At 37.6% G+C, this 60948-nt stretch overlaps 3 protein-coding genes across 4 annotated transcripts; 2 read left to right on the top strand and 1 right to left on the bottom strand.

Moving 5' to 3' along the window:
• Nucleotides 1-412: 412 nt before the first annotated feature.
• On the top strand, nt 413-1483 carry LOC139120766 (neuropeptide Y receptor type 2-like). The gene has a single exon (XM_070685319.1). It carries the CDS (start codon nt 413-415, stop codon nt 1481-1483), a length of 1071 nt encoding a protein of 356 aa, XP_070541420.1.
• Nucleotides 1484-10367: 8884 nt separating this feature from the next.
• Nucleotides 10368-35913, bottom strand: LOC139120241 (nucleolar protein 14-like). Its single transcript, XM_070684471.1, has 20 exons — nt 35784-35913; nt 32849-33040; nt 30096-30230; nt 28538-28676; nt 27320-27381; nt 26372-26437; nt 25030-25125; nt 22016-22105; nt 21580-21749; nt 20981-21078; nt 20215-20552; nt 19565-19619; nt 17070-17286; nt 16064-16199; nt 15518-15682; nt 14298-14467; nt 13275-13500; nt 11855-11976; nt 10999-11157; nt 10368-10566 (listed from the first exon to the last, which is right to left on the bottom strand). The coding sequence occupies exons 2-20, from the start codon at nt 33032-33034 to the stop codon at nt 10464-10466; spliced, it is 2733 nt and encodes a 910-aa protein (XP_070540572.1). The 5' UTR covers nt 33035-33040; nt 35784-35913; the 3' UTR covers nt 10368-10463.
• A 1697-nt stretch (nt 35914-37610) lies between these two features.
• LOC139120240 (uncharacterized) lies at nt 37611-55223 on the top strand. 2 transcript variants are annotated; one of them, XM_070684469.1, is made up of 8 exons: nt 37611-37773; nt 39941-40055; nt 44286-45060; nt 47291-47385; nt 48308-48587; nt 50470-50582; nt 53122-53227; nt 54085-55223. In XM_070684469.1, exons 1-8 carry the CDS (start codon nt 37751-37753, stop codon nt 54261-54263), a joined length of 1686 nt encoding a protein of 561 aa, XP_070540570.1. In that variant the 5' UTR covers nt 37611-37750; the 3' UTR covers nt 54264-55223. The 2 variants fall into 2 exon arrangements, with proteins under 2 accessions (XP_070540570.1, XP_070540571.1); XM_070684470.1 differs by lacking the exon at nt 53122-53227.
• The last annotated feature ends 5725 nt before the right edge of the window (nt 55224-60948 follow it).

Here is a 60948-nt window from a genome sequence, read left to right as displayed (position 1 = left end):
GTCTTAATCAAGATATGAACAAGCGCAAAACACGGAGGGGAGGGGCAAATTAATGTTCCCTGGTGGTACCGAGGGTTAGTTCTAATTTATTTGCTTTAATCTTCACAAGCGACAAGAGTATAGGGCGAAAAGAATATAATCGGACCAAACAGATTTGCGTTGAAGACGGGATTCGTGACAACATTTTAATTTTTTGTCTTGCTAGGTCACTAAGTTGGCGACCGCAGCTTAACCCCTTTCATCACTGCGACTTATCACGGAAATTGCAGTTGTCATACTAGTTTTTGTAGTTGAGTCGAAAACTGCCTGGGCAGAATCTCCAGTCTGGAACAGTTGACAAGCCTTCACCAATTTTCTAAAACGTTTCGGTCACGGAAACCCCGGAGAGATCATAAGATTGCAACGCCTCGCAATGCGCGACTCAGCGAACATCACGACAGGCCAGACACCAACTGCGGAGGCGGCGACTTCGCTGTGGCAACCGATTAACATCGTTCAGATACTGTTCGGATGCGTTGGCGTGATTGGTAACGCAATGGTGTGCCTCACCATATCAAGGAAAAAAAGTCTACAGAACTTGACCAATCGCTTCATTGCAAGTTTGGCCATCACCGACCTGATATCGTCTGCCCTCTGGGTCCTCTCGGTTTTCTCGAGACGGTTTCCCCCATCAGACAACCCGTCAGTCCGCCATTTTCAGTGCGTGGTGGTCGAAGGTGGATACCTGTTCTGGATCAGTATCCTTGCGTCCACTTACCAGCTTGTGGCCATCACTTTAGAGCGTCTCTTTGCTATCGTTTATCCCGTCCGACATCGCATTTTCTTCAGCCGAAGGTGGGCTGCTGTCGGTATCGCCGCGTCTTGGATCCTGCCATTCGCCGTACTCGCCAATTTCCCCATCTTTCACAAAATGGTCGATGGGGCTTGTGTCTACATCGGCACGCAGTCGGGAATTTTGGTTCACGGGTTGTTTCTCTTCTGCGCCACCTACCTTGCTCCACTGGTCACGATGACGTGGGCCTACATCAAGATATGGCAGTCTCTCAAGATCGGCAGGAGTCAGCAGGGTGAGCCAGGGTCAAGTCATTCTGCCCCTGAAACCGATCATCGGCACCGCGCAAGGCGCAAAGTGGTGCAGATGCTTCTGATAGTGTTCGTCACATTCGTCGTCTGCTGGACACCCGATCAGCTCATGGTGTTGATGCACAACATCGGCTTGGCCACCCTGACGATGTCACAGTTCGGGCCCGTCCAGATCTTGGCCCTGTGCAACTCCATTTCCAACCCGTTCATCTACGCTTTCAAGAACAAGCAGTACCGTGACGGCATTCGAGAGCTTTTCTGCTTCGGCCACTCGCCCGCTCAAGTCGGGGTTGAATCGACCACCAGCCAACGAGAGCAAACGCACACGACAGCCGCAACGTCGACCGGTCTTCACCACACGGTTGAAACAGGGTTAGCTACCGTTGCATCAAGCACTTAGTTGCTCAGAGTCAGGGCGGGCTTTGGGTATGATAGGTGTTCGCTATGTTTTCATGCTTTGTATCAATGATTTGAATCCGATATAAGATTGCATTTCGAAATCTGTAATACTTACATGTATTTTTATATCTTGCGCAATGGAAGGGGGAATTGCTGCCATCTCTTATCAAATTTATATATTACGTTTCTTTTTTTCCTTTTTTAAAATGTTGTTATTACATTGAAATAAAAGAAAAGAGCAAGAAAGAACACACCAAATAACGAGAAAGATAAAAAGGAACGAACAGAAGGGAGAATGCACGAGTCTCATCATTTGCATTACAAATTTCTTGTCGGCGAGAAAGCTTTGTTCGATCAACATTACATCTAGCTTTTTGAAGAAGAGAATATTTAATTAATTGGTGTATCGAATGGCGTAGATTTGGTATATTGCTATTGTGATAATTATTAAAAAAGTGCGGTATCCTTTTGTTCGTAAATACCAACATTTACTGTGTAAGATGACAATGAAAGTTTTTACAACTTGGTTTTGTATTACAGAGTATTTTAAAGTTGTCTTTTCCCCCGTTTGTTTCTTGCATGTATTAACGTATTCTCCCTGATATACGAGGGTCGGATGAAAAATTTTGAGCCTATGAAGGAGCGATGCCGGGTCAATGAAGCTTGGTTTGCATTTATTTCAACTCTTCTTATGTTCGTGTACTACCTAGAAAAGGGACAAACTATCGATGGAGAGTACTATTCTATTGAGGCAGTTACGGGAGGCTATAAAAAAACAACGAAAGTTGAGAAAAGGTGTCTTGTTCCATCAGGGCAATGCTCCACCCTTCAAGTCAGTCATTGCCATGGCAATAGTGCCTGACTGCGGCTTCAAAGTCGTTCCACACCCACCATACTCTCCTGACCTAGCACCCTCAGACTTTCATCTCTTCCCCAACATGAAGAAACGGTTGGCTGGAAAGCATTTTGACATTGATGATGACGTCATATCTGCCGTTCAGGACTTTTTTGACGACCAAGATGAAACAAAGCCGGGATCCTAGCGCTGCAGCACCGCTGACAGAAGTGTGAGGACCGCAAGGGGGACTATGTTGAAAAATAGAAACTCATTCCAGTAGGACTTCGTAGTTAGGCTCAAAACTTTTCATCCAACCCTCGTAAGTTGTATTTCAAAATTCTTTGACGACCCAACATGTTTTGTACAGCGTGTCGCGTCACATTTTGACGAACGAATTTCCTTCCGGATTAAAATTCACATGTAAAATAGGGCATCACACCGTTTCAGGCCGTATTGGTAGGTTGAGTACCGGCCAGTTCAACGTGATTTGTGACGTAGAACTCGAAATTGTATTATTCCAACGCAACAAAGTATCGTAAAACCCATTAAAAAGTTACAGCTAGGGCCAAGGTCAAAATCGTGTTACCCAAACTTTCATCCACCGACCGTTAATTTTTAAAGCCATGTGTAAACGCAGAAGTAAAAACATTAAAAAACATGTGAAATTTGGCGAAAAAATGTAAATCCACGAGAACTTCAATAAGAACGATTCATTGTTGCAAGCTCGGCTAAAACAAGCAACCTGCAGCCAGCGATGCCCAAACCCTATAGTCAATTTCATTCAGCAAATACAATCGTGGACCGAAAAAAAAATCTTTGGGCCTCTTTCTGGCTGCTGTTAATTACAAGCGGACTTTCGAACAAATTTTAGAGGCACGTCATCTAGGTTTCCTTTAACATATAACTCACTCTGTTTGAGTTGAATATGCTAGCAATGTTGCTACGCCGTGATTGAAAGTGGAACAGATTAAAGCTCCATAAGCTGTATCTTTTGGCTATTTTTTCAGAACTTGTGTTTTGTGGTTTCCCTACACTTTCTGCATTGAATCCCTAAACTGTAATTTAATGCCAAGTATTTTGCATATCAACACAACCTATATGAGTATAATCTATTGTTGTAAATTGTATTCAAGTCCGGACAAGAATTCATTTGTAAACAATAAACAATGATCACTACACACATACAAGCTGTGTTGACAAAACGAATACTCGAAATTTCAGCATGACAAACAGATCAGGGTCGGACACGGTAGTTGATATACAAAAGCAGAATACTGAAAAACTTGCCACAAGTTATATACAGCTTATGTCCCTTTAATGTATCAGTGTTGCGTGTTCGTTGGTGAGGCCATGAAGAACTTCAACATGATGTATACTCGCTTTAGTTGTGATAGCTGACCAATTGCAAGAAGTGTGAGAATGGTAAAAGCTTGAAATTTAGAGGGAAAGTGCCAAGCTCTGTAAACGTATTTCATGTTCTTCGTCGATCTCATGTATTTTACATTAGTTTGATGCAATTTTGGCAAACAAGACACAGCATTCATCCCTATCATTCATCGGACAATATGAGGATTTTTGACGTTCTTCAGTATATATGATATTTTTAGTCAGCTGAATTTTCAACGATCCTACTCAAGCACAGTATACGTATGCTCATGACTACACAGTACCTGTTGGTAACAAAAGTGTGAAAAACTAATTTCAATGCCGCATCTAAATTATTTCAACATCTTTCACAAGTTTCCTTTGTCTTAAAACTGATTTTACCAAAAGTAATGATGCGTTCCTATCCCTTGCGCACCACTGACTAGAAATATTTCCCCGAGCAGAATTGTTATATTTATTAACAACTTTGTATAATTTGAAAAGGTATTATTAAGGAACTATATACCGCTACTTACTTTGCACAAGTGTGGTTAAGAACCAAAGAAAAAATGGCAAAATAAAAAAAAAAATCCCAACCTACCTACCCCATTTTTAAAAAGCACGTCATTAGAACCACACAATTATTTTCATTTTTCCTAATGACCCTTATATCAAAAGGGGTTACAATTTAGATAGAGCATTACCCTACGTCGATCCAAAACCCCATTGTTTGGCCCGTCGAAGTTATTCAAGCACGTATCATCAAACCGTCCAACTTCTTCAAGCTAAAACACGCTCAGCTGGCAAAAACAATTTCTGTGATTGTTGCCAGTCACGAGTCAATTGAAAGCCCATGGGAAAGTTCCGTCGTGATATGCTCGTGACGGGCTCAGTGATTTTCGAACAATAACAAGAGCACTACAACCCACGTCGCTAACAGGAAATGGATTCTGAACTCGGTTGAACACAATGATATATATCGACACTTACCATGTGTATCACCCCTATTTGTAACAATCAACCCTATTTGTAACAAAATTTATTTTTCAAAAAAACTTTGCCGTATATGTTGAAATATTAATAAAATATGCATATTTGTATGTTTGAGGGCAATTTTCTTTTTTTTTCCTTGTCAAAACTCATTTTTCCGAAACTGCTTTTGTTACAAATTGGGTTGATTGTTACAAATAGGGGTGACATGTGTCAACCCTGTTTGTAACAATCAACCCTATTTGTAACAAAACCTAAATTTCAAAGAAACTTGGCCGTATTTGATGAAATCTTTATACATATTAGTATGTTCGGGGGCAATTTTCTTTGTTTTCCTTGTTGAAACTCATTTTTCCGAAAATGCTCGTGAGATTAAATTTCGTTGTGCAGGTTCCTAGGGATAAGAGCCCTACTCGTAAATTTAACCAACTTGAAACTCATTTTTCCGAAAACCTAATTTTCTAAAAACTTGGCCGTATTTGATGAAATCTTGATGAAATATACATATTAGTATGTTATGGGGCAATTTTTATTTTTTCCTTGTCGAAACTCATTTTTCCCGAAAATGCTCGTTAGATTACCTTTCGTTGTGTGTTTCGGGGCAATTTTCCCCAATTTCGGTCAAAAATGTTAAAAATCTTGTTTTCTGACCGAAATCATACTAAACCTATATTGGGTTAACTTTTGTTACAAATTGGGTTGATTGTTACAAATAGGGTTGACGTGTCAACCCTATTTGTAACAATAACCCTATTTGTAACAAAATTTAACCAACTTGAAACAAAACCTAATTTTCTACAAAACTTGGCCGTATTTGATGAAATCTTGATGAAATATACATATTAGAATGTTTTGGGGCAATTTTTATTTTTTCCTTGTCGAAACTTATTTTCGTTGTGCAGGTTGCCTAGTATAAGAGGCCTACTCGTAAGATATAATCGTGTTGTGCAGATACATGCCAAAGGTTTTTTCGGGGCAACTTTCCCCAATTTCGGTCGAAAATGTTAAAAATCTTGTTTTCTGACCGAAATCATACTAAACCTATATTGGGTTAACTTTTGTTACAAATTGGGTTGATTTTCTACAAATTTTCTACAAATAGGGTTGACACGTTAACCCTATTTGTAACAATCAACCCAATTTGTAACAAAAGTTAACCCAATATAGGTTTAGTATGATTTCGGTCAGAAAACAAGATTTTTAACATTTTTGACCGAAATTGAAGAAAATTGCCCCTAAACAAACCTATCTGCACAACTCGATTATATCTTACGAGTAGGCCTCTTATACTAGGCAACCTGCACAACGAAAGTTAATCTAACGTGCATTTTCGGAAAAAATGAGTTTCGACAAGGAAAAAATAAAAATTGCCCCACAACATACTTATATGTACATTTCATCAAGATTTCATCAAATACGGCCAAGTTTTGTAGAAAATTAGGTTTTGTTTCAAGTTGGTTAAATTTTGTTACAAATAGGGTTGATTGTTACAAATAGGGTTGACACGTCAACCCTATTTGTAACAATCAACCCAATTTGTAACAAAAGTTATCCCCATATAGGTTTAGTATGATTTCGGTCAGAAAACAAGATTTTTAACATTTTCGACCGAAAATGGTGAAAATTGCCCCGAAACAAACCTTTGGCATGTATCTGCACGACTTGATTATATCTTACGAGTAGGGCTCTTATCCCTAGGAACCTGCGCAACGAAATTTAATCTCACGAGCATTTTCGGAAAAATGAGTTTCAACAAGGAAAACAAAGAAAATTGCCCCCCGAACATACTAATATGTATATTTCATCAAGATTTCATCAAATACGGCCAAGTTTCTTTGAAATTTAGGTTTCGTTACAAATAGGGTTGATTGTTACAAATAGGGTTGACACATGTCACCCCTATTTGTAACAATCAACCCAATTTGTAACAAAAGCAGTTTCGGAAAAATGAGTTTTGACAAGGAAAAAAAAAAGAAAATTGCCCTCAAACATACAAATATGCATATTTTATTAATATTTCAACATATACGGCAAAGTTTTTTTGAAAAATAAATTTTGTTACAAATAGGGTTGATTGTTACAAATAGGGATGATACAACCATGTTCGTGTTTGCGTCAAACACATGACACGATATATGATCCCTCTGGCAATCTCCCAAACACATCCGTTTTCGAGACAACAGTTCTGTCAGACCATTATCCGACTAAAATTTACTTCGACGGACAGAACGCCTCATAGCTTCTGTTATACACAATAAAGGATGCTCTACAATTTCAGTTCCGCGCTTTGTATTATGTGAAACTTTTTCAGTATCCATGGTAATAAGCAATCAGACTGATTACATCTCCGTGTCTTTAAGTTGTAACTTTTCTCAACGGAAAGCTGCTCCATTTGTTGATTGAGGAGTTTCGCGAATTTGGACCTTTTAAACGAGTTCGAACGGGTGATTTCTCTTTGTAAATTTCAATTTTGTAAAAATAGATCTTCAAAGTAATGTGCCTGCAGTGATGCTCAGCTTGTTCCCAGAATGCATCTCACGGATAAAGGTTGTAACTTTGATATTTCTTTTACAGAAGCGCCAACCGAAAACGTGTCTGTAGAAATGAACGGACGAGTATGTGACGGTATCTACAGATTCCTAGCAATGCAATTAGCATATAACAAATACCCGAAGAATTTTTCAAGATGCATCAGGAGGCGGCTTACAAGAATCGGGCAAATGAATCTTGTATCGTTTAATTTGTGCATCTCGCGACTTCAGTCAGAGAAAAGTCCCTTTTTAACGTTTCACGCAAGAATTACGCAGTAAATTATGATTTAAAGGTATACTGTCACCTGTTCCAATTTTGCTACAGTTACCATGGAAAACAGAAAATCTAACCAATGACAGATTTTAAGCGGGTGGCCGCTTTTTAAAAACAGCACCCCCACATGGGCATTTTGAATACCAAGGAACGCCCTTTTGACCATAAATGGGCATATTTAGATTACAGGTGACTGTATACCTTTAATGGCAATAAAAAAAAATCAATCTCAGCGACGGGACGTCGCTGTTTTGACCATTTAGTCCATGCATGGACTCGCTATCACTCGTGCATATGTTATGAACGGGTTCAATACCTAGTGGTATTCTCTGGGTGTGGTTTATTGCATATATAGGTTACATATTTTACGACCGTAATAGTCGGAGAAAATTGATGAATTTCAGGAATTTTCCTGACTTCATAAAAAAACCCCGCGAGGATTGTTTTCATTCAAATATTTAACAATTCCCGAAAGTTCTTTGTCTTTTAGAAAAACAAGCGGCCAAACGGCCGATAAAGCTTCCGAATCACTGTGTTATGTAGAATATAACTATTGAAGGTGGAAATCTTTGATAGCTCATTTCAGGATGGCCTGACCGAAAATGGCAAAAAAAACAATTGAAGATTTCATCATAATTTGAACATATTACATGACCATCCCTAGTAGCATGTATACCAAATATCAAAGTTATCAGACAAGTAGGTTTTGAGAAATAAAATTCTTGATCAAAAATGGCAAAAATTACCCAAAAAATACACAACTGCAGATTTCATCATAGTTTCAATGTATCATATTACGATAAAGCCTAGGAACCTGTTTACCACATATCACAGCTATCAGGCAAGTAGTTTTTGAGAAAAAAAAGGACCAAAATGGCAAAAATTGCTCCTAAATAAAAAAATTGCAGATTTCATCATAATTCCAATATATCAGATCAAGATATATGAACCAAACATCAAAGGTATGAGACGAATATTTTTGAGACACAAATTTTTTGACTAAAATGGCAAAAATTGCCCCTAACAGACAAAATTGCAGATATCATCATAATTTCACTACATTCCCCAAAAAATACAAAATTGTAGATTTCATCATAATTTGAATATCTCACAATGTGACCATCCCTATGGACCTGTATGCCAAATATTATATCAATCAGACAAGCGGTTTTGGTGAAAGAAATTTTTGACCAAAAATGACAAAAAACTGCCTTAAAAATATAAATTTGTATATTTCTGCACAATTTGAAGAAATCTGAAATAGGACATCCTTAGGGACCTAGATCCCAAATATAAAAGCGGTCTTATCAGCAGTTTTGACCCAAAATGACAAAAACTGCCTTAAAAATACAAATTTGCACGTTTCATCACAATTTGAACAAATTTTAATAAGGTCGTCCCTAGGAACCTGTATACTAAATATTGAAGCTGTCAGACCAAGTCGTTAAAGAGAAGATGTTTACCCCAAAATAGCAAAATTAGCCTCAAAAATACAAATTTGCATATTTCATTACAATTTGAGCAAATATGTTTATGGTCATCCCTGGTGACCAGTACTCTAAATATTAAAGGAATCAGACTGGCCGAATTGATGAAGAATCTTGGGATGTAAAAAGTTGACGGATGCCGGAGGAAGGATGATAGACGACAGATGCCCAACGCCGCCACACATCCACCTATTAGATAAGCTAAAATATACCGCAATTATACGGTGTCACTCAAATTTGATCAGACTTGGTATATACCAGTACGGGTTACCAATGATCAACAATAAATGTTGTTTCTATCTGTTCAGTGGAGGAAAATTCTACGTTGATGTTATGGCAATGATTTCTGCACAGTACAACCAGAAAAACAACAAGAAATATTTAAACCAGAAAAACAAGAATGACAAAAGTAATTAAGGTCTAACTTTAGGTACTGGAGGTCAACTTTAGCAACATGCATAGCAGAAACAAGCCCCTCTTAGTTTAGTATAAACGGTCTTCCCCATCTACTGTCTATGGTTGCAGCTGGTCTGTTAATATGTAACAGTTCATAAACAATGACAGGAAATGAGTCAAGATCAGTGGAGTTTGCCTGTTTCTCACACTCATGCCTCCTGCACATTTGCAGGATTTCACTTATTCTTACCTCATTTGCACATTTTTGACACTGATGTGTTCATTTGAACAAATTCACATCTCAACCCCTGCATCTACCTGTACACCAAATACTGAGATGGTAGCTTTGGCGGTATGGGAGCCTTTGTGTGTGACGGACATACATCCGCACATACCCACAAATATACAGACATACAGACATGCAAATCAGATGCAAATGAACTGATTCAGCTTACACGATAACCTCACATTGGTACACCAAATGTGAGCTAAAAATGCTGTGATTTTAAACAAAGATTGTTGGGAACTACTGAAAGGGTGGATAAATTGGGAATGTTTAGTGATGAAGGGAAGGAGACTAACTAATGCCATGACAAAGAGAGGAAGTCAACTCCTTTCAACGACTAGACCATGTGAAAGATGATTTTATTAGTGCCCCTCTGCCATTCCCATTATCTGGTATTGTTTTGTGAGTAGTTTTTCAAGCTTTGAGCACAGTCAGTGCTCAATAACTTTGAACACGGACATTGCTCAGTTTGTACTTTTTTTATGAACTCACCATTGTCTTACCTTCACACTCTTAATCTTAGTGTTTCAATAGATTCATTTGAATATAAACAAATCAGCTCAGGTACACGTTATACCTGTTGAGTGAGAGTTACCCAAGTAACTAAATTTCCTTCACAACCCTAAGAAGACTTTACGTTGACCTTGCAATTTTGACTTGGAAATCCTTTACTGAATTCCCCGAGACACAAAGAACTAAAGACAGCTACGAAGAAGTGTTATGCTGAATATTAAAACATATTTATTCATGACATTTCATAAAATCTGACAGTTCCAACTATAAATAAACAAAATATACAATAGAATAGAGCCATCTATGTAAATTTGCCTTTCTTTCTCTGTAACTGTTTGAACTCTCCCTCTTGGGTGCCAAGCATGTGATGGAGTTCCCGTAACTTCTGTTTCCTTTCTGCATCCCTGTTGGGAGAAGACAGTGTGCTCTTGGTTATTCAGTTTATATTTGCCAAGAGTAGGATGCTGCCCAAACTGATTACAAAACGTAAGGCCTTGATCTATCCTCTAGGAACAAGGCAAGCTCTGCGTAAACAAGGTCAAGATTTGAGCTAATGTCTTGGCTACTTGAATATCATCCTTAAAAGTCAAGATGAGAAAGCCTTTAAGATGCTACATCTTTCATGAAGTATAGAATCCTGCGAATTTTCACCTCAATGCTTTTGTTCCACGACATGTCTGTTTTACATAAACCTTACAGAATGCACTCATATGTTAATCAAAAATTCATTATCATGGCAAAAAATTTGACTTTCAAGGTTAAATATCATAAACGTTTTTCAAAATAACAAGGTCATGTGATCAACAGAGTACATGGAATGAAGAGATTTTCCCAACCTTTCAAGCTGTTCCTGTATTTTCTGCCTTGCCAAAAACTGGGAGTCTTTCCTAATTTCTCGGATGGCTCCTTTCATTTCCCGTCGATGTCTATGCACCAATTTCTGTGATTCATTCATCTTCTTGTTTTTGTTCTTCCTCTTGGAGTCCATATCATAGCTAGAAAAACAGATCCGTTTTCAGGGTAAGGGCTCTAGTTTCTTCAAGGACATAGCTCAAAAAATATAGATAAATACCAGCTTTCTTGCTTTGAAATTTGCATATTCAATTTGTATTTAAAATATTCATATGCTATGTAATTTACATGTTAAGAAATGCAAATTTACATGTTCGGAAATGTAAATGTTGGGATGTATTTTAATATTATTATGAAGTTAAGCACTTCGGCAATTTTCTGATTTTCGGATATTTGTACTGTCATGAAGAGATTTCCTAGAAATACAATGTCATTGAACTCATGATTTAGAGTTATATATAGAAAAGTTTTTTGTCAAGGTAGGACACTGGGGGTAACTGCTTGTGGAATCATTGTAATAGGGTAGTAGTTTTGAGCAGCAGTCTGAAATGCATTTGGTATAGAACACTTGCCATTAAAACCATTTTGTTGGAGCAAATACTAATTTATGGTAGATACTTATATATTATTTGTAACAACATATTTGTACCAATATATCATTTCATTACTACAAATATTACATTTATTGAAAATCATTGAAAATCAAAAGACATATGTTTATACTTGTACAAACATATCCAATATTAAGTATGTGTATTGTGCATATACGAGCAATTTCATAACAAACTATATGTTGAGTTGTAGGTTGATAAGCTGATGTAAAAATATGCTTTAGCTTACTCTTCCTCAATCTTCGGTTCAAAAAATCGAATAGATGTTGGTTTCTTCTTTTCTTTCACCAAGAACTTCATTTGTCTGTTGTCTTGACTTGAAATCTGTTCCTTTAATTTGTGATATTGCTCCTGTCCAATAAAAACATATCACACAAAAATGTACATCATCAAACTGGCACTGTTTTTCCTTAACTTTTTGTTTAAAGCTAAAATTCATACAGCAGTCCTTTTTTGTAAAGTCATTTACGATCTACACTGTGCATCAGAGTTCTTTCCATAGATCACGACAGTAAATGTAAGAAAGCTCAGAGAATCAGCAAACTTATCCAGATCGTAAGTGAATCAATCACAGAGATGAACCATGGAAAGACATTGGGGTAGAGTGCACCTCGGGGACAGATATTTGGACTCTGAAATTTTACAATACTTTTTTCAATCTACAACTTGTGGGGGCTCATTTGAAGCTCATGGCATAAATAAAGTTTTCATTGCTTATTTAAGTAAAAATCGAAAATTTTATTTATTCCCATAGAGTTAACACTGTGATGGCAGCCACTTAGAATTAAAATTGTCAGAAAATATTGGGTAATGTGTTGTTCTGGTACCAAACTTTACATGGTAACCCCTGATTTTCATTCTTGATTTTGAAAGAGAAAGTGACCTTGAGGAAAGTTTGGGCAAAAGATAAAGTCTTCAAGTTTTGAGGCGCATACTACTTTACAGGCTCCTATTTTGTTACAGTAGAACAGTTGATCATACATCCAAGAAGGGAAAAATGAAGGAAGCTACAATTGCTTTCTTGGCTCTTACTATTTACTTAGGGGCCGTCGATAATAAAAGCTGACGCACGACAAACGTAATTCTTTCGTTTAGGGGGTAGGGGGTAAAAGCTCATTTCGTTTTGTGTGCGTCAAAATCGCATAAGGATTTTCTATTGTTTTCGAAGTGCAACTTTGCAGCGAGAACGCAAAACTACCTTCGCGTCATCGCGAACAATGACCACAAAATACGGAGACAGAAAAGAAAACGAAAAGACATGAATGTGAAAAAAAAACTTCTATGCGTTTTCAACGTAAAACATGTATGTGAAACATTTTCCTACGTGTGAAATACATTAAAATGTTCTGTCTTAAAAAGTGGAACGCGTAAAGTGGAGGTTTTATTAATTAATGTGCCCTTCCGGTATTTTTTCATGGGCGTGCGGATCGGAGAGGTGCGTGTGGGTTTGCCAGAAACGGCATCATAATACGAAATTGATTTCGCATAAGAACTTTCGTTTTGAGGGGGGAGGGAGGGGGTTCAAGTAAAACGAAGGAATTACGTTTCTTGTGCGTCAGCTTTTATTATCGACGGCCCCTTATGTAAAATTCACAAGGTTTCATCTGGCACCGGTAAATGCCCTCTGCAAACAAGAGCAAACTACAGACCTTAACTGTCTGGGGATACGCATCCACATTCAGTTTCACTAGAGCGGACTGTATGGGTCGAAATATTTCCCTGTAGCTTGGAAGCAGTGTGTACAGTTCTGCATACTGCTGAAGGAGCTGAAGACACGTGGACAAGGCACTTATGAGGAAAGAATCAGTTTGGAGTTCACCAGGAGTTTGTGTTCCAAATACGTCAAGTATGCTCAGGGGCTGTGGGACCATCTCTCTGATAGGATAACAAAAATAATGTTTAATAAAATTTTATGTGTTTATTATAATGCATTTAAATCCTTTTTTGCAATGTGAACCTATCAAAGTTTACAAATAATTTGAATTTACAAGAATGATTATGACACATAAATTTTTTTACACTGATGTACAAAATAGAATTATGAGAATGATAAGGGAATTGACTTAATAGTTCATTAGATTAGTATGGGTTGACAGAAGTTACCGTAAACAAGGAGTCATACTTGATTCTTTGGTCTCAACAATTAAAAATAACTTGATGTGTAGCACTCATAGATACTGTTCCTGTGAGGACAGAATACTTTCAAGAAATTTTCTTGTGCACTGAATTTTTAGAATGGATGGGAAGATCACATTACAAAAGGATAGAGCAGCTGTACAGCTCCGTGTAAAACTTTAAGACACAGAAATATATAAAATGAGTACCCCTGATATGGTTTATTACCAATCTTGTGACATCACATATGGGTCAATAAAAATCTAATGAACAAGAGAAAGTAAACTATGTTTCTCAAACAACACAACAGGTGAAGTGCTTCAAATGCCTAAGAAGAGGGTGAGCAGTTTGTACATGTCAAAAAAGAGAACCTCTCAAAATTTCATTCTTCTTTGGGAAAAGGAACAGCTAGCATTCTGGTGATAAACATGTTTGTCAGCTTTCCAAGAGTTTTACCCACAATGCAACTGTGTTGTGAAACTATTACAAATGTGTAGTGCTGCAAAACTTCCAGACGTTCTAAACAACTTTTTCCAGCTAATGCCGAATGAATTTACCTTGTGTCAGTACCCGGTGAGAGGACAAGGATGTCGTTATATTTACTTCGTAGCTTAAAAGGCTGTGTGAGGTTGTGAATCTCTGAAGCCTCCTTCTTGGTTGCAAGGAACAGCACTCCTCGTAGATAGTTCAGCGCTTCGGGGACGTACCTTCTAGATAGACGAATGTACTATTGTGTAAAGATAAGAAGGCCTTTCAATGCGATGAAAGCAGTTGCTGACAGATAACATAACATGTGTGCCATTCTCAACCAGAAAAATTGCTTAACAACATGCACAAGAGGAATATCAGCGTGATATTGCCTGAAGACGAAGTGCTACATAAATTGATAAACTCATGCGTAAAGTCGGCAGAAAATGACCCATGCATGGCTGACAATAAATAGTCAATTTTTCTCTTTTCTAGATTTTCGCATGCATCAGTTAAGCCCTGGAAGGAATGACTGGCCTTTGAGTCGCAAAATTACAAAATGGACCATTTATTATGCCTTAAGGTACAGTTGTGAATTATTACAAAACAGACCATTTATGTATTCCAATGATACAGTCAAATGCTGAGACATTATTAGTGTCATGAATTCCTCCAGGAATGTAAGAACACAAATATTCTGAGGCACGACTTCGATTGGAAGCATGGGTAGATTCCAACGCCAAAGATTGCATTTTTTAAACAACATAAGACATGACACAGAAAAACACACACACACACTGCTATATACTTTCAGTGATTCATTTCAAAATCCTATCATCATCTTGCATAGAATCAGTCAAAGGAAACTAGTCCAACTCTACACTTTCCTTTCTATAATAATGCCATCATTTTTCCATCTTAAAAGGGAAAATCAATGAAACTTCAATGTTATTTACATGTTTTTGTCTTTGCATGGCACAAAACTGGCACAGCTATTTTGATAAACCACCTTGTGATTTTTACCACGACAGATATTAAATTTCTCGCCTTGATGTAGAATACCATAATCATGTAAAATGATAATCAATTTATCCTTTCTACATGTACTGAAGTAGCAGCGTTCCTTTGGAAGCAAATTTTTTTTGTTTTTTTTTTTTTTGGGGGGGGGGGGAAGGGGGAGGTGAATGTCACTATACACTTTTTTATATGCTCAGGTTGTGTGTGTGGCAGTTTTTCTGTGGTTTAATTCACAAATTTGACTTCCAGTCCCATACACTGACATGGAAAATGAAAATACATGTATGCTTACCTGTAGGAAAAGGTTACATATGAACAAGCCGGCTGCCACATCCTTGCAGTTGATAGGCTGACAGTGAGTGAGAATCTGACCCATGTACAGCATGGTTGGTGTGACGACACTATGGCTGAAGTCAGACGTTGGAAATAGAAGGGACACTAGCTTGAAGTAGAGTAACTACCGATGAAGAAGGTGGAGAAGATAACATAAGAATTACATTATTGGATATTTTGGAAAACATCTGTAAAATTTCTGTTAAATATCATAGATCAGAACATGTATTGGCCTTCTTTTGGGGGAAAAGAAGAAGAATAGAAAATTTTTATGGTGACACTAATGGAGCTTTGCACATGTGCAAATCATACCTATGCATTCACTTTGACTGTAAACTTCATTCCTTCTGGACACAAATTCCTATGCAACTGCAGAAGTTATTGAAAACATAAAGAGCATAACCATTCACACAGGTACATTGGATTCAGTATCTTACTGAAAAACATATATCACACATTTTGGTTCATGAAAATTTGATTGCATTTTCTGGAAATCTCAACTTACCGAGTCTAATCCTGGATATTTCCCACTTCCCTTCTTTTCACAGACGCTGTCAAAATCTTCATATCTCTCTACAATCACTGATTGCACAACCTCGGCTGATTTTTGTGGAGACTGTTGGGAGAGTTCATACAAATGCCTGCCAGAAAAAGATGGACAGAGAAAGTTTTTCAGAAAACAAAATGAAGCACTAACTCGAGATTCTACGATGGTGAGTGGTTGTCTTGACGACAGAGATAAGCAGTAACTCAATCTCACAGGAAAATAATACCTCAAGATTACCTTTAGGCATTGGAAATACATATCAAGTTTGTAATTTAGTAGAAGATGCGACACGGCAGTTGTGGCTGTTTCCATGACAATCAACATGTTTTCTAAAGTCGGTAAAAATTATCTCTGTTAGAATCTAGATAAAAACAGGCTTGTAGAAGACATACATGTAGTTTGCTTATTTCTGAGAGCCTTTATGATGTTCTTTCATTCTGAGATAAAAATTTAGATTTTGGTTAACAACCACACCACCCGCCTTCTCAACCACTGATGAAATACTCTGGAAAGGCAGTTACTCTTCTTTTTGGCTAGAACTCTGCATGACGAGCAGGTACTCACAGACCCTGGAGCATAATACTATACAATTTTGATTTTACTTGTTGCAGAGAAATACTTTGAAAGTGAAACATAAAAGATAGTGGGAACAGTTTTACCATATATTTGGAAGCGCACATGCTATTACAGATAATAATCCTTGAGAGCAATGCAAAAAGTGTTGTCCACTGTGTGCATGTTTTTTTTTTGACACAGAAATAAACAAATCAGTGAAAATGCACTTTAGCTGGGGTTTCTGTTCCCTTTTATCAATGGTAACAATTTGACATCATTTTGCAGTCTTTTTGTCACAATGCACTGAATACAGAGACAGCTGGGCCATGAAATGTTATTCTTATCATTTAGCAAACAGAAATTAAAATACTCCCCGAGTGTACAAAGTAAAAGTAATTACAACACTTGCCTTATCAAACCGTCAATTAAATCCATCTTGAGGGGTCTTTCACAGCATAGATCTCCGTAATACTCAACCAGAAGTGAAAACAGGGTTTCAAGTTTTTCTTTATTGCCCTCAGCAAGACTTGGGTGGTGACACTTGCGTATCCTGTCCAGGATTGTAATCTGTTGGTTGGTGTCATATCCTCCAATTATGGAGCGCAGATCATCATAGGTGCTGGGAGCTAGTATGATGAGAATCATGAGAATAATCACATTTTTAAAACTCACGGCCATGATACTGTCAGTTTGCATGCCCTGGTCACATATTACTTGCTGCAGTGTTCACTAGATGAGAACGTTTCAAACAATTTGCTTTGCCTGTAGGAGTTTAATTTCTCAACTTGTCACGTCGCAAGAATGATGCTTTTATGAGAGTTAGAGCAAGTGCTAAACTTGCCTCAGTGTGACAAAATAAGCTTGCTTTGCTGTGACACAAAACATTCACAGGAGACTTTTTTGTGCCTGTAGGTGTATATCTATTGCCTATGTTTGTTGTGAAGGAAATATTCATTATTTACATTTTACATAGTTGACTTTCACATGCCTGGCGATGAGTGGATTTCCGCAATGTGTCAAGGTAGTGGAAAGTTATATTTTATTCAGTGTGGAGACAAACTCTTCATACATGTACTTATACTGAAAATGACATTTCATTTAACATAGAATGTGCCGTGGGACCAAATATTCAAAAGGTCAAAAGTTTTACGATTCTTTTCTGATCAACCACTTGTCAGCTCATTTTAACGCTCTTCGAGTAAAAAATATAATTTTTTCCCATAGAGTTAACACAGGGATTGTGCCCATTTTGAATATTGGAATATTGGAAAATATCAGATACTTTGTTTCTCTAGTGCCAAACTTTGCATGGTGATTCCTGATTTTTAACGTGTCATTGTGGAAAATTTGAGCATAAGTTAAGTCTCTCTTTCGAGGAGCTTACTACCTTCAATTGTCAATTACTATATCGCTATGAACTGAGACACTGAGTTGCGGAAGATTTTTTGAACATGATCAAATCTACAAAACTATTTGTGGCATGTGGATATTTACAACTGCTTGACAAATATAGGACAGTGTGCTTTAGGTTTACTGAAATACTGCATATCATTATTTTCAATATCACGATAGGGCTGAGCCCATTAACTCGTATGTAATTTTGATTCAAAGTCACAGTGCACAGTTTGTAGTGGTTGTTTTGTTTAAGAAAAATATCTTTTGGATGATGTTTTTTGTTACAGCTGTTGCTTGGCTGGCTACACATACGGTAGGGATGGCTACACAGCAAAGCAAAGTGCAACATTGCTGCACTGGGTAAGGAATGAGATTACGCATGCTCCAGGCTCTGCATGTACTTGTAAGTCAGCTCATGTGACCTGTTACCAGTGCACCTTGCACTAGCCCAGGGACCTTTGACACAAGTCATGACAGTTGCTATATTTTTCATTTAAAACCAAAAATACATTGATGTGTTTTAATTCATTTTCAAATTCTAAACTTATCTAAGTAACTTTATAACTTTATTGATTGTAAATCTTGATCAAAATAAAAATATTGAAGCTATGGCCATGATGTACGATGATGCACTTCCAGGCATTATGGTATTGCAATGGCAGCAACTGTGCAGTCAAGAATTTTATTCTTATTGTATTGCAGTAATGCATACGTATCAGTGAGCCACTTGTGGCTGTCTTTGGCGTGAGCTTACATGAAGGATGATCTTGAGTTGCTTGAAGATCGGTTTGACAAACTCAATTACATATACTACAGCATGAAAATGATAGAGCTGCTAAAGAGTACTGTCTCCGTTCAGTTGATATTGCCTGGAGCTTTACTATCTATTGTTTGAATATTCTCATAGAAATAAAGACACGGGCATTAAATTTCACCAGTGTTAGCAACCCTTGCAAATCAGGAGTATTTAGCAGGCCTATTGTATCAAAAAACTCATCAGTGTGGGGTTTACATGAACTGGTGCCAAGCTGTTATACTACAAAGCTTACCGCGAATGTCACTCTCTGATTTAGACTTGGTTCAAGTCGGTGAATTTAAAAAAAATAAAATCATTTATAATAGTTTCTCTTGTGTCTCTCCTATTTCGTACAAACCTATCCGGATTTGGCAGCTCACGCCAGGTTTTCCCAGTGATTGAATGCGTCACGTTTGAGTCTGCGCAGTAGTGAGTTAGTTTCTGCCGGATTCCGGGTGAAACTCCGCTGTATAGCGTTCACTCCACTCATCGCGTTCACCCTACTCATCGCGTCCACTCACAAATCAATACAAATCATTGCGTTCACTCCACTCAAACATTCACAAATCACAGACTTGAACCAAGTCTATCTCTGATTCAAAACATCAAAGTTTCCTCCAAAGAGAACGAGCTTGAACTTGAGCTCAAAGTGGGTTGTGAAATTCTACTCATCGTTCATTGGAGATTTTGATAAAAAAATTATCAGTAAGTACCTGGAAATGTGTACGGCAATTCTTTCTTGGCTTCTTCAATCATAGTCTCTCTTTCCTGAAAATGTTATCAGAACAAAACTGGCCATTTAAATATGAAAACGATGGCCACATGGATACATGGAGATATGATCAGATCAGTTCCAAACCTACAAAGCCACAATAAGTGTAACCACCTTAAAACTAACCGCTCATTATTACATCTTGTAAATTAATTCAATCTCAAATCTCATCTGCTGACTAGGATTAGTTGACAACTTTTTTCAACAAAGACAGCTAAGTAATCTATAAAGGTCTTGACTGTAAAATGTGCTGTGGGAGAATGCAGTATCTTTCAAATCAAATCAAATCTGAAGACGTACAATACACAAACTAACAAAACCCTACTTTCACTGTGGTTTAAAACTTATGTGATATTCAATCGTGATCTAACTTTATTTTTCACATAATAATTAAATTTGTAAAAGTCAGTGTTTTCATGGTGGAATTAGCCAGAACTCTGCATCACATTTTACTGTACATATTCTGTGATTTGAAAAGTCAACTCTGAGTAAATGGTTACTTTCAGCGGATGATATGGGTACTTGAACGCATTACACAGATGGACATGGACTTTCATAAGACTATCACATTGCAAATACATAAAAATTTACCTTCTTATTTACTTTTTCTGGCCTTTTCTTACTGTCTGCAGTGACGTCCATTTCTTGCTCACTTTCCGCACCACTTTCCATTTCTTCATCAGTCTCAAGGTCACCTCCACTGTCATCCTCATCTTTGTCATCTTCGCTGTCCTCCTCATCATCCTTTTGTACCTCATCAGTATCTTTCTCCCTCTCTGAAGTACCCTCTATATTATCATCACTGTTTCTAATCTCATTTTTGTCATCATCCTGTTCAACATCATTGTCATCCTCCTCCTCCTCCTCCTCCTCATCATCATCATCATCATCATCATTGTCGTCACTTGTCGTATATTTTGGCTTTGAAACTGCAATTTGCGAAATGTAGAACAGAAAAGGCGTACATATACAAACTAACAAGGAGATTGTACATGGCACATCAGGACTGGAGAACTTGGGGCTCAGCACTCATTGTGACAATAATTACTTTCTCTTATGGGGTCTCCCATAGCTTTATAAGGAAATTTTATCCCTAGAATTATGTTGTTTTGTAAAATTGTTGAGTTAGGGCCAAGCATCCTTTCAGACTTGCCAGCTCATTTCTTTGACATTGGACTCTATTCAGCCTTGCACAGTAAAATCACTTCAAATTTTATAAAATCAATAAAGGACACTTTGAGTTAAGTATTACATATTGCACACATACTTATTTAAAAGGAACTTCAAATCACATATGACATTTTATAATCGTCCGTTTCTCACTGTTTGCATGGTGACTGGGCAAACTTGACCTTACCTTTGGCGAGGTCATGCAAGGATTCGACACCCTCTGGCAGGATCAACTTCCCTTCATCATATCTGACGTGAAACTTGTCTGTGTTCGGCATCTCAAAACTGACAGAAAAGATATGTTTGTTCAGAAGACAATTCTACATGCAATGACATGTACAGCCTTGATTTTAAACGACTTGTAAGATGGAAATTGTCAATCTTCACTGCGTCAGGGGACAAAGGTTTTCTTGCTGCAGAAGTCCAAAGTGATTACCAAATGTGAGTTTGATATCTATGACAACTGTTGAAGTTCACAATTTTCTCTACTTAGCATTAAGCCAAAAATCAACAAAAGAGAGACTAAATTTAAATCTAGAATTCTGCCATTTTCTTTAGGCATTCATTTTTTGATAATAGACTCTTGAAGGCAGTTGTACATTTTTGAGTAATACTCATTGAAACAAGAAAGGCACCAATGCCATTGCATTTTCACTCACCAATCTTATCATATTACAAACAAGCAACATCTGTGCTATAGTTCATCAATTTTTACAAATTCATTCATAAACTTTTAAGCACTAAGTTACTAATTTCTGACAACATTCATTTATTCTGATTACTTACTCATCTCCTAAGTCATCAGCTGATCTGTGATGAATTGTTTTGGCTTCAGCTGCTTTTTCCTCCTCCTCTGTGATTCCCAGCATCCTTCTCTGCCTGTCAGCTTCAAACTTTTCCAGCCGTTCCCTCTCCTCCTTGGCTAACTCTTCTGGAGTTTTCAACCTATCCGTTGCCTATGGCAGCAAATTGAGGACTTTGACCATTCACACCATGTATCATAGCTTACGGAAAATTTCATCTTTAATGTCAAGTTTTACCCGCACATAAATTTTTTTACTGTTAAAAATATCTCTAAAATCTTGTTAAAAGTCAAACACTCACAATTACACATTGTTTCTTCTGTAGAATTCATGAACATTAACAGTCTTGTAACTGTAATAAATTTGTGCTGAATTTGGAATCCCTTCAAATGTGTTTATAATCTGACACTACCACTCACCTTAGCCTTGAGGTCAAAGGCCAGCTCTCTGACAGCGATGTCATAGTCGTCAGATTTGGCTGGCTGTGAAATGTTCTTATCCTTCTTTTTCTGAAGATAAAACAATCAACGAAACAAAATATAAGAGTTAAAGCGCAGTGGTCGTCGCGCCGCGCTTGCGTGGTTTTTTTGTTGATAAACATAAATTTTTGTAAACATAAGTCTTCTCAACTTCAATAGGAGTGAGATGGGAGCAGTCCCCCACTTTGTTAAGGCCTTTGTAAGACTCAACATCATGCAATAGTAAAATATTAAGATCGGAAACGAACTTCAGTGGTATAAACTCGTGTAGAGCTACGAACATTGGGACACTACACTCAGCACATTATGTCGCTGAGTTCACTGTACGCAGACACAGTGAACAAAAAGCTTTGATCGCGCGCGATCACGCTAGTTATACACAATGCTATGTACAGTACAGTGAAAATACTAAACTAAAATGATCAACATTGCCTATATATGTAGACCAGCAACAAGCACAATGCCTAACACAAAAATTACACTCAAGACCATGATCGGCTAGCCTGAGCAGGACACGGGAGATGTTGTTGGGAGACGGTCACCGCGTTGACGTACACGGATATAGAGAATCCGGTCCCACAACGTACCAGCCGGCCCGCGACGACTTGGCCCACAACCAACTGTTGATCACCATGTCTTACTTCTCCTAGTATTACGTGGTAAGAAATAGTAAATGTCAGGAAACAATAGACAAAACGAGCGGGTTTTCGCGGCATTTGGCAGGAAAATTGCATGGCTACACCGTGCATAGACGTATCGAGAGATCCTGTGCCCCGGGCCTGTGCACGGTCATGGCAGTGATCCAACCGGTGCTGGGCAAACTTCGTTGTTGTACCTCCTGATTGCCGGGTAGGTCTGAATCCTCTTTCAAGTGAGATAACCCCCACATAACAAGAAGACCTATGAAAGGTCCTTCGCTTGACTTGATACCTGTACTCAGAATTCTCGTTTGCACCCAAAACGGGGTAAACTTTGTTGTAGTTGAGTTGGATTCTCCACAGCCGAGTGTAGCGCGCCATATACCCGGTTTGACACGGACGTTCATACAGACCACGGAACGGAACAGATGCAGAGATGCTTCTTGCTGCAGCGGGCATTGCTCTGCGAGCTGTAGATTTCTGTAGTTTGAGTTGTTGTCTTTGTACAACTTGTTGTACTCCTGTCGGGCCTCTTGAAATGAAAGCTCTCGTCCTTGCTAGCGATGTCGAAAACTAGAGCCAGGTCGTTGATAGTCTGTTGGCGTATACATGCGTACATGCGTACGTCTAGCTCTATGGCTCGAGCGATAACAGTAGCCGAGCCCCATTCAACTGATTCAAGAAATCATGAGCAAATGTGATCTCAATCCAGCGTGCAATTATTATAGAAATAACGGGCGACGCGCTGACCATTAACGTTTATTTGTGGGCAAGGGCGAGAGGAAAGCCAAAAATTAACGGGCGAGGCTTCCGAGCCCGTTAATTTTGGCTTTCCTCGAGCCCGCGCCCACAAATAAACGTTAATGGTCAGAGCGGAGTCTGTTATTTCCATTATGTTATCATCCAACTGGAGAAAACCGTCAAAATTTGCGAAAATTTTCGGAGCGAACGACAGCTGGGCCCCAGAACTGAGCAATACGCGACGCACTTTCACGCGCGCTGTAAAATATTGGCAAATCCGGAGATATTTTCAGAAAAAAAGTATCTCAACTTGGTCCACAAGTTATCCATTTTATTTTGTGATTGATTATGATTTACGTTTGAGCTATAAAGATACGATACTTTGAGTTGTTAATCTTATTATTCATATTCACGGGCATGTAAACAGACCATTACTGTGTATTTGTGGTCAGTCACGTGGTTCATCTTGACCAATCAAAATGCGACAGGCAGGGCATGGTAATATAATGTTCAATATTCAGCAGATATTTAACTTAGATTAATTGACCTTTTATTGCGTGTTACACTTGGTTAGTTGGTATGCTTGTGACGGATCAGCCGCCATTTTAACAAACGGCAATATCGCAAACATACAATCAACCCGTAACATGTGCGGCGTTCTTGGATTTGTTTACAACAGAGGGGGACCCCCTCAGGAGGATGCACAGCGCGAAGACCACTGCGCTTTAAAGTGCCGCAAGTACAGCTTTTGATCCAAGTTTCTATCCAAAAGTATTGATAAACATGTCTGAAATCATGTGCAAGACGATTTGGTCAGAATGTCGACATGGTGAAACAAGTTCATAAAACAATACACTTTGATGAGATGTGTACTGGAATTTTTGAGTTATCTCTCTCCTTGAGAAGTTTCCGCTGTCTGAGAAATTCCAGTCTGGTTGGTCTGACTTACTTACTCCAGTGGAGTCAATGGGTTAAAGGGACAAAGTCACTCTTTTTTTCAGCTTTTTCCGTGAATTTTGTTTGATATGAAAAGAAGTCAGTGTTGTTTGACTTCTTAAGACATGCAGAAATACTGGTCGACTGTCGAAAACCTCAACTCTGCTTGAACTGTTGCAGCCGGGCAAGGGTAAACATTCAGTCAAGCATTTTATGGTCTGTACCAAAAAATCATGTTCAAAAATGAAAGTGTACTACTCTCAACATGCAAGGCTGAACACACACTATAACATAAAGTTTGAACCTCATGCAAGCTTTTGTAATGAAATTTTACTTGGCCGTGCCTTTCATATAGATAAAGATAGAAGCTTTCCCTTACATTATGGCAATGTTTTATTTGTCATATGAAAGCTTTTTGGAACAGGAAAAATCCATTTTGTCCAGAGGTCACATTTGAAATCATCTGTTGGCATTCGGGTTAATTTTTGACACTTTGGCAGTTGCATGGCGTTGTCATTTTGTACACTGAATAACATTATGGAAGATTTTCAAAACTTTTTGTTATTGCAAAAAGGGTAAACACAAAGCCACTTTGTTCCTTTAATGCACAAGGGTGAGGACAAAAACATCTATTGTTACCTTCGAGGTGCCCAACAAAGTACTGATTTCTTTCCAGTCTGCATCCAGCTTCTCCCGGAGTTCTGCTGTGGCTTCTTTCTCATGCTGTCTGTCATACTGGAGGAAAACCCAAACAAACACACAAACAATGTATGACACAACCAGATATAAGCAAGTTGATGTCCATTTTTATACAAATAGATAACACATGACGCATGGGGAATACTAGAAGCCTTTCCTTTTAGAAATCATTAACCATTTGAGCGCCACAGTCAAATTGGCCGCCTTTATAAAATGTAATCCACAATATTTTTCAGAATTTTTCCCAATTTTTAATCAAAACCTGTAGCCAATGAAAAGTAATGTCCATTTGGTCCAAAATTGTCAAAAAAATTACATAAAATTCATTAAAAAAATTGGTAAAATTGTACACAAAAATTTGTGCAAGAAAATTTACAGAACTCAACGGGTTAAATGTACAAATACAAACGTAGTTGTAACTTTTTGATGAATTTTTGCTTTGTATGATCAATTTCAGGTTCTTGTTCTACTCCCAGCATGTTGAAACACAAACTATTTAGTTTGTAAACACGGCATCAACATATGTCTTCGCATTGACTTGATATGCTTAAACACCGCATCTAAATATGCTTTGGCGTGTAAGACAAGAAACTGTAATTTACATTAGAAACAAAAGTAGAGAAAAAAAACATCATCAAATAAACATTTTTCAAATTTTAAAATTAAACAAATTGTCATGCACAGATACAGAAAATTTTTTCAGATATTCCTTTTTCTTCTCATTTTTCTATCTTTCAGATTTCAGTTTGTTTCTCAGTTTTCTTCCCATATGAAAGGAAATGGCGAAATAATGACTGCTTCGAAGAGCTTCCTAAAGAAACATGCCCACACACTACTACAGATATATCGTAGATTAATTTTGAACAACAGGGACATTTTTACTTGATTCTGCCTCCATGAGTAGCCATGGCCACCTCGCATCGCGGCGCTGACGCACAGACAGCTAATTCTCTTGCCACCTCCGCATGACATGTACTTGTGACTTACATGAGAAAAATGATCTATTTGCAATTCTAGTTATAAGATACCAATAATCAGAACCTAGAATGCTCCTCTTTACAAGCATGGAAGCATGTCGGGTGGAAAGGTTTCAGATTACAAAGGGTAGGTATTGTAAGAGTGGTATAAACATCACGAAAATGAACTTGAAAACTAAGAAGCAATGTAAGTTACTCTGTGATTTTGCTTTTCGCAATTTCGATGCATGTAGCTTGTTCTCATCTATGATTCTACACACAAGAAGAGATCAGATATGTGAGCAGCCAGGAAATATGAGTCTTACTTTTTCTTTCTTGGACTGTGCTATCTTCTCCTCCAGTAGCTCTTTTTTGCTCTTCGGTTTGTCATCCTGTCGGCGGGAGTGTAAACATAGCTATCATATGCATGTACAATGGTACACCATTGCAGCTGTACTGTTAGCTTTCTGCGCGACAAATCACTTTTTTGAAACATCATTTTGTAAAAGGTTCCATTTTCTGGCTGACATTTCAGAGAGACATATTACTCTTTGCTTGTAACACAAGTCTACAATCATTATGCCGACTTTTATGGCCATTTTATGTATGTAAGGCAGACACCTATTTTGAATAGTCAAAACTCTCAAAAATGCAGCTGTTTAAAATGAAACGGGGAGAATTTTTGACACACTAATAGTCAATAATTTTAGTATAGCTATTCACCTTCCAAATTAATACCTGAAAACACATAATATTTCCATTTGAAAAGGAAACAATTAAAAAATTTAATTTTCTATAACATACATGTAAGGATTGTCTGAACGGCAAATTTTACATGCAGCAACACGTCAGAGCTTTCTGACAGAAACAGGTCTATGACGGTGATTGGTTAGACAGTAGTTGACAAAAAATTCATTGTTGGAAGCTGATTGTTGCGTAAGAAAGAATGGTATTTTTTTAACACAACGTGTTGACTGTCCAAACAAGTTCTGTAAAATGCTTTTACAGACATAACTCTCTTTCATGCATCAACCAGCAGTGTGACACAGATACCGGATTCAAATCTAAACTTAAGAATTTTAATGTAGTTCCTAGGCATTTGATGACTAATGACCAACAGCTGGACAACCAATGTGATCAACATGTGTCTGAATCCATACAAAAAAAATTACAAATATAAATCTACAGTGTCCAATGTTTATCATCTTTTTTGGAACACACACATTTTCATATGGCAAATATCGCAATCATGTGATGAATAACATGACTCTCACCTTCTCACTGTCTTTTTTCTTCGTCAGAAATCCTCCAAAATGTTCTTGGGCAACATATTCAGCTTATTTAAAAAAGTAAAAATAAAAGTTTTATCCTTTCGAGCTCTGCTTTGTATTACTCATTCTGCAATACACTTCTATAATTTTAAAGCTATATCCTCCAAAAGTGAACTAACAGAAATTTAAAAACTCTATACACTTTCAAAATTTATGCCTGCCTAATGAAATCTTAGAATGTAGAAAATTGAGCGGTAACTTTTTTATGACATTTTCCTGCAAAACAATTTTTGTAAATTTTGCCAAATGACCTTAAATAACAAAGCTTAAATGAGGATACTGGGGTACAGTGTTGTAATATTTTCCTCTCACATTTTGTTGCATTTCATGCTCCACAATATCAAACTTGTAACACTTTTACTACATGCTTATGAATCTGTACAAGGACTCTTCTAGCATTTACAAGATTTTCCACGAGGGAAATTTGAGTTGTGGGCCACACCTAGGTTTTTCAAACAATATATTCATATATTCATAACCGAACAAAAGAATATATTTTGACAACAAAGGAATATGCAAATTGTACTTTGATATGTAAATTGGCTGACACGCTGATTTTGAAGGCTGTGGAGAACAGCAAAATTATTATGAGTAAAACGCACTGACCATAGAAATACTCTGATGACATAACTGACTAAAAAGCCTAGATCATTTACAAGATTAAATCTCTACGTACAACTACTACATACACGTAATGCTCAGAATTCAAAAAATATTTGGATCTGACATTTCATTTTTCCACAATCAGTTCATAAGTTCATAAAGAGTCTCATACAATATCAAGCAAAACTTACTGTACAATTTTGAATTTTCTTACCCATGTTACTCTTTGCATCTACATTTACTTATCAATGCATAAACAACTTCACAATTGAAAATGTTGCCAAAATCAATTTCCATAATTTCTAAATTTCTCTTACAGAAAACTCGAGAATCTATTTCTATTGGTGACAGATTGAAAAGATATCCATTGCTGAGATCGCAGGAGAAGTTAGTGCCCGAAAGCAAATGTGAGACAGTGATGCATAATTAATAGTCTGCAGACGTACATGTACCACGTTGCATGAGTCGAACTGAACGACGATTGAGAACCAAAATAACAAAAGCATGAAAGCAGCCAGGAAAAAGACCGATGTACCTTTTACAGTTATGGATGCTTACCGTCTAGTCGTCCAGCTTCGTCATCATCACTTTCGTCCAGTGGATGTTCGAATTTTTCCACTTCAGCCAATGACTGGCCATAATGTGTCAGCTCCTCCTCCTCATTTAAATTGTAAATTGAGGCCTTTTCATGGTATCTCTGTCAATGCATAAATCAATCAGTCAATCAATCAATCGATCAATTAATCAATACATCAAAGTATAAATTGTCATATAAGTGTGTGTATGTAATCAAGTGAATCAGAGCTCAATAAGCTGTAACTGATGATGTACGTTGATCACATTTTTATTTCTGTCTGTAAAAATAATTCTTGTTCTACTCACAAAATCATGTTGAAATGTCTCCTGTTCAACAATATTGTTGAAGGCTAATGTAAACTTGTCCAAGTTTATGGTGAGAACCTCTTTTGTCAAATATAATGTTATAAGTTGTACGCAATAAGTTGAGATGGCAAGGCTACATACAATACTTTGCATTACAATATGCATTGTACTTAAGGTCAAAGAAGAATGAGTGTTTGTCCTTCAGAACTTCTAGCTACCATGAAAATGTTATTAAAAAGTTACACTTGTTTTCTGTTGATGGCTAATGTAAACTTGTCCAGGCTTATGGTGAGAACCTCTTTTGTCAAATATAACGTCATAAGTTGCACACAATAAGTTGAGATGGCAAAGCTACATACAATACTTTGCATTACAATATGCATTGTACTTCAAGGCAAAGAAGAATGAGTGTTTGTCCTTCAGAACTTCTAGCTACCGTGAAAATGTTATTAAAAAGTTACACTTGTTTTCTGTTGAAGAAACTGTAACTTGCCTCATTGAGCTGAGTGTACCCTGGGTTAAACTATTTAACATGTTTGTAAAGCTGGGCATCACTAACAATCTTCTTAAAGTCAACACATACACAATTACAAGCATATGGTATTAGTTGGGGAGGGGTGGTTTCGGGCACATGATTGCATGGCAATTATTTATTTCATAAACCTGGGACCATGATGGCTGCTAACATGATCAGACTGCCAGCATCCTATCAAGATAATTGACACACACCGTAAAATGCTGCATGTGCGCTATCACAACCGACACAATCACGCTTCTAATTCCCTGCACTGCCTATCATGGCTGCCTGGGATATCATGCCCTCAAGGGTTTGTTGAAGAGAGGCCCATAAGCATCACACAGTGAAAGTAAGCTACCTCCATCTCTCAGCGCTGGGCTACACTAAGTTTTGCTTGTTAAGTGCAGGATGACATGGACTCACAATGTAGAAAAATGAGGGGCTGTGAGTCTAGTTGACACTATATTTGAACTTTCAGTACACACGGTGGACCTTCCACACACAGCAGACTTAGAAGCAAGTCTTGCTCAGAGATGTACAGCTTTTTCCTGCAATTTCCACAAACACTGAACAAACTTCTGAAACAGCATAGAATGAACACCTGAGAGTTTAAAACTTATCACCCTCTCACTCCTATCTCCATGAAAAGGTCCAGTCTTACTATGGAAACCGATGGGATCAAATAACACATCTACAGTAAAGGCGTTGTTGACCTACCTGTTTCTCAAAGGCAAATCTCTTCATCATTTTCTCTTCTGGTGTGAGAGTAGCATCGTTTTCTCCAAGCCTCCTGTCAACAACTTTGTTGTTTTTATTTCTTTGCAGGTATTCTTTCAGCAGGGTTTCTTTCCTCTAAAAAGTATGAACACAGAGAGTACATGTACTGAAGCATCAAAGTTTTGAATCATCACATGATCACTTTATAGTGCACAACTAATATACTGGACAATATGTCCCAGACCCAACTAGGTAGAATGTCCCACGGGGAACAGATATTTTGACTCTCAAACTTTTACAATTTTTTTTGGTCTACCACTTGTGGGAGCTCATTTTGAAGCTCATAGAGTGAATAAATATTCAAAGGACTATTTTTGTAAAAAATCCAGAATTTTATTTTTTTCCCATAGAGATAACACAGGCTGTATGGCATCCATTTTGAATATCAAGTGTTGGTAAATATTGGGTAGTTTGTTTCTCTAGTGCCAAATTTTGCATAGTTACTCTCAATTTTTATTCTTTATTTTGGAAAGAGACGGGTTTATTGCAAATTTTGAATAAAACTTTAGGACTTTCAATTTCGAGGTGCACACAACGTTGAATGTAGGCTTTTAGTCTGCTCATAGACAGTAGACGCAAGACTTACTGTATATGCTTTGCTAAAAATGATCACTGTGTAAAGCTGTATAGGATGTCAGACTTTTTTGGTCCGAGTATGAAAAGAGGATTTTACATCTAAAATAAAGTTGCGTATTGTTGTTGGTTGTTTGATTATGTAATCATTTCATGATCTTTCCTGATTTAATACTCTGCCGACTGATTTGTTTCACTGTCTGGTGTTCTTATAATAAGCTTTCAAATGACGTATGATGTGGCTGTATGATGTGGCTGCATGTGTTAAAATTTTTAAAATATTGTTATTCAAAAGAGGAAAATATTTTTTTCAATATAAATATGAAAATATTTCAGTAAAATCACTTTAAATATCTCTTTGGATATCCAAGTTGTTTTCTACATGCAAATACCTTTCATTTGATATATCACTCGATAGTTTAAAACACAGTCCCTCCACTTTGGTGGAGGGACTGTGTTTAAAAGTATGTTTAGAGTAGCTTTACAGTAAATTTCTAATTTTATATTGCATTTATGCAAATTGGGTACCAGTGTAAATTATGCAAATTAGGGGCTATGGCCCTACTTGACAGCTCAACATTGTCCATTTTCATAAAGAAGAGATAATAAGCTTTCAAATGATGTATGATGTGGCTGTATGATGTGGCTGCATGTGTTAACATTTTTAAAATATTGTTATTCAAAAGGGGAAAATAATTTTTTCAAAATAAATATGAAAAATGTTGTATTCTACATGTAAATATCTTTCATTTGATGTATAACTCGATAGTTTAAAAGTATTTTTATAGTAGTTAACAATGAATTTTCCAATTTTATATCGCAATCACGCAAATTGGAAACCCGTGTGAATCATGCGAATTAGGGGGGTATGGCCCTACTTGGCTGCTCCACATTGTCGATTTTCTTGAAGTAGAGATAATAAGCTTTCAAATGAAGTATGATGTGGCCGTATGTAAGGTGGGTACATTAAGTGTGAAAAAAAGGTGAGTCTGCCGCTCGCCTATTACATGTTCTTTTATTCAAGTAGCTGATTCTGTTTACGGTAAGATATGATAAGATAAGATATACAGTGCCCAGTATGAATCAGCAATGTTCACTGGCCTTTTACGATATGTCACAGGTAAGTTAGGCTCTCCTGAAGAAATGAGTCTTAAGCTTAGATCTGAAGGTACGAAGGCTGATTGAATATGAGCTGGTAGCTTGTTCCATGTTCAGTTCTGCCACGTTCGACACTTGATGATACCAAGGCAGAAACAAATCATCATTTTCATGACCTCTACATCACTTGACAATGTACATCCTGGTATTTTACTAAGTACGAGTTTGCTTGAACACAGGATGAGTGGCATTCTGGTAACGTTATTCTGTGCTTAATTACCACCACAGCTTACATTCAATCAAAATTTCCACTTCCTTGTAAGTTGTAGCAGAATTGTCGAATTTCGATTAAGAAATACCACCAAAAATACCTAGATGTACAGTCAAGTAGGGGGTCATGAAGATGACCTCCTGCAACAAAAGCATTGCAAAGCCTTTTCTATCAAGTATGTGCAATATTGAGTAGGTAGTTTGTTTATAGGGCCAGTGTATGCTAACTTTCAATGATTTTTTTCATTATTTATATTTTATATATCAATTGCAACTTCTTATGCTACTCCCCAAAGAATGTTGTGAAACACCAGCTATTTCCACTATTTAGCTTGTCAACTTAGCGTCTATACATGTAAAAGGCACTGTTATTGTTTACATTTGAATTCTAGTCTGGAAGTCACTTTTCAACAATAACAATGCAGTTAACACGTATAGGCTGAGTTGACAAGCTGAATACTGTGTGTATCAAGGTGCTTTTGGGAGTAGAACAAGAAATTTTGGTCCAAAATTAAAAATACGGTAATAATGGTGAAAATGTTATCAGATGTTAGCATTTCTGGCCCTTTAACTTCAGGAGTTGTTTGCTGAAGAATACAAGGATGAATTGACAGCGAAATTCGTTGAAAGAGCCAAAAATCTTTTTTAGTCACCACGATGAGCTGATGTCCTTGTGCAACAATTTCAACATGCAAGCTAGACTTGAAACTAGCTCTCTCATCCATCTTAACACCAAGACCTTGAACTCTCACCTTTTTCATGGCCTTTGACCTGGATACTCCTGGAACACCCTTGTCGTGTTTGGTTTTCCTTCCTAACACTGAATATTTCTCCTTGTTTATTCTGATCTCAAAGGGATTCATCTTTTTTTCCTGCTTTGCCTTTGTCAGTCTGACTTTCTCTGACAGGCCACGGCGGTTCTTCTTGGACTTCCCCATTTTTCACTTCCGTAAAAAAAAAAATATTTTGAAAGATTATACAATGTAAAAAGGAGCTAGGCTTTTCTCCTGTAACACACATATTAACCATAAGTCAACAGTGACCATTTTCTGTCACTTCTTTTGATCTCATCAACATGATTTTAGTATATGATCTACATGCATGTTGTGTCTTCTGCATATTTTGTTTGCCTGTCATTGTTTCTATATTTTTATTTTTTATCAATTTTCACGACAAACTTTTAAGTATATATACGTGGCAGCCATTGTATAATATATGTATAGAGTTCAAACATATGAGTGTACCAATGGCTAGTGAATCAAAGGTGTACGTAAGGGATTTCAGTCCACAGTCAGTAAAAGAAATGCCTAGAGCAAATCCGACTGAAATACCAAATGTAGTAAAACCTAAAGAAAATACTGCAGTTATAGTTAATGGTACCAGTAAATCTGACAAAGTAACACCAAGTCAGAAGACATCAGTAAAACCAAGTGTAATTACTGAACCAGTTAGAAGATCAAATAGAGTTAGAAAACCAGTAGTGAAATTAGATCTGTAGATTTTGCAATGTAGTTTATTTGTAGAAAAAAGGCATGTAACACTTTTCTTTTGAAAGGGGAAGCAGTGTAATATATGCTAATATATTCATGTAGTGACGTATTATTGTAGTGCGCATGTGCAGAATAAAGTATTACTCTCCTCATGCTTGAGACTAGTGAACAACGGCCTCCGTCTCTCTCTATACAATACATAGTACATATACTACAGCCATCTGCATCAGATGCTGTTGACAAAAATGAAATGAAATGACAATGTAACAAGAATTGAAAACATGAGCTATATCATAAGTGCGATGTTTACATATCACACATGTCAGTCCCATATCATCGCAAGTCATAAACTGCTAACGATATCTCTGTGGCACTGACTCTGCAACATTGAAGTTAGTATTTATTCTTTTCAAACTTTATTACAGGTGTCATCTATGTCATCTTGATCATGTATACTATACATAATCATGAGTGTCACTGTGCGTATATTGTACTGGAGCAGGGTTGTTGAAAATTCGCTATGGCATGAACCTTTCATAGTAGTGTACATAACTGTATATTAAAACATTGAAAGAGCTTACATGTATGCTTGATGATCAACAACTGTGGCTGCATTACTTGTTTTATTAATAATGGTCTACACAGTTAGACACTTTTTGATTGGCAGTACATGTGCCTAAAAATACGTCTTTACACTGATAGTCATGAGGTAATTTAGCAAGCACCTTCACACAAGCCTGTGCATTCTCTGTTGTCATCATATTTTTACAACTTTTTCAGTTTTTTTTTGTAGGAGAAGTTTGGTGATGGTGTTGCCTCATGAGACTCGTGGACCATTAGGGTGCGCTAAACACATGTTAAAATGAGGACCTTCAATACCATCATTTAACTTTGAGTACATATTGCTCTTACCTGCAGGCATTTGCCAGCTAGACTTACGTCAGTAAGTAGGACTATGTCTGGCAGGCTAATGCAATAGAGAAATTTCTGAGAGATTTCTCTGTTGCACTAGCCTGCCGGATAGAATCCTGCTTATGAATGTAGTCCAGCTAACAAGTGCCTGTGATTTCAGTACAGGTTGCTGAGTGCTGTGTGTCTGCAGTTTAGAGTGCTGTGTGTCTGCAGTTTACTCAAATGCATTGGTGAGGAAAGGGAAGATGTTTACCACTGTTACCACAGCACACCACAACTAGTCACAGGCTTTTGTATTATTGAGTCCATTTTTAGTCTCAATTAACACTCAAATTGAAATTACAGAGGTTGTTAAATGAAGGAATGGAAAGCACCCGTAGAACAAGGTCATTGCAGACTTAATGGTTCTTATACATTTATACCCACAAGTGTACAAATGGAAATCACAAGGCGAGTACTGGAGGCACAAGGGCTTGTGCCAAGCATAACATTTGAGTTGCACTGATCTGCAAAGGCCACAATAGCACAGGCAGCTGTCACATTGACAGTCTACTCATACCACGTAGTAGTTATAGTACAAGGAACCACATAGGCAGCACACAGACGGCTTCCTCCTTGCTGCAGTACAGTAGTTCAAGGTTTTTGCCTAAGGTTGTGGGTTATACGGTAAAAATCAACCCACAACCCTCGGTAAGACCTCGACTCGAGCTACTAATACTAGTACTGTACTGCAGCATACCATAGCTATGGATGCATAGCTGTGGTATTTTACGACTTTTAACCTCACAACTACAGCTGTCGCAAAAGTCGAAATCAGCCCGTAAAAATGGAGGAATCCCGTCTGAAGAAACCACAGCTGTGGACTCACAGCTAACCATAGGCTAGCCCTGCGTACGGTACGATGCTGTGAGTTCCCGGCGTTTGTATGGCCTGTGATCACGGTTCCTCCACGTGAGGGGCCATGCTGTGGTTTTTGGTGGACAGGCCATACAACGTTGCAACGCCGGGAACACACAGCACAGTACGCAGGGCCACAGGCACTAGACACGTCGCTTCGGGATTGGTACTGATTCACAGTGAACACAGAGAGAGCTTTTCTTTCTCTTTTTACTGTGAATCAGTAGTGACGATTGCGAAGCGACGTGTCCAGTGCCTGTGTGCAGGGCTAGGCTACGGCGTGTGGAGTGCACGGAGACTACACATACCACTAGGTTTTTTGAGACCCTTATAAACAGCTTCATACGTGAGAGTTCGGGGCTCATTATCAGTGTAATGGTGGTCTTACCCGAAAAGATCTGGCTGAAACTGAATCTTGATTGACCTTTGCTGCGCTGTAAATGTAGATTCACAATAATTAGAGAGTCAAGTCGGCAAACACTAGTATTGTTTTCCTCTGTACCACGTTGTTAACCTTTAAACCGGAAGTAAATTTGCTTCATGGGAATAGAGAAAAATTTAAACTTTGATCATACAAGACATGGGGCTTCCGTTTCTTGCTCCATGCACAAGATGTTATAAACTCTTGACACTGAAATGTCAACGAAACAAAATAATAACTCAGATCATCCTGTAGCACTCTTATCACAGGTGATAGTTTAACAGACCTCTCTAAGGGAGCCGTCATTACTTACGGCCGGGGGGTCGGAGGAATTTCGTCGGAAACTCCGAAATTTCGAGTCCGCCTCCCTCCGCCAACCATATATGTACATATAGGCTACCTGAGAAGAACCCTACACGTCTATGATACTCGTAGGCGCAGAGCGGATTTTTAGAAAACACATGGCTGGATGTGAATTGCGTATTTCAGTCATCCACATTCGTTGGTGTGGTTCGAGATACACGGCGATGGCCGCTGTGGTATGCTGGTTTATTCACAGGAGGCTCCGGCACCCTGTTTGTTTGTTTGTAACACCTACACATATCAACAGCTGCAACTTCTGTCCCGTTCATTTTCCATTGGATTACCTACCACACTTATGCTGGAATTGAAGTCTGAAAACAGTAGGCCTAAACCAAAATATTTTCAGATCCCCCTTAGCCTATCCGAGGAGCCCCTAAAATTTTTAAATCCCACTTTAACTCGTCGAGCACCCCCCCCCTCCCCCAACTCGCCAGTAGGCCTATTTGTAAATGCAAAGAAGTTAATACCGGATTTCCATACTCAACCAACGCAGACATCCAAACTTGCAAATTGAGTTTGTGGACTCACCAAAATTACCGAGGGATAGGCCTAAACCATTTGCATATTTGCAAATTGATGGAGTTGTCAGCGGTTAAGAAAGTTGATACACCATGTGCAATCTGTTGGGGAGGGGCTGGCAATTTTCTTTAAAAGTTGGTCATGCACGTTATGAGAAATATCACGGTGGATTATCCATCTACGAAACATGCCTTTAAAACGCCTACGCACAGGACTTGTACAGTAAAGTAAATAGCACGGCGGTAAATTTTCTGTCTCGGTGTTCTTGTTTCTTTCGTATTTTTTTTTCACAAACAGAATTTACTGGAACTCCTGCTGCAACTTTCATTAAAGGTATACAGTCACCTGTAATCTAAATATGTCCATATGTGGTCAAAGGGGCGTTCCTTGGTATTCAAAATGCCCATGTGAGGGCTCTGTTTTTAGAAAGCGGCCACCCGCTTAAAATCTGTGATTGGTTAGATTTTTCGTCTGCTCTATGTACACTGTGTTGTTCGGTCGCGCACAGGATTGTAACATCTAAGTCGGTTGCTGTGACCAACTCTTTTGGGTTGGAAACGGTAGCCGACTGGTTTTGTGTGAGGCCTAGCAGCTATAGGCGATGTTGCCGTGAGTGTGTGGGGGTTCGAATCCCGTTTGGGTTATAGTAAAAATTATATTTCTATGGTAACTGTGGCAAAATCGGAACAGGTGACAGTATACCTTTAGTTTCCCCCTTCACATTAGTTTGACAGAAACGGTGCAAATGATAACGCACCCGGTTCGTCTCAACGCTGATTCGTTCCCTACGGCCCCTCTGTGAAAGCTTTCGCCAGAAATTACGCACAGTCCAGACACGGAAAATCAGCATTACAATGGTATGAATTCAAATTAACATAAATGTGACGACGATTAAAATATGAAAAACATACGTGTTCTTATGTCACTTTTGCCGCACAGGAAGAGCAGATCGTTTGCCTCGCCGCCTTCATCCATACATTGACCGTTTTTTGCACCGAAGTTCCTAGCTTTGTCCTGTATAACCGTATGATTAAACGCGACGACGGCGAACGATGGAAAATCACTCGAAAAACGGGTAAGTCTCACCATGACTTGGGAAAAAAACATCACTTATGGTAAGGTATTTGTGACGCGCGTCCTTGTTCTCGCCATATGACGTGCGTCCTTGTTCTCGCCATAAAATCAAAACTTACTTTCAAAGATGTAAAAGTGATCACAGCTCCCTTGCAGCTAAATCTTTACCACTCTGGTTATCTACACAATTGACTTGGGTGCATGCATGTACAGAAAACGTTCAAAAGCCCATCATCATGACTCTCTCCTAAGTTGGGAAAAAATAATGATCTGAAGGTTACAGACATACGATAAAGCTACAGCAACGCTCTCGAAGGATTTGACATTGCTTGTACAAAAACTATATCAATAAGCCATACTTCATTGTGCTTCGTTAAACATGGCTATTATTCTCACTGTTGAGTTCCATTATATATTAGAAACTTGACTGCCTTGAAAACCTCAAATGACTAATCAGCATAATAATACATTCACAAAACAACTCTTTTATTTTATTTTGTTTTTGTTTTGTTTTTACCCCGTTTGTTTTGGGACAACGGTGGAAACAACAATGCACGTCAAGCATTATGCAAAATGACTTATAACAAATGTGCATGAAATAATACAATGGTTTGATGTATGTATGTATGTATGTATGTATGTATCATTATGTATGTATGTATGTATGTATGTATGTATGTATGTATGTATGTATGTATGTATGTATGTATGTATGTATGTATGTATGTATATATATATATATATATATATATATAAATATATATATATATATATATTACTACAATTGTTTCATATGTATTCTTTTTACAAATAACATAACTGGTACAATATGAAACAAGTTGACACTTGTATCGGCTATAACCAGTTATTACCTGAAAATGCTCACGGGTTTCAGTGTATATTTCAGTTGTTTGTAAGTTTAAACTTTTATCAAACATTATCACCGTGAATTTGTAACTTCATTAAAATTGTTACAAACAACATCGGATATCATCGGGAGTTTGGCCGGTCTTACACCAAATAGCTTCTTTATATTTAATACATTTTTTCATTTAATGTCCACACGAAATACACTTAACTATCGGCACTTCGACCTTTCATGTAAAAGGCGTATTAAATGTAAAGAATGTATTGAATGTGACGGATGCATTTCGTGCAAGCCCATCTATACCTAGCTGCGATCTTATAATGTAATCCGTACAGACCTTTCATCATGTGTAATAAATGTAAAAAGTGTATCAAATGTAAAGAATGTATTTTGTGCATGCCCATCTAGATGTAGACTCGATCTTAGAATGTAATTCGTGCAGACCTTTCATGTAATGTATGTATAAATGTAATAAATGCATTAAATGTAAAGAATGTATTTCGTGCAAGCCCGTCTATAGTCCTCGGCTCGATCTTAGAATGTAATTCGTGGAGACCTTTTGTATAATAAATGTAAAAAAAAAATGCATTAAATGTAAAGAATGTATTTCGTGCAAGCCCGTCTATAGTCCTAGGCTCGATCTTAGAATGTAATCCGTGCAGAGATTTCATGTAAAAATGTAAAAAATGTATTAAATATAAAGAATGTATTTCGTGCAGATTGTAAATGAAAAATGTTAAATCGGCAACTATTGGCCATAGCTTTAATTGGCTTATGCAAAATGCAAGACTACTTTTATTTCTATTATATCATAGTACTGTCAATATACACATTGAATTTCATCAACTTTGGTCAAGTTAATCCAGATATATCCCACGTAAGAAATATATCCCTCATTAGAAAAGTTCATTAAACATGCAAATGAGCAGTACCCATGTCATAAAACTTCTTCATGACCATAAAATCTGTTAAATGGTTCAACATCTGTAAGAAGATTCATAAGATATGAAAGTGTCTTTCAGAGAATATCTAATTTCTAAACTAATAATTATGCAAATAAATACACATTTTACAAGCCACAATAATCTAATCAGTTCTTACCTTCTCAAACAATGAATTTTCCAGATTTTATTCTGATCGGATAAGACGTTCTTGAGACATCGTGCCAACAGACATACAGACAGACAGACACACAGATATCGGTATGAAAATAGCATATGTGTGTGAACGTGTGAGCACAAAAAATTCTGCAGTGTCCGACACGAATCTTACATGACTTATCATGTTTATATTTCACCAGAGAACGAAAACCAGGGTGTTTCGAGAATCTCGCTGACATCTCCAATATCTACAAGGCTTTTCTTGGATCAGCGTTTCTTTCTATGCCTTACGGCTTTAGAATCAGCGGGGTTATTGTAAGTATAAATTTCATTTTTCTAATTATGATATCTTACGCATACTGTACCTAATAAATTTCAACTAGTCGATGTAGTTTCATGTACCACATTTTGGCAACGACTAAAGCAAATTCTCGATCGGATTCGAACTCAGAACATACAGCACCCAGTTACCTAGTGAAGAAAAGTCAACATTTCATTCTACAACAATACTTTAGAATGTAGTTTCATTGACCATATATAGGCAACGACTAAAGCTAATTCTCGATCGGATTCGAACTCAGAACATACAGCACCCAATCACCTAGAGAAGAAAATTCAACATTTCATTCTACAACAAAACATTAGAATAGCAAGGCGGCACCTGCCGTCTCATTTCAATCGACTGTTACCTGCTCAGCCTTTTTTGACTGATATCAGCTAACAGATATAAACTTATTAGCCGACGAAGATGGAAGCGTAGCACAAGATGTTTAATTAAAAAACACTTTCTTGAACGTCCTAAGCAGGAGATATTTGCCATTGTATATTTCATTAAAAATAATTAACGATATTAATTAATGACGAATGGAACATATCTTGGCCTCTGTATATGTGGCCATCCCGATGCGAACCGAAAGTTCTGCCGTTTTTAGCTCACGTGTTCACACACGTGGGCTAATGTTATAGCGATTTCTGTCTGTCAGTCCGTGTGTGTGTGTGTGCGTGTGTGTCTGTGTGTCTGTCTGTCTGTCTGTCTGTCTGTCTGTTTACACGATAACTCAAAAACGCCTGAACAGATTCAATTCAGATTTGGTAGACAGGTACCATATGCTTATTGCTAGAACTGATAAGATTTTGGTTAATGTGGCTTTCATATTAATGAATAATGCAATACAATTTTTCCCATACAATGGTTTCCCTATGGAGACGGTAATGACAGTGTCCACATATATCAAGAAATACTGCACAAAATTTCATGAAACTTTTCACAGATGGCGATCTCAAAACATCATGATGATACTGTGAGTGTCATGTCAATTATCTGCTCATTTGCATATTTAATGAATTTTTGCAATTAGTGACATAACTTTGAAATTCCTGCACCAAACTTGATGATACATGCAACACATATTGATCTGATATATATCTAATTATACTTAAAGGCATTGGCAGTGTCAAGTTAATAAATAGCTCATTTGCATATTTTATGAAGTTTTGTAATTAGTCACATAACTCCGAAATAACTGCACCAAATCTGATGAAATTTGCCGCAGATATTGCTCCGACTGATATCTAACTATGGTATAAAGCATTAAGTTGTGTGAAGTTAATTAAGGGTTCATTTACATATTTAATAAACTTTGTTTTAGGTATACAACTCTGAAAGTACGGCACTCAATTCAGTGAAGCCTACTAGAGATATTAATCTGATAAATATATAATTGTACTGAGCAGCATTGGGCAGTGTCAAATTAACAAATAACTCATTTCCATATTTTATGAAGTTTTGTAATTGGTCATATAACTCCGAAATAACTGCGCCAAATTTGATGAAATTTAATGCAGATACTGATCCGACAGATATCTAACTGTGGTGTAAAGCATTTACTTGTGTAAAGTTAATTGAGGGTTCATTTGCATATTTAATGAACTTTGGAATTAGAGACATTACTCCAAAATTACAGCATTAAATTTGATGAAACTTGCTACAGATGTTGATCTGATAGATATCTAATTGTACTGAGAAGCATTGAGCAAGTTAAGCAAGTGTCAAGTTGAGCAAGTGTCAAGTTAATAAATAGCTCATTTGCATATTTTATGAAGTTTTGTAATTAGTCATATAACTCCGAAATAACTGCATCAAATGTGATGAAATCTGCTGCATATTTGGTGAAACCTGCTACAGATATTGATCTGATGAAACATTGAACAGTTTCAGGTAAATTAAGCCCTCATTTGCATGTTTAATGAACTTTGTAATTAGTGATATTACTCTAAAATTACAGCATTAAATTGAATGAAAAGTGCCACAACTGTTGATCTGAACTGTCCCATGAAGCATTGACCAGTGTCAAATAAATTAACAGCTCATTTGCATATTAAATAAAGTTTTGTAATAAGTGGTTAACTCTGAGAGTACTGTGCGAAAGGTGATGAAACCTGCTACATATAGTAACATAATCGATGTTTGATTGTTCTGTGAAGCGTACTACCATTAATGAACCTGTTGAGCACATTCAGTTCACATCTGGTTTAGTATTTGTGTTGCAATTATGACACTTTTCTCTGACTTACTTGCAACCATCAACAACTTCAGCAATTTTCATCATGTATAATTTCAATTGAAAATTGTTTTAAGTATGCAAATTAGTAATTAGCTGGTATGAAAATGATAAATTTCTTTCACTGCAGTCTTACCATTCCATCATCACTTCATGCAGCAAATTTGATTGCCTTAAGTCAAAACCTTGAAGCTCATTAAATATGCAAATTACAAATTAGCTTAAAATGCAAAATGTCTTTCACTATTACAATAGCATTATCTCAATAGTAGACAAAGTATCTTTCCTCAACTTTGGCAAAGTGCATCCAGTTGAATTTCACATGTTGGTAAAGGCCATGATAAAAATAAGCTGTTTACTGATGTTTAAAACGCAAAACGTCTTTCACAACTAATACATCATAATATCATCAACATGAATAGCAAATATCATAAACTTTTGTAACGGCCCTTCAGTCTCATGTCTTATGTCCATGCATGTTAATTTACATTACATATACACATTAGTCATTAATATCTAAAAATGCTAAATTTCTTTATGAATGTTTCACTATAGTATATTTATGAATATGGCAGGTTTCATCAACTTTGGTCAAAACTATCAAGATGTAAATCCCTTGTAATTAAGTCGTGATCATGTAAATTAGTTATCAGCTGATGTAAATATGCGAAATGTTACAGCATAGTATCTTCAATGTACGTTGCGGACTTGTCAATTTAGGTTGAGAAATCCAGATATATATCCCAAATACAGAAAGTTCGTGAATTGTGCACATTAGAAATTCGATGATATTAAAATACTTAAGGACGTTCAAATACGTTATATCATGGTATCTTGAATATACATAGCAAGTTTCATCAACTTTGGGGAATCAATCCAGATATACATCTCATGTTAAGAAACTTCATTAAGTATGTAAAAGTAGTCGTTAGCTAGTTTAAAAGTGCAAAATGACATTCATTATTGTTATATCACAGTATTTTCAATGCACACTGCAAGTTTCGTCAACTACGGTCACGTTTATCCTGATATATATCCCTACTTAAGAAAGTTCTCTAAATATGCAGATGAGTAATTAGCTGATGTGAAAATGCAAAACAACTTTCATTGCCGATATAAAATAGCATCTTCAATGTACGTAGCAAAGTTCGTAAATTTTGTTCAAGTCAACTCAGATGATATATATCCCTAAATAGGAAAGTCCGTTGAAAGTGAGCAGTGCCATCGTCATGAAACTTCTACAGGGCCTTCTAATCGTTCATATGGTCCACTGACGAGCATCTGTGAGCAGATTCATACGATTTGATACAGTCTTTCTGGGATTATTTCTGAACGAATAATCATATGCAAGTCAGTATTAACTATGCAAGCTTCAGCCACTAAAAGTAATCAGTTCTTGCCTTTCCCAAACAAAATCCCTGTACCAAATTTGATCCCGATCCGATATCGAGATATCGTGCTGGACAGAAGAAAAGATACACAGACATCGGTACGACAATAGCTCACACATGAAATACATGTAAATGGTCATGCACCACTAAATTGCCATGCAACACTACAGTACTGAACATCGTTACCGTGTATCGTGTCATTTGGCAATACTGGATACCAGTACACTGGCAGCAGGAGTTGTTGTTGCTTCTGTTGTTGTTGTTCACAGTTTCAAGACGACAGACTAATTGCTCTGTTTATTATTATTATCCCACCTGCCTTTTGCACTATTTTCATGATTTTTTTGTTCCTTTAAAAGAGGACACTTTTGTTTTTTCATTCTGAATGATATTACCCACATGCGGAATGTTTTGCCAAGATATCTTGATTTAGAACCGAGAAACTCTATTTTAAAACAAAAAGAAAGGAAAACTAGAATGGAATACGAAGTTAAAGATAATGGAGCTTAGAGGTTCCGAGTAAAAAATGTGCGTTTTATACTTGAAGTACATCAAAGTTACAGATTTTTCTGATTTTTGTGTTTCTATTCAAGCTTGGTATTGCTGGTCTTCTCCTATGTTCAAGTTTGATGAGCTTCAACGGTTGTTTACTCGTGCGGTGCAAACGAGAAGTTGTACGGCGTATTATGTCAGAATATTCAACGACCTTACCTGAAGATAGCAGTATGTACGCCAGCCGTAAAGAATATTTAGAAAGTAATTTGAAATTTACCGACATTGGCAGATTCTGTTTTGGAAAAATTGGATTCTATCTTGCCGAGATATTTCTTTGTTTAATACAGTTCTGTTTCTGCGTTAGCTACATTATCGTGATCGCCGTGAACTTTTCTTCGCTTGTTTGTACACCCACCAATCCCATTACGAACTCGTGCACGGACTGTCATGCGAAATCGCCGGCTCTTCCGCCGGGACAGTACACAGCGGGTTTCCAGGAATCCCACAGAAACTTGTCATCTCTGGCCATAACCCACAAAGACATAGTCGTTACCGGTACCGTGAATCTGACATCGAGTGGAGTTTCCGACGACGAAGCAACAACAGATCCATCTGTGGTACTTCAAATTCCTCTCGAAGGACGTTTCCGTCGACTCATCGAGAATTCATCTGACAGTGTAACACCAACTGGGGAAGAGAGTCAGAGAAAATTTACATACACATCGCCTTGCTTCTTTTTGCTGTTTGTCCCCATACCGATATTCATGGCATTGTCTATCGTACGTAAAGTTCGCTACATTGGACCAATAAGTGGTGTTTCGCTCACTTTTGGTATGTCTATCGTGGTTTGCCTGCTGGGATACTTTATCGTAAGTAAGTGAGCTGACTTTTTGAAAACCTTTTAATCACGCAGCAATATTCAAGGAAGAATCTGGGCCCTTGGGTCATACACTCGGAAAACCAAATTTTCCAATGCCTCGCTGGTATGCCGCATGTGTGGACACCTCTTGAAGTCTGTGGAGAAAGTAAAATCTTCACCATTGGGGGATGTGTTGAAAATCGAACATTGCATTTCTCCATAGAGTTTAGGGAGGAAAGAAGGCATTTTGAATTTCAAACATCAGGAAATTTTAGGTCATTTGCTTGTCAGGAACCAATTTTTCACAACAACCCTTGAGTTTTATTATTGATTTGGGAGACAATGACTTAGTATTTTCCTCAGAAGAGTTCAAATGATAATTTGAATCTTACTGTTTTGAGACGTTTTAAGCATGAATTTGCATCTTACACCATTTACGTAACACGAATGCATTTAAGGTAGTATGCGCCTCGAAAGTGAAATACTTAAACATTGATCAAACTTTCCTTGAGGAATCTTTAAACAATTCTCTTTCAAAGTCAAGAATAAAAATTGGGGATCACCGTGCACATTTTGGTAATAGAGAGACAAACTACCCACCGTCGATTTATTGAAATTGAAATTCAAAATGGTCGCCATCACGCGTGTTAACTCTGTTGCTAAAACTTTCGATTTTTAAAAAACTAAGACGATAAAAAGATTTTTTACACCAAGGGCGTGATCGGAAGAGTCAGAATGTGATGTTATGTCCACAATAATGAACACATGAAGCCATATCTGAATCATGGTTTTTTCCAAATTTCAATTGCATTTGGCGGTGTCTCTGTACATTCACTTTGGACGGTTTACAGCGGACTCACTTGGCGATTGCCAGAATATGGCTCACGGCTGAACTGTCTATCAGAAGAGCTTCCCAGATCAGCGCTCCATTCTCGCCCTATAGAAATTTGGAAAAAAACAAGATTCAGATATGGCTTCATGTGTTCATTATTGTGGACATAACATCACATTCTGACTCTTCCGATCACGCCATTTTGAGTATTTTGCAACCCAGTCACGAATGTAAGGGACTGGACAGCAATTACAGAGAGGGGGGGGGGTGTTTTTGGAGATGGGTCGCCATTTTTCGCGCAAACATTTTTGAAGGGCTATAAAATTTTGTACAGGCCTATGGGGGAGGGTCACCATTTTTCATGCATCAAAGCTGAACTTGCATGTGCGCGTATTGAAGAATATAGAATACTGAAAAAAAGAAAAAAAACACCTTCTGGAGCTTTCATTTTCTACCATTTCCATTTTCGATGCGCCTTTAAGGCGCAAGTTTTAGGGTATATTAAACAATTTATTAATGATCAAAGCAGCCACATTGGGGCAAAAGTTTAGGTTGTCAGCATTTCTACTTACCCTACTCCTCTGTTGTGCATAACTGTCCCTATAATGACTAGAAGTTTCAATTTGACCTTTTAAGAACAATTTTGGAGATCACTCATGTGATATCATTCTCCCATTGAATACATTGGGTATAGGTCGTTGTCAAACGTTCATGTAGCTGTATGTACACTTTTATTTTTTGAGGACTTTGACAGAAAGCAAACTATTTAGAATAGTGCATAGTGTCAACAATAACAACTGGAAGCTCCAGGTCAAACACCTTTGAATAACCTATGTGTTATTTGTAGTTTCCTCATAGCCTACAATGTATAGTGAATCAACATTTCGGTGAAATTCCAAAATCAAATTTCTTGCACAAACATGCACTTGTAACCACCTTGGTCTAATCATTACAAGTACATTAATATCAATAATCAAGTATAAATACACAGATTTACTCAGTTAAAAAAACTATTTCATAGTTTCCTCATAGACTACAATGTATAGTGGATCAACATTTTAGGCGAAATTCCAAAATCAAATTTCTTGTACACACATGCACATGTAACCAGTCTCTTATATAATCAAGTACAATTATGTCAATTATTCAGGGTCCATATATGCACAAATAGTGCTCTGTCCAGTCCCTTAGATGTCTAAAAGTGAGGTTATAGCGCAAAGTATTCCATTCAACCAAGCACACACGAAAAATGTTAGTGAAAGCACTACCAGCAATGGGGTCGGCCGCCTACCGGTCAGCGAACATCAAACCGTACACAATCAAAACAACACAAGACAACACGTTCATTCAACTCTTTCTTACTGTCAACATTGTAAGTTTTTTATGCCCTTACAAATGTGTTTTTTCCACAGATTTTCGTGTTCACAGTGATGTTGTCTTTATTCATTGGTCTCGCTTTCCGGTCTATCTTGGACAAGCCTTGGGGGCATTGGAAGGAATCGGAACGGTACGTATATCAGGTATATAATGTGGTGAAGATCATGCAGTTACCTAGCACCCTATAGGATATTCAATTAAATCTCTTTTGGTCAAAGAGGTGATCAATATGGAAAGAATAATCTACAGAGTAAAAATGCTCCAAATATTACTACCATGTAAAAGGAGAGGATAATATAGAATTGGAAGAGATGATATGTATGGGGGTTTTAAAAAAGCTGAACTCCAAGGGGGATGGATTAGGGATGGATAAGGTATCTTGAAAACATGCATCTATTAGGCTACTCTGAAATTTGGCATAAAACAGTGACCTTGTTTTAGGCTTGTGCCGAAACTATGCAAATTAGCCTCAAAATGCAAGAAAATAACGAAGATGTCTCCTCCAGCCATGCCCATAGGGTAATATGATGTATACTTTGTGTACTCGTCTCAGGAGATAACCACACTCAGATTTCTGTTGCTTCCCACGACATATTCAAATTGTTGATACCTTTTCCTCATATTTGCCGTAATCAAATGAGAGCTCGGCGTTATTGGCGCTATGCCAGTGGGAATCCAAGAAAAAGAGGATCATGTTTCCATATCTCCCCCCACCCTATCCATCCAGAAGCGATGATGATGTAGCCTAAGCAAAAAAAGTTTTAATATTACTTGCCCGTGAGTTAAAATTTGTAGCGAGGATTTGAGAGTGGTTATTTAATGAATATGAATATGAATATTTTCCATAAGCTCAACGCCGACCTTTGGGCCGACAGGCTGTCACCTCCCCAGCTGCCATATTTCAAAGAGACGCCAATATCTGTCCGTTTTTTTCGACCGTTATTTTCGTTCATATTAACCTTTAGAATTGTCATCTACCACCATATTGTATGAAATTGAGTTTAAAACATATTCTTGAAAAGATAATTGGATAAATTTCGATCTTTCATCAGATGATTACCATCGAATCGAGCATGGTTGGAAACAGACACAGATTCCTCCCTTTCTTTCTGTTTGTTATTATCACGTATACACTCATTATTGGTGCCGTAGGATTGCTTGGCTATTTCGTCTTCGGTGACGACACGCAGGAAATTATCACCTCCAACCTAACCGCTGACTCCGGTCTGGCAGTGTTTGTCAAGGTTGCTGTTTGCTTAAGCATCGGCCTGACTTATCCGCTCCAGTTGGTCCCCGTCATCGAAGGACTTGAACGATCTCTCTTCGCTCCCGGTAAGATGAACTGAACAGCGGGGAATCGTCGTTCATTAAAAAAATTGTTACCATTTCGCGAAAATGATGTAAAATGGTGTCTTTTAACCATTGAACTATTTTAAATACTTTTACCTTAATTTTTAGGTTGAAAAACCCTGAAACTTAAATGTTAGGCTTATACAATTGAAATGCAAACAATTTTACTCATAGAGAGACAGAATCGAAGGAAGAGGCTTTTATATAAGGTAGCGTTCACTTATTACGGCTGGGCATGAGCCGGCAAGATCGGCGGTAATAATCTGAAATTAAAAAACTGCAAGGATGGGGGTCGTGCTTTTGAATCAGATCACTTGATGTTCAAAAATTGTGCTAAACTAAGACCCATGGCGTTTATTTAAAATCTCTCTTTGTGCCTTGGGATAGCTATACTATGGATCACTGTTAAATAGCCACACGAAACGCATTTTGTGAGATGGAACATGGAAAATATAATTTTACTTTCTTTGTTCATCGTCGTTACGAATAAACGTTGGAATGTGATGAAGAATAAGTAGTTATTAGCATTGCAACTCTTCTACTAAGTTCAACCCTTTGACAACCTTGACAGCAGGAACATTACTAAAAGTTACTATACTAGTATATCTTGAGTTTCGATAAAAAAAAACTCTGAAAAGACCCTCCCCATGTTCCGAGTACATTATCAAGTGATTAAAAAATTTTTTATATCATACCAGTGTACTGATGGCGCAAATGCAGCGATCTGATTGGTCAAGACTTGAAAAGAACTCTGGTACATACCACGGTTGGCACACGCGCAAGCTTTCTGCAAGAGCAAAAGTCCTTTTTTGACGTTCCATTCCATTTTTTCAATGTACTGTCATGATATCATAACAATAAAGCACGACCTGCGGCGGTATACCACTCGATTTTGACCAATTCACTTCATACATGCACTCGCTATCGCTCGTGCATATATATGTAGTGAACTGGTCAAAATTTTGTAGTATACCATCGCTGGTTGAGCTTTATTGCTTATTTACATCGTGGTATTAGGTGGTATAAGGCGCTGCGTGTAGAGTAACCCCTAACTATGGGAAGGCCTCACACATGGCTTAACCCTTTCACCCCCAGTTCCCTGTATACAGGTCCAACTTTACCATAGAAAACAATGGATTTGGGACAAACCATGGTGGTGAAAGGGTTAAATATTGTGTCCCTAAGCATGGCACTTTCAGTCAGTTCTCATATCTCCTCCCTTGCCCTAGGACTGAGATCCTAGATCTGTGTAATTGGTCTTGTTCATGACCCCTAGATGACCTTACATTCGGGCAATTTTGGCTGTGATTACAGGATTCAAAATGCAGGGTTTTTTTTCTGCGAGAAAATGAATTTATGTAAAAATGCAGTGTATTGCTTGTACCGAGTGCAGAATTCAGTGAATATGTTTAAATCCATTGACCATATTATAGCATAGGAGAAACTAAAAGCAATGACACCGTGGACGCAGGAAAGAAGAGAAAGCATAGAAATAGAAAGAATGAAATTATTTGAAAACTGCCTAAGTTTTATCATCTTCTATTGGATCATAGATTTTTGATTTTTGGCACATTTAAATAGCTAAAGGCTACGGATAAGGTATATCCTGCAATTGTCTTTTCAAAAGCATAGTTTGCCTTTTTAGCCATGAAATATGTTGTTTTACACTTCTAAAGCAATCCATAGTCGTTAGTTTGGTGTTCTCAAACCCTGGTTCAGGACAACAGGGCTGGTATGTATATTGTAGAGAAAAAATCTGCAGTTCTGTTAAATTACGCATATTTATCCTCTGCAAACGCTGTAACTCCTTATCGCACATGTGAACGTAAAATTGTTTTCCTTTTCATTGATTATTGCCCCCTAGGTCGGCTCTGTGGACCAAATGTTGATGACTACGCGGAGACCATTCCCTTCTCAGAAAGTGCCACTGAAACATTAGTCAGTCAAGATCAACGATGTATGGCCATACCTCAATCGGTGAGTCGGTTCAATTGAGATCTCGAGATCCAGACAGGATATGAGACATCGCCATCAACGGCAGTGCAGAAGGTGTCACGGGGAAGTGTGCATGCCGCACTTGTGCACTCTTGCGTCACCTAGCATTGTCAGATTTTCAAGAATATCCACGATCTTAGGATCTCATCTGAAATTATTTTATCATACAATCTCAGCCCGCTCACCAAATCACAATACGGGACTTACATGTAAATTGAGTTTTGCGACGAAATACGCCACTCCATTACTAATATTCGCCATGTCAAATTTTATAATACCGCTTTCGTACCAACACCTGCCCAGTTATCCGAACACAGATCACAGATTTCGTTCAAACTACACAGTTAGCTTATGCATTTTATACTTCGTCTCAATGAGGCTGTGTTCACAACCACTTCTGGAGATAGGGGGCGCGGTGGAAGAATATAAAACTTTTCTCTGATCCATTTAAGTAACCCTCATACCACCTCGAAACCATTTCAAGTACACCCTTCCAACTCATAATGATTTTGAAGTCCCCGAAATTATGCTTCCTGTCTCCAGATGTTGTGGCGGGCTGCACATTTCATTTTTTTGCGCACGACAAACACTTGTGAATTGTTCATGACTTTGTAGTAAAAGCAACCAGTGATCACTAGCAAAGTACTTGGAAACTTGATGACATATAAGAAAAGCATTCCAATCTGAATGAACACTTCACGTCATCATATAAGAATCCAAACCCGCATAAAAATCATTTTGGTGTGTGGAGCTGCCTCTCCAACAGGAAAGGTTTACACAACAAAGTGGCTGGAGAGATTCATGTTGTTGGTGTTAACCTCAATCAGTGTGAAAAAGTAATGTGTGTATGTAGGTGTGATTTGTAAAAGAACACACGCAACATTTTTTTGCTAAGTTTTATTTTATGTGAATTTTTGTTCGATAATGGTCCACTATGATATTTCCAATCAGCAGCACCGTTTCTTTGAATCACTAAAATCCTTTAAAACGTATATTAAATCACGGTCCCTTTTGTGGAGGGACCGTGATTAAATGTTCTCCTTACCTCTTAAGGTGAATGTAAACGTCCCAGCACTTTCAGTTGAACCTACTGTGAGATTTCAACTACTCAATTTTGATTAGGAAAAACTGCAGGGATGTGTACAAATTGAATATTGGAGTAAATTTTTGGCAGTGATGCTTGAAGGCAAATTTTCGTAAGACCAGAAGGACATTTGCTTTCAATTTTTCCATGGAGCCTCTATGTAGAATTGAGACATTGGCCACGATCCCTATGGGGACCGTGCTTCGGCTGGGGTTTTGTCTGGTTTAACTGGTCATTTTAATCTCTCTAAAGGAAGAATTCGTCTCGGAGACAGTTCTGACTTTCGAATTTTCACAGTCTTTTTCTGATATGCCACTTTTGGGGGCTCATTGTAAAACTCTTATAAGATAAATTTTAACCGTCTTGTTTTGTTTTTCGAAAATCGAATGTTTTGTTTGACCTCCCAAGAGGTGACACAGGAATGACGGCCATTTCAAATGCTGGATAATTCTGATGCTTATTCCTGATTTGTGAAGAAAATGTTGAACCTTTCATTGAGGAAAGTTTGAGCAAACACGGAAATCTTTCAAATTCGAGGCGCATACTTGTAAATGCCTTAAAGGGACAAAGTCGCTCGTTTTTTTGTTTTGTTTTGGTTTGTTTTTAAAACGAAAAGTAGAGTGTGCTGCATGCACAACCAGACTTTGCTTGCAGCCAAACAGAATTAATCGTTCAATGAAACTTCTTACGGTCTGTACTAAAATTCAAGTTCCGTGCACAGCTGTAACTATGTAATTCAAGAGGTAATTTTTTGACACTTATGGACAGTTGTGAACCGTCGTCATATTGTGCACTGAGTGACTTTGGGCGAGTGTTCCATGTTTTCGGATTTCATAAGGTGGAATGCGACTCGGGGACAATATTCGGACTCGCAAATATTTACAACTCTTTTCTGATCCACTGCTTGTGGGTGCTAATTTTAAAGACTGACCTTGGATTAAGAAATGTTTACCGTCTTAGTTTATCGAAAATTGCATTTATATCCATAGAGTGAACAGGGATGGTGGCCATATTGAATTTCAAATACTGTATCAGTTAATGTCAGGAGATTAGTTTACTCTAATACCAAATTTGCCTCTACCCTTGATTTTTCTTCTTGATTTTGTAAGAGGATGGTTGAACTTTTCATAGAGGAAAGTTCGAGCAAGAGTTTAAGTCTTTCCCTTTTGAGGCACATACTACCTTAATAGAATTACGAGGACATCTTAAAGTTCAGAGGAAATACCGATTTTTTAAACTGAATATAGATACTGAAAATAGGGCATAATTTTTTCAAAATTGTATTCATGCAATGAAAGTACTTTTCAATTTCATCAAAGTTTTGGCAATTTAACAGTTAGTTAAAAATGGCGTATGTTTTTCGTATATTATTTCTTGCAGCATATATAATTGTAATGATTTTTCCTGCCTTTTTTGTTTTCGTGTACGTTTTTGAAGGTTGCAACGTGGAAACGCAACGTAGCCAGAGCTGCGCTGGTCTTGTTCACATTGTGTGTTGCGCTGATGTTCATCCATCACTACGCTCACTTGATAGCTTTTGCTGGTAAGGAGATCTGGAAAAAGAAATCTTTTGTCCTAATTTTTTTACGCGATTTGAAAATTCCTCTTTTGGGAATAGCAAACTATATGTACTTCGTCGTCATCCATGTTAGCACTTTGGATCCGACCACAAGGCAACAGACGCCCTTGCACTTGAAATGTGAAGATTTTGGGGGCGGTCCGTCGACAAAGGCCAGTGTCGCGTGCACAAAGCTACGCGCAGTAATACGCGTACAGTGTATTTACACTACACTGCAATTTACCTGTCGTCGTGAAGGCAGCACGATATAGCCCTTATGGCATACTCACAGTAATGGTAGTGAAAAAAAATGAAAATCTACCAGCCAGCCAGGGAAGAAGAAAAGCAGACAAAAACACAAGTGTATAAGCTATTTTTACTAAGTCTTGGTTTCTTTTGGAAAAAGAATATTTTTATTTGGAATAGTGTTAACATTGTGCTTGTTTTCTTAATTTTTTCTGAAAACCTATCAGCACGCTGACGGCAAACAAAGAATTTTATTCAAAGCGCGTTAGCAGAAATTTTGTACAGATGCTCGAGACATTGACCTTCATTGACATGAGAGTGTAGCCTTCTGTGCCACGTCATGAAATTTCATGCGTTACCATCAAGGTAAATTACCATCAGTAAACACACTTTGATTCACAGATTCATCTCAATTTCCCTCATTTTTAAAGTGGTCGATGCCAACAAAAACAAAAACAAAAACAAATGGTAGAGAGAATGTCAAAATAGGGGATATTCAATGCCCCTTTCTTAATTGTTTTCAAAGCGCCACCCCTTCTGTGACTATACCTCTTAACCAACTTTTGGTAATTTTTCCATAACATTACTTCCTCTAGGGGCGTTATCTGGAACAGCTATCGGACTCGTGTTTCCCGCCGCCTTTCATCTGAAATTGATGAAGGATGACATGTCATTGGTTGCTCTGCTTGGATATTCATTTGTCATAGCCATTGGCCTGGTCTTGGGAATTACTACCACAGTCACTGTTGTCACAGAGATGGTCTTGGCTGTATGAAACCTCTCAGCGACTCTTTCAAACCCCGTACGCGTCGTTGATGGTGATAAAATGAGGCACCTGCACATTGTACACATACAATGAAAACATGCATGCATGAATACATACATACATACATACATACATACATACATACATACATACATACATACATACATACATACATACATACATACATAAAAGATGAAATACTTCAAATACTTTACCTTGTTTATTTTGAATTTTCATAATTTTCGTGTTTTCCAACAAACGTTCATTTACTTTTGAAAATGTTGATGATTATTTTATGTGTAATGTACCGTTAAAAAATGACGGTTACTGGACTGTACTGTATTTTGCATAATGTGACAACGTACACGCCATGTTCAACCCACCTCATAGATTTACAATAATGGAGTAATTTGAATTATTAATTTTCACACTTTTGAAAAGAACAGCTACCTTTTTACACTGAACTCATCTTAATTGCAACAAACATCATTCTATAGTTCTTAGAAGAGAGAAAAAAGAAACTATTTCGACTACCTGTGTCTGAATACGAGTGCTTCAAGTTTTCCTTCACGTGACTAAGGTTACCCATGATGCATTGCAAATATTCAACTGATTTATAGAAAGTTTAAAACGATCTTTTTTGCACTCGAATGACGATCAATTCGATGCTTTTTATTTCCGCCAGATGCTAATATTAATAATTACGTCATGTGCGCGTATACGTACTTCTCACAATCCCTATTCATCGCACCTGATAACTTATTGAGTGCCTCCGTCCGCTCATTCTGTGATGACCGCGCCGACCGTGAGCGGTCAGCAAAACATTGGTCCGCTTTACACAGGTATATCCTTCCATGACAAGCAATCAAGTACGCCATTCTCAGCTTTATTTCGACAATACGTCAAAGAAACTGAATGTTCAAATTTTACAGAATGCTTTACACAATATAAACCAACATTTCTAACACATTAAGCTTTCAATTGTAGTGTTAATTTAGCTTCGCTACACTTCGCTACACTTGTTCTTATTTGCATACAACTTTGTATATCGCTTCTTGCACTAGATGTCGAAAGCCATAGATAGTCCTCAGCCCCCAAGGTATCGCATATTCTTGTGTACATCACCACTCTGAAAGCTGTGTACGGCTGACAATTTACTGGGAGATAAAACTGACAACGACCTGCTCATCAAACAAGGCAGATTGCGGCTCGGAAAGAGGTATTCGGACTCTCGAATTTTTACAGTTCTTCTCTGATCTACAGCATCTGAGGGCTCATTTTGAAGCTCTTAGAGTAAGAAAACGTTTCACAGTATTATTTTTTCGAAATTTTTTTTCCTTGTAGAGTTAACAAGGAGACGGCGGCCATTTTGAATTTTAAACATCGGTAACGGAAAGGCACGGTTTTTCTCTACTACCATAATTTGCACGGTGGCTCCTGATTTTTATTCTAGATTTGGTTAGAATATGGTTGACGGCTTCACACAGGAACGCGTGAGCAAAAGTTTAAGGTGTTCACCTTCACCCTCGACATTGCTATTATCACTGGATTAATATGGTCTGATCGAATGACATATTGATCTTGTAGGAGGATTATACCAATCTGTCGACACAAGGCGTTATACTAGCGTACTCTTTCCACTGAGATCAATCTGACAACATTATATGCGATTGACCAATGTAACTTTTTCAGTACATCAGTGTACATGGCGCATATTATTTTGTCTGATTTAATCCATTCGGTCAATACATCAGGCTATTTCTTAGGCCATCTTTATGTAAAGATGAAACAATTGCGCAGCAAAATGACAAACAGTTGGTGTTAAAATTAAAGCAAGGGACCGTTTTCAGCAAAGTTATGTTTTATAAACCGAAAGAGAGGAACAGAGCATGCAATATTTTGAGCAAGGGGGAGGCTTTTTATCACAAAGGTAGTCGAGCTCGCGTTTGGCACGGACATTTGGACTCTCAAGCTCACTCTTTAAGCTTAGGGAGCTTCGTGAACTCTTTCGAATAAACTAAGTCATTTTGAATGTCCGCGGCTTTAATTTTTTTTATGGACTCGTTTTGAAACTAAGAGATACTACCTTAAATTATAATGACACATAGACACGCCCGTGTTTCGGTTTTATCGGAGTACACATTACGCAGACTCTTACACCACGCCCTCTTCGGCGAGTCTCATCACCCAAGGCTTGATTTTTGCGTAGGTCAGCGGAGCGGAAATTATCGCTCTGGCCTGCGAGAATGAGATTACGCAGACTCTTTCGAAATTACGCGTGCAAGAATATTATTGGGAAAGCGGCTAGCCGGATTTTAACGATTTTCTGTCTTTCGTATAAACAAAAAATAATTGGAATGGCGACACGTGGCCTGTAGTAATAATAACAATGATGTAATAAACAATCCATGAATTCTTCTCCAAAATGATGGCAGCTTGTCAGAGTGCATCGTACTGTCTTGAATGACTGAGGAAAATATCTTCAATCAGCACGAATTCTACGGTTAGGGCACCTAAAGAAATCGCTAAAACCGAGATTATGGACTAATTTAAATTACCAAGTGATAAATATCATTATTTATTTTGATGTTGAGGTCAGATGTTAAGAAAGTTGTGTTACAGATGTTGATAAATCATTTCCGACCTGTAAGAAAATACGCCATCGCATGCGCGGGGGCCCTTTACTTTTTGTGTTTATGGCCGTTAGTTTTGTATTATTAAAAGTAGAATGTTATTATTCTCAGTATAGAGGCACGTCATATTGCGGAAAACATCTGCAAAATACCTTCGAATCACTACATCCTGGGTCAAAATAGATAAAATCAATATTTTATTCGGACACCTTTCAGAAATGTATGTGTTGTTGAACTCTTGGCTCTCTACCGCATTCGGATTACGGTAATTGAGAGGGTATTTAAATTATTTCTCGAAAAAGGATCCCCCTAAAAAGAGCGCTTCTGTTTTTTATAACATCTTGCTCTTGTCGCAGTTTTGTTCCAAATTTCTTTCGAAAATTTCTGATACAGAATATACCTAATCAATCCCTACTCCTGCATGTAAGCTTCAACATTTGTTTATCATTTGTTTATTTGTTTGTTTATCATTTGTTTATCTCGCCGAGATGACATTCCAATGGTTTGACCAGAGATAATTTAAGCTACAGTTTTTGTGCAAGATGAAGGTCAATGGAAAGTCATGCGTGTAAGTGTATGTACCTGAAGGGCACAGCAACGGCAACTTTTTACATTTTATTTTTCATTGTTGTTCTCACAAGTAAGTAATTTATTGCGTTTCAAGGCCTTGGGCCCAAATGCAAGGAGAACATCCAGCTCTCAGTAAAGTTATCCATCACACAAAAATACAGACATGAAATAAATGATACAATATTTACAAAATACTCACAAAAATAAATTGAAGATTAAATTCTTCATACTAATAGTTGCAGATGGCTGCTGTTTTCACAGCCATGGCTTTGTAGATATATTTACAAATATTCATTAATACCTGGGGATCTTTAGAACTCATAAGCCTTTTGAATTTATCATAGTTTGGATCAAGAAAGGTACATGGTGGTAAAAACTTAACTCTAATACTGTCGTAAGTGAACAATTAACAAAAAGTGATACTCGTCCTCAACGTCACCGGAGTTACAGATCTTACAAAATCTACGTTTCGGTTCTATTCCTTGATGACGACCAACTTCTACCTCTAGAGGGAGAGACGAGCATCGAAAACGAGCTAGTGCGTGTATAAATTTTGCATTACAAGTCAAAGTTAAATACTTTTCAGGTTCAAGAAGACTTTTAAATGTGCAGTAAGTACGTAATTTAGGTTTGCCTGTTGCATTGACTGACCAATGTTGTTTACAAATATCAACCACCCTGGAGTGAAAACAACTGAGAAAAACGTTCTTATTCCCTACTTCCTGAGCAATCCAGGCATAACCAAATCCATATGAATAAAGAATATTTTTAACTGAAGTGATCCATGTGTGCCTTCCTAGGTTATCTAGAATTCTTAGCATATTGTAAGCATGTCTTGGGAGTCTATTTGTAGGCATTTCGATAAGCTTTAGCCAGTAACTTATACATTTGCGTAAAGTATGTGAAAATATCGGCAAACGTCCACATTCCCCTATAACTGCTTCATTAGTAGTATTATTTGGAACCGCCAGTAGTCGTCTGCACCATTTCTTTGAATTTTTTCAATACTGTCATAGTATTGGAATCCCCAGATTTCTGCACCATAAGTCAAAATTGGTATAATCATCGAATCAAATAGTCTGAAGTGAACCTTAAAAGAAAAACTGTCAAATTTTCTACTAGCTATTGAGAGAACATTCATTGCTTTGTTTGCTTGGCTAGCTAGGGTCGAGACTGCTTTCGACCATACATTCGTAGATGATAATAACAACCCAAGATATTTGTAATAGGGAACTACATCGATTGCAGTATTACCAAAATACCATTTCTCTAGAGGCGACTTCCTACCTGCCTTACGGAAGATAACAACTTTCGTTTTGTTTAAATTAACTTTCATCTGCCAGTGCTTACAGAACTCATGCAAAATGTTAATAAGGTGTTGTAAATTGGCAATCGAATCTGCAAAAATTACAACGTCATCTGCGTAAAAAAGTGCAAATAAGTCGTACATATCTTGTGTCAGTTGTATTCCTATCCGCCCGGCAGAAAACAACATTGAATTGAGTTCTTCTATAAAGAGTGAAAATAAGATCGGACTAAGGATACATCCTTGTCTAACACCGTTAGGGCAGTCAAAATAATCTGAAGTGACATTATTTGATCTGACACACGCTTTGACTCCACTGTACATGGACTGTAATATACGGTACATTTTGTCATTTACACCGAGATATTTCAATTTATACAACAACAAAGAATGGTTAATTGTATCAAACGCCTTTGCAAAGTCAACAAACAAGCAATAAAGTTTCCCTCTTCTGACACTGAGATATTTCTGAATAATGGCATGGAGGACAAATAAATTGTCGACTGTGCTGTGATTTTTACGGAAGCCAGCCTGGCAATCTGAGAGAAGATTCGCGTCTTCTACCCAATTTGTAATTCTCTGATTTAAAACAGCAGTGAAAATTTTACCTAATGCATTCAAAAGAGAGATTCCCCTATAATTGTTGACATCGCTTTTGCAACCTTTTTTGAAGAGTGGAATAATTATTGAGATAGACCACTCATGTGGAAAAGTACCGGAGTCAAAAATGAAATTGAACAGTTCAGTTAAAAGAGGCAAAATTACATCACTAGAAAACTTGTAAAACTCGTTGGGGATCCCGTCTGGTCCCGGGGCTTTACCGTCTTTTAGACTCTTCAGGCATTTCAAGACTTCTTCCTCTGTAAATCTAGAATTAAGAGATTCATTGAGGCCTGTATCGGAATTTACTGAATCATCAATATTGTTAAATTCCTCTTCAAGAGAGGTTGACAGAATATGTTCAGTTACTGTGTTATCTATGCTATTAAGTAAAGAACTGAAGTGATTGTACCATGTCTGAATATCAATACTCTCATCTCGGCCACGTCTTTGATTTAGCACTGATTTCAAAGCTGACCAAAAGTCGTTCGCTCCTTTAGAGCAAGCTTCATTTAATTGGCTCCTAATACGGGCCTGGTATTCTCTTTTACTGTCTCTACAAATATGTCTAAATCTGGCTTTAGCTGTCATGTAATCATTTAAAACAGCATTTGAACCAACATCTCTGAAAAGTTTTAGTTTCGCATACATGACACGTTTCGACTCAGTACACGCCCTATCAAACCATTGTGGCTGACTGCCAGTATGTTTGAATGGTTTACTTTTGCAGAGACCTTCAGAGCCAGCGGACATTAGCGCTTCATTCAGCTTACCAATGGTGTCTTGAAAATTGGGCAAAGAATTTTTCGCTTTTTGCAATAATGACTGGACGCTTGCAGACATAATATTTGGCCGAAAAGAATTCTTACAATTTTCTGTCCAGCGAAAGCGGACAGATCCAGAAGTTGAAGTGGACGGATGTTTTTTATTCTGATGCAAATGAGTGTTGGCTGCCTCCAGTCTGCAAATGAGTGGAAAATGGTCAGATTCAACCCGTGGCAATACATTAAAATAAGTGACGTAACTAAACATTTCAGATGACGAAATTATATAATCGACCACGCTACAGCCATTGGATGTCACACAAGTGACATTCCCAGCTTTATCGTCGTGTAAGCGACCATTCAAAACGTGGATGTCAAAACACTTGCATAAATTTAACATATCTCTTCCTGCTTCATTAACATGCTCGTCTTTGGAATTTCTTTCCATCTGGAAAGTATCTGGTTCATAGTCTAAAATATTGATTGGTACATGTCTGATTGAGTCATCAACGATAAAATCTGAGAGTGACCCAGTTCTGGCGTTAAAATCACCACCCAACAAAACCAGTGATTCTGGATTGAAAGAACGAAAATCAGTTATAAACGCTTCAAGTGCATCGAATTTGTCTGTCTTATCGTCTGGTTTAAAGTAACAGCAGCCATAAAGAACGTCTTTGTTGAAAGGGAAGAGCGTTTTATTGAGATGAAGAAAAATGCAATTTTCATTAGAACTCTTTATTTCCTTGACTTTGTTTGCAATATTGTGGTGAACGTAAACCGCATTTCCCCCACTCGGACGTCCTCTCTGGCTGCGTCTAAAA

Source organism: Ptychodera flava, chromosome 20, assembly GCF_041260155.1.
Source record: "Ptychodera flava strain L36383 chromosome 20, AS_Pfla_20210202, whole genome shotgun sequence".
NCBI classification, from domain to species: Eukaryota; Metazoa; Hemichordata; class Enteropneusta; family Ptychoderidae; genus Ptychodera; species Ptychodera flava.
The sequence above is the reverse complement of the archived record's forward strand: the minus strand, read 5'-3'. Positions and strand labels throughout refer to the sequence as shown.

Excerpts from the sequence above, each read along its gene's own strand:
- LOC139120766 (XM_070685319.1), top strand. The coding sequence starts at position 413 with ATGCGCGACTCAGCGAACATCACGACAGGCCAGACACCAACTGCGGAG.
- LOC139120241 (XM_070684471.1), bottom strand. The coding sequence starts at position 33,034 with ATGGGGAAGTCCAAGAAGAACCGCCGTGGCCTGTCAGAGAAAGTCAGA. Across the intron at positions 25,126-26,371 it reads CACAGTCCAAGAAAGAAAAA|TATGACAGACAGCATGAGAA; the intron begins GTAAGACTCATA and ends GTTTTCCTCCAG. Across the intron at positions 22,106-25,029 it reads CTTTGTTGGGCACCTCGAAG|AAAAAGAAGGATAAGAACAT; the intron begins GTAACAATAGAT and ends TTTTATCTTCAG.
- LOC139120240 (XM_070684469.1), top strand. The coding sequence starts at position 37,751 with ATGGAAAATCACTCGAAAAACGG. Across the intron at positions 48,588-50,469 it reads ACGATCTCTCTTCGCTCCCG|GTCGGCTCTGTGGACCAAAT; the intron begins GTAAGATGAACT and ends ATTGCCCCCTAG. Across the intron at positions 53,228-54,084 it reads TCACTTGATAGCTTTTGCTG|GGGCGTTATCTGGAACAGCT; the intron begins GTAAGGAGATCT and ends TACTTCCTCTAG.